Consider the following 70,196-nt stretch of genomic DNA (forward strand, 5'->3'; position numbering starts at 1 on the left):
AGAATGACGATATCTTTATTGGCACCCCATTTTTGGGCTGATATCATTTTTATGAGATTTAATCTTTGTAGGGATTTATTCTTTATGTGTTTTATGTGAGCAGACCAAGTGAGTTTTCGATCGAAGATAAGACCTAGAATTTTTATTTCGTGAGCCTCTTTGATTACATGATTAGCCAAGACTAGTTTGATGCTAGGGGATATCGTATTTTGTCTTGAAAAGAGTATGTATTTTGATTTTCTACTTGAGAATCTAAAACCCGTAAAAGATGACCATTTTTGAATTTTATTTAGAGTGTCTTGAAGGGTCAGTTGCGTGGTGTGTATATTTTTTCCACAGGTAATTATAGTGAGGTCGTCAGCATATATACAGAATTTGACCGGCTGGGGAATGCAGGTGGATATTTCATTTATAGCTATGAGGAAAAGCGTGACGCTCAGAACTGATCCCTGGGGGACACCATTCTGAAGGGTCACCTTCTGGGATATGCTATTAAGGACTTTAACAGGTATAAGTCTATTTTTAAGGAAATTAGCAATAAAATTCAGAATTTTACCGTCAATACCAAGATTACGAAGGATATGGACAATTCTCTCACGTCAAACCATGTCTTAGGCCTTTTCTATGTCAAGTGCCACAGCTATGGCATGTTGTTTAGTCGCGAAGGCGTCGCAAATTATAGATTCAAGATTCAGGAGGTAGTCGGTAGTACTTCTGAATTTTCTGAATCTGTACTGATGAGGCGAGAGAAAGTTGATCTGATTAAGAAACCACAGAAGTCTTTTGTTGATTATTTTTTCAAAGAGTTTACATATACTCGAAGTGAGAGAAATAGGTCTGTAACTTTCGGCTCTGCTAGGGTCTTTGTCGGGTTTTAGAATAGGTATAATAATAGCTTCTTGCTAAATACTGGGGAAAATATTGGAAGACCAAATTTCATTAAAGATATCAGTTAGAAATACAAGAGCACAGTCAGGGAGGTTTTTTAGAAAAGTGTTAAAAATACCATCGGGGCCTGGACTGGAGTTCTTTAGGGTTTGTATATTACTTTCAATTTCATGGAGTAGGATGGGATCATTTAGAGGCTGGTTCTCATTCATGTTTAAAGAAATGTTGGTTACAGGGCTTATTTGGGAAGAGGAGGATTTGAATGCTCGGAAATCGTTAGTATAGTTACTATCACTAGATTTTTTAGCAAAATTTAAGGCTAAGTAATTCGCTATATCTTCAGGGGAGGATAGAATTTTATTTTCAGCGGTTATGATGGAGGAAATAGAATGATTACTTTTGGAGCCATTTAATTTTCTCATTTTGTTCCAATAGAGCGTAGCGGGGGTTGAAGGATGAAGGGAATTTATAAAATCTCTCCATGATTGCCTTTTACATTCTTTAAAAGTGCGACGGGCTGTGGATCTAAGCTGTTTATACAGCGTAAAGTTCTCGGTTGTAAGTTGACGTTTGAAGTGGGAGAAGGCGCGCTTGTATTCTTTCAGAGCTTTTTGGCATGAATCATTCCACCAGGGAACTTGTTTTTTATGATATTTATTCGATGTTTTTGGTATAGCATTGTTAGCAGAGTCAATTATAGTTTCCATAAAGAAGGATAATTTGTCATCGAGGTTTGAGGTTTGAGGTTTGGTATGATGTGGAGCGAGAGAGCAAGAGTTTAGTTTATCAAATTTTTTAGATATACAGGGTGCGCCATCTTTTATGTCGGTATGTAAACATTGAATAACTTTAACATTTATCAACCGATTGACTTGAGTAAACATGTTTTTGAAAGGTCAATTCAGTACAATTTTAACCATGAATCGCTTTACACCGAAACAACGCGCCGAAATAGTGACGCTGTACATTGAAAATAGTCGTTCAGTTGTGTTAACTCAGCGTGCATATCGTCGAAAATATCGTGGCCAAGAAGCACCGTCTGACAACATTATTCGTCGTTTGGTGTCGAATTTTGTTGAGCACGGGACGGTGGGAGATCGTCGACATGCCGTTCATCAACGCCCAAGACGTTGCAATGAACTGGTTGAATCGGTAAGAGTGAGTGTTGCAGAGAACCCACATGTGTCGTATCGTCACCGCGCTCAGCATTTTGGCGTCTTTGGAACCAGCTTGCGGCGCATTTTGAAGGATGATTTGCATTTGTTTCCGTATAAAGTGCAATTGACTCAAAGAATATTGCCGACAGACCGTCTACGTCGCTTGGAATACGGCCAAACAGTCGCTCGAATGGTTGACACTGAACCTGATTTTTGGACAGGCCATCCAGATCTCCAGATAAGACCCCTCCGGACTTCTTTTTGTGGGTTTATTTGAAAAGCAAAATGTACGCCAGCAAGCCTCAGACCATTGATGAGCTCAAGGCAAACATTCGTGCCACAATCATCGCTATACCGCCCGAGATGCTTGAAAAAGTGATAGAAAACGCAGCAAAAAGGGCACATTTTGCATTAGCTAATAAAGGCGGCCACTTGATTGATGTTGTATTCAAAAACTAGTCCAAATAAATTGTAAAGGACCAAATTAAATAAAAATACCTCATATATGGAAATCGGTTGTTTTTTTTTTAAAGTTATTCAATATTCACATACCGACATAAAAGATGGCGCACCCTGTATGGTTTCTATATTTGGGCCAGTCAGCTTTTTTGAAAAACCAATGACTGGTCGGAGCACAATCCGGAATAGTAGAATTTAAATTACGTAGGGATATTGGGAAGTGGTCACTACCACAGGGATTCCGGTTAGTGGTCCAAGTGAAATAATGTGCTATGGAGGAGCTACAGATAGATAAGTCTATGGAGCTAAACGTTTTGGAGCTATTGTTGAAGTGGGTGGGTTGATATGTGTTTAACAAGGTCAGGTTGGGATCATCCAGAAGTTTCTCTAATATACGACCTCTGGAATCAATTTTGTTGGAACCCCACATATAGTGGTGGCTATTAAAATCCTCCACTAGTAAGAAGGGTTTTGGCAGTTGGTTTAAGAAATGTTGGATTTCGGATAGTATGAAGACGTGGCTGGGTGGAATGTAAATGTTACATATAGTAACGTACCCGAAAGAGAATAATACCGAGTTTGCTATAACCTCGAAATTCGTATTGAGAGGGATTGTCTGATTAGCAATATTATTTTTTATAAATGTAGCTACACCCCCACTGGCGTGTATAGCATTTGAGCGATTTTTGTAAAAAGTTAGGTACCCTTTGATTGTAGAACAGTTCTTACCCTTAAAGTTGGTTTCTTGAATACAGATGACTCTAGGGTTTAGGTTATTTTTTAGTAAGACTAACTGTTCCCTTTGAGGGTGGAAACCGTTAATGTTCCATTGTAGAATTGATTCAGCCATTTTCCTTAGGCCCTATAATAGGGGAAATGTTTGAGTGATCTTCTATGTTTTCGTAGGAGGTTCCTTCTTCTAGGTTGTCATCAGACGCACCGGCTTCAATGAGGGAGAGTTTTTTTAAGAGACGGCTGAATCTACTTTTCATGACTCTCTCCTTCAGGAGAGGATAGGTGGACCGGAGCATGTGTGCTATTTTTCCCATATCATGATCAAATTCCTGGCAGATTGGTTCGATGTTGGCACATCCTGTTGTTTTGTCGATGAAACTTTTGAGTTGTATGTAGTTAAGGCATTTCCGGTCTTTGTTTTTATCTAGGTGATTTCTTATTTCAGTTAAATGGTAATCGATGTCTATTGGCTCCTGCTTTATTTTCTTTTTTTTTATGTGTAATATCCTTGTCACCTTTATTCGGTTTCATACTGGAATCAGATATATTGTCGGAAGAATAATACAAGTCGCTGGATTTTTTGGAGGTTTTTTGTGTGATATACGTATTGCTTGAATCAGATGTGGAGAGAGGCCTTTTTGGATTATTGGAAGGAGGTATGAATATCGTGTTAGAAACGTTGTTATCATCCATAGCAGGTGGGACAGTGTTTTGGTCCGAAGGAATCTCACCTTCGGGTGCAGGGGGAGGGATGTCTGTTATGCCAGTATTGCCAGTATATTCAGTGTTTGTTGTGTCTACTGAACAGTTTTTGGCCAGATGGCCCGATTGTTTACAGATGAAGCACTTGACGGCGTCTGAGGACAGATATATCCAGAAGGTTGTGTTGTCGAAATCAATCCTTAGCGACTCTGGTAATTTGCTAACATCTTCAGGGTGGATGAAAATTTGACGCCGGAAACTCATAATATGAGCAAGACCGGGTTCAGTAAAAACCGCGCGCAGGGTGGTAATTTTTGAACCCATTCTTATGTTCATCTTTGCGAAGAGATCTTCCAGGACGTTGTCAGGAATAATAGGGCAAACATTTGATAATATTATCCTCTTGAATTTCGATATTAGTGGGCGGATTTGAAGCTCTTTGTTGCCGATGACAATTACATGTTTTGCTCTTGTGAGTTTATTGGTTATTTCAGTGCTAGCCAAAAACATGCAGATTCTGTTCATGGATATTTTAGACACAGATTTGATCTCATTGTAAGCCATTCTTTGTTCTTGAAAGGTACATAAGGAGGAAATTCCCGCTTACAGTTATTTGAATGAAATACTTGTACTGTGGACATTTATGATACGGATCAGGAAGGTCATTATTTTAAATGTGTAATATTGCCTTATAAGTGGACTGCTGCCTTGCTTCATTTAGTTCAGTTTTTATAGCCAGAAATCGGTTTTCTACTGATACTGCATTTTTAAGAAGGTCGCATTCTTTTTACAATAGTAATGGATGTATCATAAAACTCTGGCATAATGCATGTATACCTAAACGGACCCACCCTTGGGTCAGCAGCTAGCGAACTACCTACTCGGGGTAGAACCTCATGTCTAGGGAAGTGCAGAGGTATTCAATTTTTATGGTTCTGGTCGCGCATTAATCAGCGACGGGTTTTCCCAAGTGTGTACCGTAGGTGGTCGAGGTTCAAAGACTAGTCATTAACGTGACGATTGCCAGAACCCTGGTTCGACCGTTATAAAGTCCTTTATGGTGACGTCTTCAAGATGTGCGTTTTGGGGGAAGAAACTTTCTTCGTACCCTTGAGGGCTGGGGAATTTTTCCCCCATTAACGGTCTTTCGGACTCCACCAACTCGCCCACCAAAAGTTGCCTTAACCAAGAGGCAGAAAGCTTGGAACCGTCTTACCGGGCACTTCGTTCTGAATTTGGCATTACCGAGTGTTACGCTGCATACGGATCATAAATCGCGGTTGTCATTTAAAATGTCGGAAATCATTTCGCAAAAAGTGGATTGGAATCAAAAGTGCATAAAGTGCAAACGATTCCTTCGTAAATTGCATGTCCAAAAAAAAAGTAATCAAGACAGAAGTTCAGGCTGTAGAATACACAAGTATTTTGAAAAAAGTGGTGCAAGTGGGTGATACCTTGTGTAAAAGTTGCCGTGTTTTGGTATTTTTCTCTAACGAAAGTGTGCATCAAAGAGCTTTGCGATCTCGACAGGTAATTACAGAAACCTATTTAGCTTCCACGACCATGGAGCAATCAGATTTGTTTCAACCACCTCCGGTTCAGGCATCTCCATCTTCTATATCCATGGATCAGTCAGATTCGTTTCCACCCCCCCCCCATGTTCAGGTCCCTTCAGCCTCCACGTCCATAGAGATATCAGATTCGTTTCAACCCCCTTCTGTTCAGGCACCTTCAGCCTCCACATCTATAGAAATATCAAATTCGTTTCAAACCCCTTCAGTTCAGGCACCTTCAGCCTCCACATCCATAGAAATGTCACATTCATTTCAACCCTTTTCGGTTCAGGCACCTTTCAGCCTCCACATCCAGAGATATGTCAGATTCGTTTCAACCCCCTTCGGTTCAGGCACCTTCAGCCTCCACATCCATAGAAATGTCACATTCATTTCAACCCTTTTCGGTTCAGGCACCTTTCAGCCTCCACATCCAGAGATATGTCAGATTCGTTTCAACCCCCTTCAGTTCAGGCATTTTCAACTTCCTCGTCTATCAACGAATCACATTCGTCATTAATCGAAAGTACCTCTGGGACGTCCCATTAAACCAGATCCTCGATATAGCGAAATGCCGTTTTCCAGAGTGGTTTCTACGCACGCATATTGTTTTGTGTTTGGCTCCAAAACAAATATTTCTACAGTCCCACCTGAAGCTAGAAAGCAGGTGTTCACTTTCAGAAGATTATATGTTCCCAAAGAAAATCGATGCTGTCCAGAACATTTAATAAAAAAATGTTTCATTCAAGATGTAATTCCAACTTTAAGAATTTATTCAAACAGTAGTTTAGTTGACGCGAACGAACTTCGAGATTATTTTGAATATCTTTCAGTTACTAACGACTCCACTATCCATGATAAAGTTGGCGATTTTACATTGTCTGAGGAGAGACTCAAAGTATTCACGGGGTTTACATGGGAGAATCTCATCGAACTCCGTGAAATGATGACATCAATGAGAAGCTCTCAACAGCGTGATGTAACGCAAGCGATAGTTGTATTTTTATTTAAATTGCGAACGGTAAATTCTAACAATCTTATAGCGGCAACGCTTGGGTTGGATCAAGAACAAAAAATATCTCAGTATTGTAGTTCTGTAATGCATAGTTTCGAAAAAGACATTCTTCCTTTTCATTTTGGAGTCGCAGCCTTTACCAGCGAACATCTCATAGAGAATGAAACCTCTAATATTGCAAAACGATTACACAAAATCGGCAACCACCTAGCGTTGATTTTCGATGGGACGTATATTCGTCACCAGAAAAGTACAAACAACGAGTACCAACGAAAATCATATTCAGGCCAAAAAAAGGTACCGTTGTATAAACCTTTCACAATCTACACAACGAATGGCTATATTGTAGACATGGTCAGTCCATTCTACGCGAATCAAAATGATGCCGAGATAATGAGAATCATTCTTCAAAATCCAAATGGATTGAAAACCTTCATGAAGCGGGAAGACTTTTGTATTGTCGATAGAGTTTTTCGAGATGTTACATCTCATTTGAAAGATCTTGGTTTCAGAGTTTTAATGCCTGCTTTGAAAGGTCACCGTTCTCAACTTTCGACGAAAGAGTCGAATTATTCCCGAAAAGTTACAAAAATTCGTTGGGTTGTAGAGGCAGTGCATGGTATACTAGGTCAAAAGTACCAGCTTCTACACAAACAACTCGACAACAAAATCCTTCCAAAAATTGCCTTTTACTTTCGAATTGCGTCCTTAAATAATAAATTTGGAAAACGGCTGAACTCTGATGTTACACTTTCTGATGAGATACTACACAGGATGTTGAGTCAAGGGAAAGTAAAAAATACGTTAGCGATACAAGTTGAAGAAAACAATTGGAACCGCAAAAAGACTCCATTTCAAACAGTATCCTCGGCAGATATTCTTGATTTTCCGGAAATGACAGAAGTAGATTTAAAAATTCTTTTCACGGGATCTTACCAATGATCACAAACAATATCATATCTGGCGGAAATCATGGACGAACATAATAATATAAATATTCATTATCTTATCCAAGAAAATTATATCGTGAAATTCGAAGTAAAATCGCGACACATCAACCAGAAGACATACAAATGTTACATTGATTATACACCCAATTCAATCGGATACTCCGGTGTAAAACGCTATTGTTGCGAATGTGCCAACGGTAACCGTACTATTGGGTGTCTTCACATGTAGCAGCTATTATTTATTACCTATCCCATGCTCGATACCTCCATACTATTATACGGCCAGCTGAAATACTTAGCACAATTTTTAATCAAAACGAAATTACAACCATTATTAATGAGAACAGTGATGAAGATTAAAAACCACCACGCATAATTTTCGACTTAATCCATCAACGAATACAACGATAAGTATTTTCATCCTAGTGTTCATATATGTATACATTTAGAATACAAAACATAAATAATTCTGTAATTACTAGATACGTGAAAACGGAAGCTGCCGGCAACAACGATATTCGAGGAGGAGGCTGGCCATCGTTCTTGCCGTATTCTGCCCACAATTATAAAGGATAAGTCTATTTCTATCAAACTCCATACACATATTTACTTCTATGAGAAATAAATAATTCTGAAGCTGTGGACTAGCAATGACAACTCAGAAGACCAGCTGCTACTTCTTTCTATTCTACTCGTATTTACAAATTACGAAAGGCTTAGAAACTAGATTAAGGAATGTTAATGTTAAGAATGTTAAACAGGACCGTAATGGTGAACATATACAATCGGGGAAGTAATAGATACTCCAAAACTATGTTTGCATGTATTTTATTCAAAAATGTTACTTAAATATTTTTAAAACATTAAGTAAAAACATATTTTTAAAATAATACGAATAAACCATGTAATAAGAAATTGAAAAAATAAAGATGATGTATGGAAAAAAAAACTATGTCACCGACGGGATTCGAACCCCAGCGTATCCGCTCCGTAGCCCGACGCCTTAACTGCTTTTTTTTTTTTAAATATGTTTATTTGTTCTAAATGTACATTAACTTATATTATGGTACCGCTATAAACATATAAAAACTTAACCATTAATTCTTTGGGTTTAGTACATAATTGATTGCGTGTTTGCAATTCTCGTACATAATCTATTTGTTTATACTATGGAATTATTATATTATCTTAGGCTATGTATATTGCACATTGGTAGTTCTTTGGTGCTGGAAAAATGGTATTGATTTGGATTGGGGAAAAAGTGTCTGCTCGGTGGCAGAGTGAAAACCCCGATGTCGGTCTTAGTCCTAATCTACTCCTTATTAACTAACTTAACTAAACTTACAACTAGGGTAACAAGAAATAAATGTGATGCGCGGCTATTTACAACTTAAGCTAGGACTATTTACAGGGCATGGGCCGGCACTCTTATTGCTAGGTTGTTGTCCCTCTTTCCTCTGTTTGGGGGACGATTATTGCACTGGGTGGAGGGGAGCGGTAGTTCTGCGGGTTGCGGAGGGCCGGTATGTGGGGGCTATTGTTGGTGTGCCACCAGTGTTGTAGGCGGTCAAAATTGAATCGGTCACGGAGTGGCAATGTCGTGGAGAATTTAAATCTTTCTGGATGTTCGGAATACTCGTGGCTGGTAAACGCGATTCTCTTGTCCGCTTTGTTACGGCGCCAGTGGTAAATTATAGGGGTGTTGTTATGGTCCTGGATGAGTCCGTTTGTGTCGCAGATGGTGAATCCTTGTGGGGGAAGGTATCCTGTGTTTAGCTGTCGACGTGTGGTTGTTACGTCGGGGTTTGCTAAGTCTTTTGTAATATTGTTTTCTATGTGTGGAAGTTTGCTGTAATGGTCTTTGGTCAGTTTAATTAGGAATGAATCTATTCGGGGGATGTCGGCTGTGTTGTACAGGGTTGTGTTGTTTGTGTAGTGTTGCCAGTTTGTATTTGCGGATCTGTATATATGGTTGCAGGCTCTTAGGCATTTTCGTTCGAAGATTCTTATTCTTTCCATCATTGTATGGTTTGTATTCCACCAGATGGGAGCTGCATAAGTTAATATCGGTCTAATTAATAGCATGTACAGAATGGTTTTAGTTTTTCCGGGGAGGTGTTTATTGTAGAATAATCTGCTATTGGCTTTAAAGGCTGTGGCTGCTTTTATGAGTTGCTTTGTGATGTGTTCATTGCCTCTGAGAAGATAATCTATGTGTACTCCTAAATATTTGACTGATTTTTTGTGTGGTATTTTACAATTGGTTGCGGTTCCGGGTACTGATGTATTAATTTGGAAGTTGTTGCCGCCAGCTTTGATTTTAGCGGATAGATAGTGGAGGGGTTTGCGGAAAAGGGTTGTTTCACATTTTTGAGGATTTAGTCGGAGGTTCCAGGCGCTGTAATAGTTGTTGATTTTGTTAACGGTCGATTCAAGTTCTGTTTGAACTTTATTTACCCGGTTGCTTGTGGTGTATGTTACGAGGTCATCTGCGAATGCCAGTACCGCTGCCCTATCAGGTTCGAATTCGAACGCTTTCAGGAGATCACTGGTGTAGAAGTTGAATAGGATTGGGGAGTTGACGGTGCCTTGTTGTAGTCCTTCTGTTATGTGGAATGTCAGTGTCAATGAAATCTTTCCGTCCCAGGTTACGAATTTTTTGTCTGTCGTCATGTCCAGTATCGTGTGTATGAGCCATTTTGGGAATTCTTTACGGTGTAGTTTAAACAGGAGACCGTTGAGCCAGACCTAATCGAAGGCTTATTCTAGGTCTAGTAGGGCTGCACCTACTAGCTGGTTGTTGCTGCTTCTATTGTTGATGTCGGAAACGAATTTATGAATGGCGTGGATTGTTGAGTGATTGTGTCTGAATCCGAATTGGCAGTCTGGGATGATGTTGTGTATTGTGCAGTGTTGTGATATTTTGTTCTTGATGATGGCTTCGTAGATTTTGCTTAGGCTTGGTGTTAGGCTGATTGGCCGCTAGCTGGAGGGATCGGTCGGGTTTTTGTTTTTCTTTATTACTGGGAGGACTTTGGCTGTTTTCCAGATTTTCGGGAAATAGCTATTATTTATGGCGTTGTTAAATAGGATTGCTAGGTGGACTATTATTTTATCGGGTAAGTGTTTGAGCACTATCGGGGGGATTCGGTCTGTCCCAACGGAGGTTTTGTTTGGGAGTCTTTTGAGTATTTTGTTTACAATGAAGGGGTTGCAGAATGGTGAGATTTCATCGCCTGTGTCGTCTGGGCTTTTGGCGTTGTTGTGGTCTGAGAACTGTGTGATAGTGGTCTTGGTGAGTCGGTTCGTTGCAAGTTTGTGTGATAGTGTGCGAGCCGTGTTGTCTACTATTTCTTTGAGTCTTGTCCCGTTGTTTAGGTGTCTGGGGGAGTTGATCGTTTTGTAATAGGCTCCTATGGCGTTGAGTTCGTCTGTCGGTGTGGTTAGGATGTACATGTCATTTGTTTTTTGGAGGGTTGCTGTGTTGTGTCACGTCGGACGACCGACGTGTTGCTGATGACGTCACCCGCGACGCATCATAGGTTAAGGTAGAAAATAAGTTAATTATAAGTTATTACTTCCCCATAATTTCCATCCGCGAGCGCGCCAAGACACTTGACTGTACGTCATCAGGTGCTAGCGAACCCCACCTTGATACCCGGTTGCGTCACGCTCGCCCCACACGGACCCCGAGCGAAGAAGGTCCGTGCAGCCCCTAGAAAAACGCAAGCTCGCGGTTGATCGCCCTTCAGTCGCGCTCACATCAATCGAGTTCAATCCCAAGCGTTTCTATATCAAGCGTATTCTAATTCTTGCCATTTCTATTTCGTTATTCTACCTCTTATCGTTCAGTATTACGCGTTTAGTTTAATTCAGTTGTAATTGTATTTTGTATTGTCTTATCTTGAATATAATAGTGTGGGATAAAAATAACAGACTACGTGCGGGAAAATGAATAAAACAGTATATATATATTTGGAAATAAAAAAAAGACAAAACAATTATACACGACGCGATTGACCGCACCTCGCAGGTCAAAACTCAACGCAATACTCTGTTCTCTTAACTCTGACCGCAACTCGCAGGCCGAAGTTCTCTCACGTGCGCTTTTCTCTCAACTGCGTCATCTTCGTTAAAAGAAAACGCGTCAAGCTCGCACTATACGCACACAAGCACATACACACAAACACACACATACAGTTCCTTAAAGCTAAACAGTCCAATGCTCTATCTTAACCTAAACAGTCCAATGCTGTATCTTAACCTAAACAGTCGAATGCTCGGTCCTCGACGGCGCCCAAATCACTCGACAGGGTGTCGTTTTCGTCTCGACGGTTCCCATGCCCGACATCCGACACCACAATAGTGTTAATGTTAAACTCTGGTTCAATCATTCCTAATCCTGTTCTGCGCGTGGTGAAGGGCATCGCGGTACGATTATTAAAATCGGTACTAATAAATTCCCTTGCTGTGCGACTGAGCCCACCAGGAAGTCTCGGCGCAGTGACGGAATCTCTCGCGATTAAATCTGAATCTCTTCCTGACCGTGCGACTGAGCCCACCAGGTAGTCTCGGCACGTTAACGAATGATTCCCCGAATGCCTATAAGTTACATCGTTATTCCGTGATTGATCTGGAAAGCCCTTCATGCCGCGCCGCGCCGGCCGTAAATACCAATTAAGACGCCTCGCGCGCGAATACGAAACAGACGTCGTCGCGTACCGCTTCAGCCCGTACATCGGGATACATTCTATTCCGCGCATCGTCCGCGAAACCGCGTTCACCGCTAAGGTGAAGATCGTGTCCGGACCACCACCGAAAGCGCAGCAGTCAGAACGAGAGGAAGCCGTGGACCGCACTTGGATGCCAGAGTCCGTAGTTGAGCGGCCATACAGACTCATTCCATTGACCCTTTCGCCAATCACCTACGACATCGCCCGCATACCTGCCGGCGACCCCAGAAGGCAACTTTACGCGAGGGCCAACACTGCCGTCAACAAGGTCATAAATCGTCCTACGCGAGGGTCGACATCGCGGGTAAACAACAAGGCGGTGACGCAGCACGGGTAAGTGCCGAAATTGCCATTCATCGCGAATCCCGAGCCAGAATACGGACGGTCGTGCCGATTCGGCCGAAGTTAGGGAAAACAACGTCTAGATCCGCGGTAAAGTCTCGCGATAGTTAAAAAAAACACGAAAGAGACCCGCGGGACGTAACAGTTGCATTTACTTCTGGATAGTATTAGGTTGTCGTTTTGTTTTATGTGGATGTCGTCTACTGTGGATGGTGGTTTGCGTCTGAAGATTGTGTTGATTTTCGGGAAGAAAGTGTCAGTATTTCTATGGTCGATTCGTTTGATCACGTTTGTCCAGAATTTGTTTATGGCTTTGGTGAATTAGGTGTGTACTTTTTTTGTGAGGTGTGTGTGGGTGTTTTTGGCTATTTTTGTTATAGTTAATTGCGAGTTGGGGTCTGCTAGGTGTAGCTTGTGTAGTAATGTTTTTAGTGTTTTTGGAGTTTGGTGATTTTTCTGTTGATGTATATTGTAGTGTTGTTGCGCGTCTTGAATTGGGGGGGGGGGGGTGGTGGTGGTGGTTGTAATAGTGTTAAGTCTGTATGTGAGATCGTATTTGTTTTCCCATTTTTTGAAGTATCGTCCTCTCTGGTTGTTTGTTATGTCTCCCCACTCGGTTCTTTTAGTGTTAAGGTCTCCGGCTATTATGTAGTAGTTGTTGGTGTTGTGTAGTTTTAGGGAGTGGAATAGGTGGTCGAGTTCTGTTATGTATAGGGATCTGTTGTCGTTCGTCGCGTATGCACTTATTATGTAAAGTGTGTTGTTGTTTTCGGTTTTGGTCTTTATGATTGTGTATTCTAGAATTTTGTTGTCAGTTGAGGAGGGGGAATGTACTGGTTCGCAGAGAATGTTATTTTTTATTAGGATTGTCTTTCCACCGCCTTGAATTGCATTGGGCCTGTCTTTCCTGTATAATTTGTAGTTTTTGAAGCTGAGGTTGTGTGTGGGGTTGAGTTTTGTCTCTGAAAGTAGGACTATGTCATGGTTGTGTTCTTGGAGGAATTGTTTTAGATCGAGTATGCGTGGGTGGGTGATTATTGAATTTACATTGATTGCTGCAATATTTATGGTGGTGAGGGGGGGGGGGGGCTGGCGGCGTTATTATTCATTGTGTTTTTCAAATAGTGCGTTAAGTACGAATTCGATTTTTTCGGAGTTTAGTGATACCTGGGTGGCTATTTGATGTAGTTGCGAGGTAATAAGTGCGGCTATTTCGGTTTTGAGGTTGCTTATCCAATCGATCGGGGGTGGCAGGGTGGTTGGCTTCCCGGTGCTTTGCGGGCTGGGCGTTTCGGCGTTCTTCTGTATGTTGGCGGTGTGTGCTGGTTGTGGCGGAGTCGTGTGTTCTTGGGGTGGTTGGGCGTATGGTGGTGTCCCTCTGGTCATTTGTGCGTATGTGCTGTTGGGTGTGACTGTTGTGGCTATTTTTTGGATCCTCTTGTTAATTATTTGTCTGTTTTGGTTAAGTGTATCTCTTTTTAATTTGAGGGCAAACTTGATATAAGGGCAGCCTTTATATTAGGCGGGGTGCCCGGTTTTTCCGCAATTGGCGCATTTTAAATTGGGTCTATTATCCGAGTTTGTGAGCGGGCCGTTTCTTGGTCCATGGTTTCCTGCGCACTTAACACAGCGGTATTCCAGTTGGCAGTTTTTGCTCGCGTGTCCAATGCGCTGGCATTTTTTGCATTGGAACGCCTGCGATTTTCGGAGGTGTTCCCATCCGATTTTTTGATACGTCAGGGTCTTAATTTTGAACAGGGAAGCGGTACGGCTTTCCCTGCTTAGTTGTACGAGGTAGTGGAATTGGTCGGGTTTCTGTTTGTTGTAGATGAATTTGGAGATGCTATTTATTTGTGTTTCGGGCAGTTTGAGCTCTTCAATTTCTGTTTTGATTTCTTCAGTTGTGAAATTACCTCTGATTCCTTTTAGAATGATGGATTTAGGTTTTAATTCTTCGGGGGTGTATGTATAGTATTGTGTTTTTGTCTCGCTAAGTTTTTCCGTCAATGCCGTGTGGGTTTGCAGGTTTTTTGTGTAGATTGTGTGGGTGTCCTTGTCATTTTCTTTCACGACGAAGTTTTGTTTTTTGAGATTTAGAGATAGTGCGGTTCAGATTATTGCTTCTATACTAGTGTTGAGGGTGTATATTGGTGGGGGTGTGTAGGCTTTTGCTTTGGGTAGAGAGCTGGTTGGCTGCGTGTTAGGGGTGTTTTCGTCGGGGTCCGAGGACCTGTGGCCTCTAAAGTGGGACCATCTGTCCCACTGTCGAGCCCTTCTCTCTATTTGAGGGATGTCACAGGTCTAAAGTCATCTCGCTCCACCTCCTTGTGGTGGACCCTGGGAACACACACAGCTGTGTGTTGCTAACGGAGCGAGGGGCATTCCGCGGGAAGTAGTCCCAATGATGTGCGAGGCAATGCCGGCGGGATCTTCGGATTCTGGCAGGGCCTCCCATGCCGGTAAGGTTCGCACGGAGGGGTGACAAACCGCGGGCTTTCAATGTGTCCTGCGAACGACCGGGGAGGTCGCCGCAGGGCCCCATACCGTAAACCGGTGGTCATGTTTTACCGGAACGGGGGGCTTGCCTTAATCGGCCGGCCTGCGAGGAGGATAAACCTCTATAAAAAAGTCTCTATCCCAAGCTATCGTAACGTGGCGATAGAAAACTCCCGGAGTAAGCGCCGGGGGTGGGCGGTGGTTGCACCAGCTCTTGAGCGTTGTACAACCTCGGGACACCTGCCGACCATGAGCTGATGGCCATGAAGCGGCTGCGCGACGCTCCCCGCGGCCGGAAATCCCTGCCCCCAACACCGGCGGGGAGACCACGGCGATGGGCGCGATGGCGCAAATGCGGGCGCTCCTGGAGGCGGGACTGAGCTCCATCCGCGATGAGATGCGGGTGGAGCTGCGGCGGGCGGTCATGACCGTTGCCTCAGCCTCGGGCACGTATGCCCCCACCCCCCAACCGTCGCCTCCCGTGCCTCCGGCGCCCCCGACGCCCGCTGCAGCGCCCGCGCCGCCGGCGCCGGCCCCTGCCCCGGTGGCGGGAGGGTCGACGAAGAAGAAGAAGAAGAAGAAAAAGAAGGCTGGGAATGTCGCGGTAGGGAACACCCCTGCGATCCCTCCCGCCCACCCCACAGTCCCCCGCCCGGCACCGCCGCCAGAACCGACGCCGGGTACCCCAAATGGGAAAACCTGGGCGGACGTCGTGAGTAGACGGACACAGGTTGCGGCCAAAGCTGCGGCCGCGGGGGCCAAAGCTGCGGCCGCCGGGGCCAAACCAAAGGCGAGTAAGCCCAAAGTAAGGGCTCCCCCCCCCCGATCAGACGCGGTGACTATCACGATCTCGGAGGGGGGTAAGACCACCTATGAGGAGGCAGTCAAGAGGGCTCGCCAGGGCGTCGACCTCGACGCCCTTGGCATCGGTGCCCTACATTGGAAGAGGGCGGTCACCGGGGGCCTAATTATTGAGGTCCCCGGTACCGATAGGGGCACCAAGGCCGACGCCCTGGCGGCGAAGATGGTAGCCGTCCTGGGGGGATGGAGGTAAAGGTTTCCAGGCCCGTGAAAAAGGCGGAGTTCCGCCTCACGGGCCTGGAGGTTTCCGTAACCCCCCAGGAGGTGGTGGCGAAAGCCGGGGGCTGCACAGCCGAGTCCGTTAGGGTAGGGGAGCTGAAGGCTCCGCCCAATGGACTCGGCACCATTTGGGTGCAGTGCCCGGCCGTGACGGCCCTGACCATAGAGAAGGCCGGCAAGTTGCGCGTGGGGTGGTCCACCGCCCAGGTGGTGGTGCTGGCGGCTCGGCCGCTGCAGTGTTTTCGCTGCCTTGCCTTAGGGCATGTTCGGCAGCGCTGCACTGCGGAGGAGCACCGCAGCGGGCATTGTTACCGCCCCACTGCGTGATCTGCGCGGCCTTAGGGAGGCCGGCGGGCCACAAGGCGGGGAGCAAGGCGTGCTCCCCGCCACCGAAATCGAAGAAGAGCGCTAAGGGGGCTGGCGGTGTGGCGCCACCCCAAAGCGCGGTGAAGGGGATCGCCGGGGGGGCACCGACCGCTTCCCCCACCCTCACCTCCAAGGCGGGGGAGAGAATGGACGTGGAGGCGGACCATAGCGGGCCGGGGGACACATGCCCCCCGTCACCCGCGAAGACCGCTGAGGAGGGGACAAGCGCGGACGCCAAATAATGGCCCACACGCCGCGCCGAGCCCCTCAGCCGGTACTCCAGGCCAACCTCAACCACTGCCGCCGGGCGCAGGACCTGATGGTCCAGTGCCTGGAGGAGTGGGGGGTTGGCCTGGCCGTCACCGCAGAGCCGTAGAGCGTCCCGGACCATCCGCACTGGTGCGGTGACGCTGACAGCTCCGTGGCGGTATGGTGGCGTCGCCACTCGGCGACAGTGCCCCCCTGCTCCGTGGTCGAACGGGGCAAGGGAATGGTGATGGTGAAGTGGGGAAGACTTCTGGTCATGGGGTGTTACAACTCACCCAGTTGCGACTCCGCCGAACTAGGGAGGTTCCTGGACCGGCTGGGGCTTATGATAGCCTCGTATATAGCCGGTCCAGTGCTGGTCCTGGGGGACCTGAATGCCAGGTCCACCACCTGGAGAAATACCGGGACCAGCGCCCGAGGCGGAGTCATAGAAGACTGGGCAGAGGGGATGGAGCTCCGGTTATTAAACCGTGGCTTCATGCCTACGTGCGTGAGGTGGAACGGCTGGTCGATAGTGGACGTTTCGTTCGCGACCGCCACCGCCTCTCGCCGTGTGTCCAACTGGCGGGCCTGGGATGGTGAAACGTTGTCGGACCACTGTTACGTCTTGATGGACGTAGCGGTGGCCTCGGACTCGCCGGTGGACACGCTCCTCGGACGTGGCGCCCCGTCGGCGCCCAGATGGGCACTGAAACGACAGGACGGGGACCTACTGAGGGCCGTGATTATCGGCTCCGCCAGGCCTTCGGCCAGGGAGCGCGGGGTAGAAGAGGTGGCGGCTTGGATCCGGGACACGTTGCAAATGATTTGCTACGTGGCGATGCCCCGGGTCCGAGCTCAGTCCCCGAGAAAGTCAGTCTACTGGTGGTCAGGGGAGCTGGCGGAATTACGCAGTTCGGCTGGCCGAGACCGCCGACGGTACACCCGCGCCCGTCGCCGCCATTTTCTGGGCGGCGACGCGGAGCCGAGGGTCGCCGAGCTGTACAGGGAGTACTGTTCGGCGGCCGTGGCTCTCAAGCGTGCCATAGCCGCTGCTAAGGCCAAGGCCTGGGATGAGCTCCTGCTCACCTTCCGTGACGACCCATGGGGACGCCCGTACAAGGCGGTGCTTGGGAAGCTCCGCCCCTGGGCGTCCCCGGTCACGGAGAGGTTAGACCCGGCACTCCTGGGGCGCGTCGTAGATACCCTCTTCCCCCTCAGTGATGGGAAGGAGGGAGGTGGGAACGCACCCCGGGTCCGATCATGGGATGGTCGGACGAGTTCCGGGTCACCGAGTGGGAGCTGTACCGGGCCGTCCGGGAGCTGCGGGCTGGGGGCAAGAAGGCCCCCGGCCCTGATGGGGTTCCCGGTGGTGTAGCGGCCATAGCCCTAGAGATCTTCGCCCCGGCGTTCAGGAGCGTCATGGACGCGAGCCTGCGCCGGGGGACTTCCCTACGATTTGGAAAGGTGCGTGCCTGGTTCTCCACCACAAGGAGGGGAAACCCGCAGAGTCTCCCTCTGCATACCGGCCGGTGTGTTTACTCGACGAGGCGGGCAAGCTGTTCGAAAGAATAATTGCCGCCCGCCTCGTCGAGCATCTGTCGCGGGGTGGTCCCGACCTGAGCGACAGCCAGTATGGATTCCGGAGGGGGCGCTCGACTATTGACGCCCTGGAGCGTTTGCGCCTCCTCCGGGAACGGGCTGTCGCTCGGGGCGGGGTGTTGATCGCAGTGTCGTTGGACATATCCAACGCATTCCACGCCCTGCCCTGGACGGAGATAATGGGGGTGCTGGAGCATTTCCGGGTGCCCCCTTATCTGCGGGAGGTGGTCGGCGACTACCTTCGCGGCAGAGAGGTGGTGTTCACCGGCCGGTACAACACCGTGCACACAAGGGAGACGCACCGCGGCGTCCCGCAGGGGTCGGTCCTCGGGCCGCTCCTGTGGAATTTGGCGTACGACGCAGTGCTGCGGGTCGTCCTCCCCCCGGATACGGGTGTCATCTGCTATGCGGATGACACCCTGGTTTTCGCCGAGGGGGGAGGGGGGACTGGAGGAGGACCAGGCACCTGGGAGAGGTTGCCCTGGACTGCGTGGTCGGGCGAATCCGAAGAATGGGTTGACCGTGGCCGCCGCAAAGACCGAGGCGATTTGGCTGTACGGACCGTCTCGGTCGTGACGGCCACCCCGTGGTCGGGACCTCTGGATTCGCGTCGCTGAAACCTCCGTCGAGATCGGGCAAAGGATAATGTACCTAGGCCTGGTCATAGCCGGCCGCTGGCGATTCGAAGGACACTTCGGGCTCCTCGCCCCCTGACTGGAGAGGACGGCGGCCGCCTTGGCGCGGCTGCTACCCAATATCGGGGGGGGGGGGGGCTCAGTTGAAAGTCCGTTGCCTCTATATGGAGGTGATGCGGTCGATTGCCCTGTATGGGGCACCCGTATGCGGCCGGCCGTCCCAGCCAAGCACTCTTGGAAAGAGTGCGGCGCCGGCTGGCTCTGCGAGCCATACTGGGTTACCGTACCATCTCCGCCGAGGCAGCGGACCTCCTCGCCGTGGTTCCGCCCTTCCATGTGGCGGCGGAGCGGGCGAAGCATTACCACATCGCCCGCTCATTCCGTCGTCCGCCGGGGGTGGAACTCACGCGCGAGGAGGAGGAGCTCGAGGCTCGACCACTGTTGCTTCGGAGAATACCTGCACAAGATGGGGCGAGAGCCGACTGCGCAGTGCTACCACTGCGGCGAAGATGTCGACACGGCGTCGCACACGTTGGAGGAATGCCCAGCATGGGCAGGGCCGCGCCGTGTCCTGAGTGCCGCGGTGGGCGGGTGGGTCCTCTCGCTGGCGGCCGTGGTCGAGCACATGGTCGGCAGCGAGAGGTCGTGGATGGCGGTGGCCTCCTTCTGCGAGGACGTGATGTCCCAGAAGGAAGCCGCCGAGCGAGCTCGGGAAAGGGATCCGGGCTCGGCCAGGAGAGTTTGGGCGCGGGGACGACCCCTACGCCGACGTGTGACCCCCCCCCAGGGGGGCGGCGAAGATAGGGAGGGCGCGGGGGTCTCCCTCGCGCCAACAGGTGCCTCCGGGAGTAGGGGGCGGTTTGTGGTCGGCGCGGGAGTCTCCCCGAGCCCTGTTGTGCTCCCACCATTGGGGGCGGTGAATTTGGTGGCCCGGGGTGTGAGCTGACCCGGGCTCCCGCGGGGGAGCCTAGCTCCCCCCGTGATAGGCCGACACCCCCCGGGTTAGTTTCCCGGTGTGGGGGGGGTTCGGTCCGTCCCTCCACAATATGGGAGGGGGTTCCGTGGGGGGTTAATGGTAAGGAAGGGTCGGGGCGTGCCGGATCGCGCCTCCGACGGCCCTTCCTACCGGTGGCGGCGCCTTCTTGCCACGGCCGGGGCTGGTTCCTTCGGGACACCGGCCCCGAACGGGGCACGAAGACTCCGGAAGGTGTGGGTGGACCGAGCTGGGGCTCGGGAAGCCCAATCCGAAGGCTCCAGGGATGGGGACACCGGGCGGGTCCCTCCGCCCGGGGTCTAGTAGCGTAGGCAGTGGGGGAGGTTAACCTCTCCCCCGGGGTATGATGATAGCTGGTAGGTGTCCTGTTGAGTACTAGCGTGATCCAGGCACCTCCCCTTTAGCTTAGGTGGGCGTGGGTTTTTTAGTGGGTATCCTTTGGGGATTTTTTCTCACGGGTAGTCCCACATAAACCCCCCCCCCCCCCGGGAGTCGGGGTATGCGTAAAGTCATTTTCCCCACGAAAAAAAAAGAAAAAGATATGCATTGACCTTAAACTGGGAAAAACCGTCAGGCTTGCCGGGCTGTGAGATGTGAATTGACCTTTAACGTGACCTACGATCTCTTCCAATGTTTACTGCTGTAAACTATTTATTGGTGTAACATTCTCTATCGCTAAACACTTAGGCTGTTTTTTTACATTTTTTTTACATCTTTGTACTATTCTTTATAACGAGATTTGCATACATATATTAATACGTACAGATACAATTGAGAAAATTGTATGTACACAATAAGGTGTACAATTTTTTGTGTGTTGAAATTCTTGAGCAAATTGAAATATAAATCACTGATAAAAATGAGTGGAAGAGAATGAGTCATCTTACTTACGAGAAAATTCGTCTCCTCATAAGTTAGGAGATCGCGGAAAGATGATTCACTATACAGGGTGTCTCAGGTTTTAATGTTCAAACTTTGTCCACATATTTTATGGCACTGAATAAGAAAAAAATGTTACGTAAAGATAGGTCACATAGAGCTTTATTAAAAAGTTAGAACAAAAATACGAAATACAAGTAATATAGGAATACTAACCGACTTGTTGTTATTGCGAGTATTAGCTCGAATAGATCAATGTATTTACTACTTGACATAGTCACTTCCACAGTTAATTAATACTCCATTTCAAAATGTCTACCGTTCTTGACAGCGATTGTTACGTCCCAGGTGGGACGGATTATGATTTTTTACGGGATAGGACGCAGTTTCGAACCTACCTGCATTCATCGGCTACGGTTCGGGAAATTGAGGATTGTTTAAATAACTTATATTCTTATTTTCAAGATAAACAACAATAAAATTATTGATTTATTCACAATTCGGTACTGAATCAGATATTTTAAATATGATAAATAGAGATTATATGTAGTTAGCGCATAAACTAGATAGCTTACAAATATTTCGTATAATAATAATGTTAATTTTTACCGAGTCGCTGGGTTAGTATCGCTTCGCAAATGTAGTTGTCGCAGATCGCAAGTCCAATAATCGTAGCCGCGGGTCGCCAAGTCCCATAATCGCAGCCACAGGTCGCCAATTCTAATTCACCACTTACACTGAACTTTTGTTAAACCTTAAACCTTTACTAAACTTTGAACTTCACTTCAACAAAACTTTATAACGGTACGACGTAGCGAAACGATCTGAGCAAGATTGAATGAATTTTTGAGGGGGTGGTTCCCTTTTATAGGATGGACAGTCCATTGTTTCAATAGGATATTGATTTAATCTTCTAATTTTTCTATCTAATGCGCGTCATTCTTTCCATGGGATCAGTGTGCCTTCTTGGAACTTGGCGCAACTGAACACACTTTCTGTTTATTTTTCAGGGTGACACCGATCTTTGCTGCGTCTCTCGCAGGAGGATAATTGGAATTGTTTTGTGCGCTAACTTCCTAGAAATTTTAACGCCTATCCTAATCTTTGTCTGAAGTTTTATTCGTTTGATTCTTGAGCGGTCGAACCACCGGACATGACACCATCTTACTTCCTAGAATCTTAAGGGCCCGGACTGCCAAACGTAGAGTGACTACTTTACCGACAAAATATGGTTTTACGGGGATCAAGTTTTCGTCCTTAAAAAGGAATATTTTGTCGCTGGTAAAGGGCTCATTCGAAAGAGGAAGGTTCAATCTAATGCGGGCTGGTCATGAGCTGACGAGATTATGGAGATATTTAGAAATATGAGCGTTAGAAGTAGGTCAAACATTGACGATGCACGTGCCGTGGAATTCAAGCATTTTTATGCCATTGGATGAGTTTTCTGGATGATGTCGAGACCAGCCCGCATTAGAAAATATCTCCAGCTACAAATTGAGCTATAATTTGTCTTGATTCTGTTGCGAAATAAAGGCGAAAACTTGAGGCACGTTTTCGGCATGGCTTTCTAGCCTCAGAATTCATGATATCGATAATATAGAGCAAAAAATGTGACAAGTTTAGTTGAGCTGGAGCTCATCAGGTGGCGCCTAAGTAGAAGGACTGTCGAAGTGGGATTGGAAGAAACTGCAAGCGTGGATTGTGGTTATGTTCGACGCCTATTCGCTCATCAGCAACGTGCGTCTGGATATGTCTGTATATGTATATAATTTTCCTATACATGCAAATACTCCGCTAGTTTGATGATTCGGACTCATGCAAGCAATGTGCAGTTGTCCATATACGCATATAGCATTATACAGGGTGGTCCACGCAATTGTTTCAAGTCATAACTCCGTTATTATTGCATTTACGAAAAAATGATGAAGGAGAAAGATAAATGGTTCGAAGAGCACTACATCTGTAGGCCTTTAAATTTTTTTTTAGATGCAGCAGTGCATGTGCAATTAACAATTGCATCATTTCTTTAAATAGAAATGCATATTTTTTTTGCACAGATCGATTCTTCCGTTCATTCTACGTAAAAAATGATTAGGGTACCATGGCAAAAAAATTATTAGATCTCGAGATGTTTTCAAAAAATGTCTGAAATCCTTCAGATTTCATATAGAAATCGAAGAGACACTAGATTTTCTTCAGAATTTTAAATTGTCAATGGGGAAAATGGGCCAAAAACTGGATTTTCGATTTTCCTCTATAACTACTCTTGCAGATGAGCTATCGGGCTAAAACTTGGAATAAACTTTGAAATCGCAAATTAGAATAAAATACCTTCCAGGGCAGATTAGACCCTCAAACCCGGCTATAGCCTTTGATTCATAATACCCGCCGGCGCACAGTGCGGACAAATCGCCTGTTTTCGGCACTTCTCGTAGTTCGGTTAGAGGACATTCTTTACAGACAATTATACTTACCAATATAGTTTATAATTTTAACAAAAAAAAAATTTTTAGAAAAAAAAAATTATTATTAAAAATTAACAAATTTATTTTTAAAAACTAACAAATGTAGAACAAAATTAATAATAAATGAACCATATGTAAAATTAACAATAATAAACTTAAACAAATTATAATATTAGTGAATAAAATGAATAAACTCAACAAAATGCTATCCGAGCATGCTGCTGCTGCTGCTTCGCTATCCGAGTCATTCTCAGTACTTTGATTGCGACTCAAAATCATTGACTCTCGTGATCTTGCACATTTCGATCTATCCTTACATTCTTATTACTTTTTCAATAGTTATAAAACATATATTAAAAACAAATTAAAAAGACATAGTAATGATTGATATATAATTATTGCAAAATTGTATTATTCATAAAAATAGTTATTATATGATTATTATTAACAATTTCCATCCTAATACGCATGTTTTGCAAAATAAATGTATTTCATATCGTGATATACACGAATATTGAACTTTCCCAGTAAATTCCCCACTGTAACTGTGGCGAACAAATGGCAAAATTTTTTACAACCAAATTTGTTTACAAATGTATACTTATAATAAAATTAATAAGTTGAAAAAAAAAATTATTTTTATGCATAAAAAAAATATTGACACTGCACTAGTGTTGTCTCCCCAATAAACCTGACCCCGTATCACGTTACAGTCTCGTCTTATTGTGACGAGTGAATTGATGGGATTTTCCTGATGAAAATGAGTCCAAACACGACATTATTTGGACTATCTTCAATGAGATTGTAATTTTTATAGATTTTACATAAGAGATAAAAATAATTAATAAAACAAAAAATCTGACTGCGAAAAGAATTATTAATAATTTATACTTTCTATTTCTATTTTATTTTTTGTTTTATTTATTATCAATATTTTATTTAATAAATTAGTTTTTTGTTTCTTATCTTTTTAGTTCTTTTCGCAGTCGGGTTTTTTGTTTTTTTATAATATTTCTTATTTTTGCGGTCAGGTTTTTTTTTGTTTGCTGTCTACATTGAAACAATTATCATGCCGTGATTGTTTATACCTTTCATTTCCACGTCGGAAAATAATACTCTTCAAAATGTGTTACCATTTGTTAACAATATATACAAAACATAATTTTTAAAACTATCCTTTTCTTCTGTACATTTACATATATATTGTGACGTGGCAAAATTGTCCACGTCCCTCAGATCGGAGATCGAAAGACCGGGCTTCCCTTTGGCAGCACCACCCCGATTACGGTGGTCGTGATCGATCTCCCTGGGAGCGTCCGAGATCCCAGATCGGATATTGACGCGGTTTGAATGCCGCGCCACTTGGCGCGACACGAAGTTGCAGGACCGTGGCCGGGTCCCAGGGGGACCCGGATCCTTTTCCCAGCTCACAGGAACGCGGAAAATCCGGAGGGAAACTGTTCAGGGGACGGCTACGGAGGACGCCCTGCAGAAAGCCAACGAGAAGGACACCGAGCCCGGGCCTACCAACCCGGAGGCACCGCCGAGGAATTACGGGTCTGAGGCGCACATCTTCTCGACCTCGTTGCCGCCTCGTCCCGAAAAGCTACACGCACCCGTCGAGGGAATGGCACGCGGTCTGTCTCCAAGGGAAGCGGCCAATCAACGCGCGTCACCAAGAAAGCGTTAGCCGATAGATCCGTAGCCGAGGGCCCCGTACCGCCGGACGCAGCCCTGACGCGCGAAAGCTAGCGATAGGTTCGAGCGTCGCGCGGGAGCAGGGAAGAGTAGGATAGTGGGGGACGCCTCGCTTCCGCGTTAGCGAGTCTTCGCGAAGTAGGGCACTGTGCTGCCGAATCTAGTCCGGGTTAGTCACCTTTACCAGTGCGTAAATCACAAAGTATTTTCGAACATCATCACCGCTGCCGAGGGTAGGCATTGAGAGAGCTGCCGTCCAAAGAGAGCGAAGCGACTAGGAAGCCACGTGCCGCGTGGTAAGTGCCGACCAGGTTTCTTTCCGCACCATTATAATTTTCGCGTTGGCTCGGTAGCGTTTTTGCGAATCCGCCGGACTTCGAGTCGAATTTAAGACGTAACCTCGCTCGCCGTGAATCGCGATCAGAATAGAATCGAGAAGGGGGTGAGGCCGTCGGTCGGTGAACGGACGGGGGGCCCGTATCGTTACCGATTTTTGGCGAATCCAATCTGGGGACGTCCCACGGTGGGACGACGCGACGAAAACCGTATCGCTGTTTCCGGCTAATTCCGACGGCCACAGTCATTTCGAACTGCTGCCGCGTATACCATCGGAACCCGGTCGCTTCTCGACCGGCTAATTGCCACTCGTAGCTGCCGTACATCGCGCCTACGATCGGGTTCGACGCGTAGGAAAGTAGAATCGGGAGAAATAAGCGCGAGCGACCGTCCAACTGTCGAATCATTGTACAATACCGCGCGGGCTTCGTTTCCATCGCTGCCGGGTCGCCCCGGCAGCCTTCTGTAATCAGCCAGATTAATAAATGTAAAGTCGAAGCCCATTCTCGTCTATCTTTCTTTCGTGAGAAACCTTTCCGCCGCGGGAAACGTCCCGCATTCCCTCCGCGTAGAATCCTGGCCCAGGCTGCCGCTATTCAGGCCCTCGCGCGGTTCTCGTAGGTTCGGCAGACTAATTAGCGTCTCGCGTAATCTTCGAACTTGTTCGTGTGACACTTGCGAGTGTCTGGCGCCCGTTTCGAGTCCCGAACCTGGTAAAGTCTTCCGTCGGGGAAAAAGTCGAACCTACGGGATACCGTTTGTCACCGGGCGAAACACGTTCCGCGCGGCCGAACGTGCCTAACCCGTCGTGGCCCCGGTTTTCTTCCGTCGGACGGGTCGGAAAACGCGGGACCCGTGACAATATATTCGTGTTATATTCATATAGAACGTTTAAAAAATTAAGATTTTTAAACAAGTTAACGAATATTCAAATGATCGTACAATTATTTACAATTGAAAATTCTATATTTTAAATTAAGAAGGAATAAGCCTCCAAATTTCGACAGATCCGAAAGTAAGAAAAGAAACCGCTCGAACCAGCTCGAACGCTTTCCATGCGATCATCGACGGTGTTTGTATGAATATGATGCGGCAACATTGCCCTTTTAAAAGCTGACAACGCAGTAAAATCTAGCTTCTTCGTCACACACCTCTTGTGTTGCAACGTCAATCGAGTTCCCTTTCTGATTCATAATAGAATACGACGATAGCTCCATCTCGTGTTCATCAGTCAGCTACACATTTGTAGGTAATACCATTTCTGTAAAGGAAACTGCATGGCAGATACCGACCAACGAATCTAGAAAAGTCACGTGACTATCCCGGGCCCTTAACATTTTCTGTGAACAAACGCATTCGGTCTCCTAATACTAGTACAATGATTATCGCGTATCTTTTAGCGTCCTATGGTGGGTTAGTGTGAAGGTAGCGGAAGAATGCCTGTTGGTGTCCCTTGAGTAGCTGTTAGGCGTATGAAGCAGCATTTTATTTTTGTTATTTATTCGGTAACGGGCCTTCGTCCGCTAGCTTGAGGTTAGGGTTTTCGCTTGCTTATTTCTATGATTAGTACCGTTGTGTGTTATTTGTTTGTGGTTTTGCAGGGGTAATCATTTCTACGCGCTTTTGTGAGAGTGGACGTTTATTGTTGTAACTCGTTTTCGTATATAATATTGTAGTTTGTCTGTGTCGATGGTTGGGTTCGTCACCACCGGGTGACGACTTCTACTACATAGCCCGCGCGGATCATCCACCATCCATCGGTTGATAACTCAAAGTACTCTTCAATGCACTCTGTGCACTCGTGCGCTGGTCGGATCGCTCCCAGTTGGAGGCCGCAGTCTCGGCATATTGCCCATGGTCCCGCGACGTCCCGGCGGCACAAAACGTGCCAGCCTCCCTGTTCGTAATACCGCCGCTCCACGTGCGTCAGACGATTGTAGCACGCCTGGCACAGTCGATGGTGGTGGTACACGTGTGAGGGTGGCTGGAGCGACACCACCACACATTGCAGGTCCAGGAGGCTCCTGTATGCGTCGGGGTAGTCCGTGGGCACTACCCCGTCTATGGGTCCGTAATATTCCTCCAGCTCTTCGTTCTCCGGGAGGTAGCTTGGTCTTGGAATTGGCATTGTTGATGTGTATCTAAGGGATCGTATTTCGCAACGTGTGAGCTTAGGTCTTGGTTGATTAGGTCTGTCTGTCGTGGTCTGTTTTGTCTCTTATTGTCGTGTCGTGGCGTCAGTCGGGTCTTCGGTGTGCTAATTTTAACTTATTTATGTGGACTGTGCGAGGGTTTCCCTTGACTAGGATTTTTATATTCTGATTGGGCAGTATTTCTATAACCTTGTGGGGCCCGGTATACTGGTCGCTGAATTTGCCCTTGACTGGTTCTTTCAGTAAGTACACGAGGTCCGTTACTTTGAAGTTTTGCGGGTTGATTTTCTGGTCGTAGTACTGTTTTGATTTTGCCTTGGCGGCGTTCAGGTTTTTAGCTGCTGACAGTTGTAGTTCCTTGATGGTCATATGTAGATCTCAAAGGTAATCCGCATAGGTAGGTTCTAGGTTTTCTTTTATTGGGTCACTGCTGGTTGGTTCACGGGCAATTTTTCCATAGACCAATTCGTGTGGTGAAAATTTAGTCCCTTCATGTACTGATGTGTTGTACGAGAACATGGCCAAGTCTAGCCAGTCATCCCAATTGTTGGCATGATTTACGTACTGTTTTAAGTATTCCATCAGTACATGGTGTGACCTTTCAATTGAGCCATTGCTTTGTGGGTGGTAAGCTGTGGTCTTGTAGTGTTTGATTCTAAATTTCTTTGCCACCTGTTTCATTAAATTGGAGGTGAAGTTGGTTCCTAGGTCCGTTAGAATTGCTTTAGGGGCTCCAAATCGACAGATAAGATTTTTGATGAAGGCATCCGCGATGTCTGCAGTTGTGGTTCGTTCCAAAGCCACCGCTACAGAGTATTTTGTCAGTAGGTCTTGCATGGTTAGAATATATTTGTGTCCTTTCCTCGTTTCTGGTAGGGGCCCTACGATGTCCAGGCTGACTTTATCGAAAGCTTCTCCAGGAGTGTCTGTTAACACCATCGGCTGTTTCGTCTTAATTCTTGTCAATTTTCTTAGTTGACATTCGTTACATGTGCGGATGAAGTTTTGTATGTCCTTCTTCATTCCTTCCCAATAGTGTAACTGCCGAATTCGGTGGTAGGTCTTTGTTACGCCCTTGTGTCCACCGGCGGCAGACATATGCTTTTCTCTAATTAGGTTTAATCTGTCGCTTTCAGGTGGTGTGGTTATTTGGCCTGTGCATATGGTTATCGTTATTGTTTTATTCCGGAATGTTTCTTTCAGCTTCTTTATGATGTACTTCCAGGGTACGTCTTCAATGTTATTAGTCCTTCTTATGCTGAAGGAATTTAAATTCAATTCTTCAACTACGTCTAATAGTGAGGCGATGCAGTTGGCGATGTTCTCGGGTTCGATAGGGCTGTGTTTGTTCTGTTTGACAGGTAGGGCTATTGTATAGAATCCGTCCCATTGTTGTAGTCTAGCTCGCTCGAAGGTTAGATCAATGAAGGTGTTCCAGAGGTTGGCTTCCTTTAATTCTTCTGCTCCTTTGTCGATAGGGTTACCGTTCATGTCGATGAATATTATTCTGTGTGTTTTGGCCATATATAGTGGTTCGTGGGTTTCTCTGATTCGCAAGGCTCTGTGTGGTTGTTGTATTATGCTGGGCGGTTCCACTTGGATGTCTACCAAGTCAGGGCTGTCGGCCGAATAATTAGTTCCTGGGTTAGGTCTTGATTCTGTGTCTTGGTTATCAGGCGGAGTTGACGTACGGTGTTCTATCTCTGTTCGTTCCTGCGGTCCACATTTCCTTTTCCTTCGTGTTATATCTGGTAGGGGTGAATCTTCCGAGGTGGTAGTTGAGATTTTCCTTTTTTGGGTGCGTACCGGTTCGTCTAGTTTTACTCGTTTGTTTATCCTGTGCAGTTCCGATTCTAATGAGTCTTCTGATGAGGTTGATAAAATTCTTCTTCTGACTGGTTTTCTGATCCAAGACTGCAGGGGTAGGCATGTGTTTGGGGGGTTCCTGGATAGCGCGTCTGCGTTAGTGTTGGCTCTACCTTCCTTATATTGGATATTATAGTCGTACTCTGACAATTTTAATTTCCATTTCCATAATCTGGAAGTTGGATCCTTGATAGAATGTAGCCACACTAGAGGTTTATGGTCTGTAACGATATTAAAGGTACGGCCGTATAGGTATGGCCGAAAGTGGGATATGCAGTAGACAATTGCTAAGCATTCCTTTTCTATGGTGGAGTACTTTTGTTCGGCTGCATTCAGCAGGCGGGAGGCGTATGCCACGGGGAGGTCTTTTCCAATTGGGCCTTGGCTGAGTACTCCTCCGATAGCGTATCCAGACGCGTCAGTGGTGAGGTTGAATGTTTTTGAGAAGTCTGGAAATTGCAGTATGGGTTTGGTCGTAAGTGCATCCCTTAGGATTTGAAATGATTTCTCCTGGGTATCTTCCCATCTAAAGGTGATATCCTTCTTTAATAAGTCTGTGAGGGGTTTTGCGGTTGCTGAGAAGTTTGGTATAAATTTTCGATAATATCCGGCCAATCCTAGGAATTGTTTGATGTGTGTCGCGTTTTTGGGTTTAGGAAATTTTTTTACTGCTTCGATTTTCTTTGGGTCTGGTTTTAGCCCATCCTCGCTGATTATGTGCCCTAAGTAGGTTACCTCATGACGCAAAAATTCGCATTTGTCCGGCTGTAGTTTTAATTTTGCGGAACGTAATCGATCCATTAGTTTGTTGAATTTTATTTCGTGTTCTTGCAAGGAGCTTGAGTATATCACTATATCATCAAGATATACAAACAATTCTGATCCTTGCAGTCCTGCCAGTACGCTGTTCATCAAGCGCTGAAATGTGGCTGGGGCGTTCTTTAGGCCAAAAGGCATCCTTTTGAATTGGAAGTGTCCATAAGGGGTTGAGAATGCCGTTTTATGGGCGTCCTCGGGTGCCATTTTGATTTGGTGGAATCCAGAGGCCAGATCGAACGTGGAAAAGTATTTAGCGCTTCCAAGTTGATCTAGAATTTCCGTTATGTTGGGCAAGGGATATGCATCGCCCACGGTTTTTTCGTTCAGATTTCGGTAATCTATTACAAGACGCCATCGCTTGTTTCCCTGAGAATCTGGTTTTTTCGGTACGATCCATACTGGTGAATTGTAGGGAGATGTTGACGTTTCGACCACGTCCGTCTCTAGTAACTCTCGTACTTGTCTGTTAATTTCTTCTTTGTGAATCGGGGGGAATCGGTATTGCCTGGTATTCATTGGAATGTCGTTGGTGGTGTGTATTTTGTGTCGTAGCACATCCGTGCCTTCGAGGGTTTCTCCCGGAATGTGGAATCGGTCTTGATTTTCTTTGATTAATCTCGTAATATTTTCTCTCTCTTCTTTGTTGAGGTGGTCTAGTCTTAATAATTCCAGTATATCTTTGGATCGATTTTGATTGTTTATTGCTGCCACAAGGCAGGATTTGGCACGTTGATTGGTAACCTCCTCGAATGGTTCCAATTTTACCATGGGTACGTCTAGAACGTAGTCTTTTAACGTGGCGTTCGTTACGCGTATGTGTGCTCGTCCCTTATTATTAGTGACCACGGTTTCTCCAAGAAATATTCCCTTTTCCCCCGGTATTCGGGGAATATAACCCTGTTGCAATTCTGGGTTGATTATATTTACCGTAATGGGGATAGACGTTCTCTTAGGAACTGTTATCTGTCGAGGTTCAAAGAATGGTATATAGGTGGTTCCCCATTTTATATGTTGCGCAGAGTAATCGACGTTTGCTTGATTCTTTTGTAGAAAGTCCGCTACTTGTAGTCCTAAAGTTGTAGGAGTCCGCTTTGGTCTATCAATATTCGGTTGCTAACAACATGGAATATTACTTGATGGCCCGCTATCCTGATTGATGCCGTCCCTAGGGTGGCCAGGACCTCAGCCGAGATTCCTCGAATATTAATCGCATTACTTGTGTCGATTTTCGTAGATACTGGGACCATTGATTCTTTGATAAGGTTAATTTCTGAGCCTGAATCGATCAAAAATGAAATTATTCCTTGGAGGTCTGGGGAAGTGATCATTATTGTTGGGGTATATTTGCCAGAGTCTAGTCGAACAGTGATAGCCCTTCGAGGTCGATCTCTTCCTGGTTCGTTTCTGATTCTTCGCTGCCTGTTACCCTGTAGTGCTCTGTCTCCGGGGATTCCTCATTTCTGCTTCTTGATCTTCTTGATGTTTCTTGCTTCGTCGCTGTGTGTTGCCAAGATGAAGTCGTCGTCTTTTCCTATGGTTCGGCGTAATTTGATATCTCCCTTTTTTGCGTCTAATTTGTAATCTGGTCTTCATCTGCGTATCTTGCAGGAAGATCAGTCGGCGTATCTCTAACCGCGTCGGTTTGTCACGTATGTTTTGATCTGATTTATTTTCCCGTGTGATAATATTAATGGTCATTGTTTAGGCGTTTATTGGCGAACCGTGCGAACCGCCGGACGTGACATCCTCAATAGCAAACTGAAACCGTCGTAAATTAAGAGACGAACTGAAGGGCACTTGAAGCGGACCCAACGGTCTATCGACACTTGGGTCAAGCATGGGTGGCCCGGAGGAAAGTCCCATCATCCCCTCCGATCACCTCGCCGTTCCGAAAACAAACACGCCAAGGGCGGAAGGAACGGGGGTGAGACGAAGAAAAAGAACCGCTCTGATTGGAAGGACCCAAATTTTTACCAGGGCAAACGAAGTCGTTAGAATTAAGTTGTACAGAACATTCAGTCGAGTCAGTCGGAAGTCGTCGTGAGACACACTTCGGTTGTAGAGACAGTCGTCGAGCGTCGTCCGAAGATACCTCGCGAAATTGTACAAACGCGAACACTAATTTTTTATTTATGAAAGCATACAACAAATTCTTTAATAGATTTTATTTAATCTATTTAATCTTTAATAGATATTTAAACTTAAATTGCGGCAAAAGCATCTTGAAGTATCTCATGAAATTTTGCACAAAGCTAGATCAATATTATAACTTGCCAAAACGATTAGTTCCAGATCGAAGGTATTCAAAGGATTTTTTGTATTCCTCCATGAATAAAAAATGAGCGTAACACAAAGGGACTTCAGGTTAGTCCATATTACTTAATGGTGAACAACTTTTTTTCGAAAATTTTTTTGCCATTCAATAGTTGAAACCATTTGCAATAACCCATATGATTTATAGACCCCTAAGTATTCAATTATGGACGGAGTAATTACATAACTATACAAATTTTTTTTTTAATCTGACTTTGGCACATCATGCACGCACTATTAGGCTATACAAAAATAATTCTTTTTTATAAAAATCGAAAATTTATAAAAAGGATTTTTTGCCGCCTTGGCACCACTGTGCGCCGTGTCCTAGGCCTCCCCGCAGTGATCGCGCCGTCGGCTCGTTCTTGATCCGACACATGTCCCCGAAGCAACCACGTCCGGAGAACACCTGCGTCAGACGGTAGGTGAGCTGTCCCCGCCTACTGTACCAGTCTCCCAGAATGGGTAGGAGGGCACGGACAAATGGCCTGCCCGTGTCGGCGGAAGCAACCTGTTGCCGCCATTGGCCATATCTGTATTTCGTTCGAATCCCGAAGACCAGTGAAAATTACGGGGTCCGTATAATATAACCATGTAATACTAACAATATTATTTCCATAAAACTCTATAAACTTCACACAATATATTATTTTTATGTAATTTGTTTATTATCAGAAAATACAACAATTCTGCACCTCTTTCGAAGGAAGTTTCAACTCTAGTCTTCGATTCCAAGATGTATTAAAATATGTAAACATTACGTAATTTTAAAATACCTCGTTATAAAAGGGTAATTTTAATACTTTTACATAACGGAAGAAATTACAATCTGAGAAAAAAGATATTTGTTTAAAGTAATAGATTGTTACATTAATACTGTGAAGTCTGTAATTATGTGTCTCTTTCGATATTTTTTTTCAGATCTATACAATAACCTGAATCGTTGCAGCTTTTACAAATGATGTATTGTATAAAACATACAATAATTTACACAATAATTTATACAATAATTTATACAATAATATAAAAATTACGTTGTATTATCTTGAATCATGAACAAATATAAATGCAAAATTTCAAAACACTGAAAGAATGAACTCAAAGCAATTTTAAACTTAACACATTAAATTTATGAATAATACCGAAGTAGCAAGAATAATTTGTTAATATACTTGCGATTGTAATATAGCTTTCTGTAATAACATACAAAAAGTTTCACTAACTTCACGGCATAAGATGTCTGCAGATTTATCTCCTAACGCTGCTTGAGCAGAATTAACTCTACCAAGCTGTAACAACAAACCTGTAGTATCTTCGGCTAAAGGTGGAAAAGCTAAACATATTCGCGTTAAAGCAGGTAATACAGGCATAAATAAAATTACACGATCTTTAGCAGATAATACTCCTAACAGTGTTACCATAGTATTAATTGCTAAACGAGAAACACTTAAAGCCTTTGGTAGAGCATACTGAATTGCAAGATGCGATGCCAAATCTACAGCAAATATTTGCTTCTCTGATTCAGGTTGAGATAACAATTCAGGAATCCAATCAAGACATATGTGCATAGATGGAATACCAGTAACTGTGATGGGTAACAATTCTCTCGGGTAACCCTATTAAGAGAAAAATGATATTAATTTTAAAACATTTATATAGATTGATTTCAACTTTCTAAACTAATTCTACACAGTAATTGTACTGTGGATTTTTATTTAATAATCATTCTATAGAACAATTTAAGAATAATAAATATATTTGCATACGCACGAATATAAATAAATGAATTAAAAGTACCCTTGCATCAAATTTAACTGATGGTAGACATTCAATAACTCATTAAATAATAGTTGTAAAAAAATGGGAGGAATGTAAACATTAAAATTGGATTATTCGATATTGTTCTGTTTTCCATATGCAAAGTCACACGCAAAAAATTTTTTAATTGCAGTCATTAGGGCAGATGTTAGATGACATTTTTTAAAATAAAGAGATAAGTCAAATTTATTTTTGTGGAGTAATAATACAGGTTGTCCTTAAATTTTTGTAAATTTTGATATGAAGTATGGCATAGTTAACAACATTTTAAAAGTATCTTTTAATGAGTAAGCAGTTATACAATTTCAAAATATAGTGTATCTGCGTTTAACGATACAATCATTTCTCCCGTAATGTATTCCGGATACAAACAGTTGTCAAATAGGAACTCAATTACACAATAGGACACACTCGTTAATTACGATAATTTTTCTCGATTATCCATTTACGAGATATATAAGCTCTCCTTCAGATTTGTTTAACATCTTGAACGGACATTACCATGATATATTATATTACCACTATATCATAAATTTGCATAAGCATGCACAAGAACAAAAATGCTATTATATGACCATTATGATAATATTTTGATTCAGTTGACATACTTGGAAGTGAACCAATTTGGCCAATGATGGATCCGCTATAAACACTTGATGCAAGTACGAACAAATGATACTTCGAATTTCTCTTAGGGACCACATTTGCCCAGGAGTTTCTCTATCGTCTTCTGTTTCTAAACATGCCTCTAATAATATTTGAACGGCAGCACTTTCTTGCCCTGCCACTAAAGCTGTTCTTAAATCTTCTCTTTCAGTGTCACTTGATAACTGGCCAATTTTTTCAGTCAATGGTTTGTCTTGTATATGCCTAGATAACTGTGATCGAGAAGCAGCTAATGCAGCTTGCAAGATTCTAAAAAATACAATGTTCGTTACGTAATTTTCTTTTGTACCTTTAAGAATACTCAAATTTAAAAAGAAACTTACCTTATGATAATAGATAAAATTGGAGCACATCTAAATACCCTTGTATCACATCTCAATACTTGTAAGGGATCTAAGACAATATTCTCTTGTGTTAGAAATACATTTTTTATAATAGAATTCTCTATTAACAGTGCGTTTATAGACAGCACCCATAAGCATCTTGGAAGTACAGTATTTAATCTAAGCCACACTTGTTTATATAGCTCTGAAAAGTTAAATTGACATCTGCATGAGAATATTGAAAGCTCGTTAAACTTTACATCGGGAAACCAGTATTTTTTACTTTCTTTATGTAATCCAGTAGATTTTGGTGAGGAAATGACAAAAATTGAAGTTTCAATCCTAGGAGATCTTTAGTTCAAAAGTTATACGTGTGTAAAGATGTACAATTTTCAGCGTTTTTGGCGGGTAAGGGCGCTTCCACGTTGGTATGTAATGACCGTCGCGCACTGCTTAACGAGCGGGGCCGCTTAATGACACCACAAGCACGCGGTAATGCCAACAACGTAAAACACCGATCTTTGAGAGGGAATATCTTTTCCGCACACACGAATAAAAAAAAGTTCTAAAAATAACTTGCAATTCTGAATCGGTTGCGTGTCTGGGGGGCTCCGCCCCCCAGACCCGCCAAGGGGCGTAACACGAACCAACACAATATTTTGTACCTAAACTGTAATCGGATTTCCAGATGCCAAAATCCCCTCCAATTTCTGCGTATCCCAGGCATGGGATTTAACTGACTCGACCCGAGGCTTTTTTGGAGGCTACGACCCCTTTTCCCGGCCGCGCGTCTCGCTCCCCGTGACTAACCAAGTTCTCGAGCCACCTCAGGTCCGTACCATATGAACAGCGCGTGGCGCAATAATGCGACACCCGCATCAATAGGTTTCTGCATCACTCATGAGGTAAGTAATATTGTCAATGCGTTTTCTTTTTATCAGTGGTATCCACTGTAGGCCTATTCCATCATGTCGCATGATAATTTAGAAAAAATAAATTTTGAAAATAGTTTGTAATTATGTTATTAAAATTTTACTCACATTTCGGGAAATTAGATTTTCACGCACGTTTAGACCTGCTTGGCGAGAAAGAAGACTTGAAATTATGAATACTGAAAATTGGTACGGGCTTGAGGTGGTGTGGATTCGATCCGGGACACATTACAAATGATTTGCGATCGCCGCTGGTTTGTGCAGAGGGGGAGGATTAGGAGAGAACCAGGCATCTGACAGAGTCCGCTATGGACTGCGTTGTCGGGCAAATCCAGGGGGTGGGGCTTATCGTGGCCGCCGCAAAGACTCAGGCGATCTGGCTATATGGATCGTCTTGGTAGCGACAGTCGCCCCGGGGTCAGGACCTCCGGATTCGTGTCGTCAATACCTCCATAGAAATCGGACCCACGGTGAAATATCTGGGCCTGATCATAGACAGCCACTGGCATTTCGAGGAGCACGTCGAATTCCTGCCCCCCCCCCCCCCGACTAAAAAGGATTGCTTCCCAATATCAGGTGGCCGCAGTTGAAAGTCCGCCTCTATACGGAGGTGGTGCGGTCCATTTCCCTTTATGGGGCCCCGCGTGGCACCGCTCGTTCGGGGCCGGCCGGCCGGCGCAGTCAAGCGTTCTTAGAAAGACTGTGGCCTTGCAGACCATACGGGGGTACCGCCGTGGTACGAGCGGGAGGGGAGGTGTAACTTACACGCGGAGAGGAAGGGGAGCTCGAGGCATTGAGACGCCAGGCCCGGGCGGACACGTTTACCAAATGGAGGCGATTGTTCGCCTCCTTAGCGCGTCCGACCTCCTGCCCATATTCGATATATGGTGTAGGAGGCAGGGAAGACCTTCCGTCTCATGCAGATGCTCTCCGGCCATGGGTGCTTCTGAGAGTACCTGCACAGGATGGGGTGGGAGCCGACGGCGCAGTGCCATCACTGCGGCGAAGATCTTGACACGATGCGGCACATCTTAGAGGAGTGCCCGGCCTGGGCCGAGCTGCGCCGTGTCTAGAGAGACGCAGTGCAATTGCTGCGAGCGAGAGGTCGTGGATCGCGGCGGCCTCCTTCTGCGAAGTCGTAGTGACGCGGAAGGAGACCGCCGAGCAGGCCCGGGATCGGTCATGAGGGTATGAGCGCGGGGACGCACCCGCGTTTGACAGGGGGAAGGGGGGTATACTCATGGGCCAACTGGTGGCCCCAGGAAGGGAGGCTCCTCCACATCGACGTTTGCTCCAGAGGGGGGCGGTGGATCTGCGAACTGACACCGGCCCCGGTGGGATGGGGTGGAGTACACAGCTTCCCCGGGGCGGGTCAACACCCCCTGAGTTAACTCTCGGTGTGGGGTGCTGATCCGTTCCCCCTAACAGCAGAGTTTAGGGGGGAGTGAGGGGGTGGGTGGGAAGGATCGGGGCGCTCCAGATCGCGCCTCCGATGACCCTTCCTTACCGGTGGCGGCGTTCTCTTACCCTCGCTGGGGCGGGGTCCTTCGGGTTACTCGTTCCGGGCGGTGCACGAAGACACCGGCAGCTGGGCAGCCGGTGGACCGAGCTGGGATCGCGAAGCCCAATCCGGCGACTCCAGGGATGAGGACAGCGGGCGGGTCCTTTCGCCCGGGATCTTATAGAATAAGTAGTGGGGGGAGGCTAACCCTTCCCCCAGAGTAGTATGATAGCTGGGAAGTGTCCTGTCGAGTACTCGCGTAATCTAGGTATGGGTTTGGGGTGGCTCGAGAACTTGGACCGTCATGGGAAGCGAGACGCATGGCCCGGACATGGGGGCGTACCATTCGTAAAAGCCTCGGATCGGGCCAGTTAAGAGGGCCGCCTAGTCGCCTTGATCACTATGTGTAACCACACATACATATAAGAAACCCATGTACGTATACGAAACTTGCAAGGGTTCAAACTTTTCGAAACTAACTCTTCATCGCAATGAGCAATTTAGAAATGGTCAATTGCGTTTCCTAAAAGTCCAATCTATGTCTATTAGGTCTCCAAAATGCCTATTTCTACCTCATTGTGGAGTAATTTGTAATATTCGGCAGACAACAGGCTGTCACCGACGAATAAGGGTCGACCCATACAAGACGGGTCTCACCGTGCCCGGACACGGGGCACGTTTTCCCTATGCCATACAGAGTTGGCCGTGTCCGAAGGCGACTTGAGAGGCGCTCAAGACGCTCGCAACAAAGGCCAAGTGCCGCGCACCACGGGGGTTAGCTACCAGAACCCCTGAACCGTTTACTCCCCTCTTACCCCTGAGGATCCTATGGTAGAGCCGCCCGGGCCCCGGCCGGGGTTTCACGAAATATTCTTGCGAAGAATACGCAGCGACTCCGGTCGCCGTGGCGAAGGGAGAAAAGCATTATAAATGTTGTATTATTTTAAAAACTACTTCACCGATGATGATGACCTATCAATCGAATCTCAATGGATTCTTCGATGTTTTAAAAATTGTTGATTTGACAGACGCGTAAAAATACGTGTTACCCTTTTTTCATTATATACCGTGCGCCAACCGTGCTAGGCTATGTACCGCGGTGCAGCGTTCACTTCAAATAATTTTAATTTCGCCATTTTTAAAGTGTCACCATTCTTGAGAAGCCCACCGTTAGGTATGCCTATCCCCACCTCAGCTGCGTCCGTAGTCCCATTGTTTTGACTTCGACGTCACCCGCTACATAGTATGTGTGACCGCTATAGTCAATAATTGGACTGTAGCCGAAAATGCGTGTGAAACGAGACCTGCCCCTTCCAGTCTAAACGAATCAGCCGCGCATTGGTACCTCTACTCTGTCCAACGAGACGAGGCAGTGAAGTATCAGCGTGCGTCCTTTGCTAATTATCTTGGAAGGATAATAACTTCAACTCTCTCCCACTCGACTGGCTATGTTTACGTCTACTGCCTCGTCTCATTGGACAAGATATAGATACGTCACCGCATTCCTGCCAGGGAACCTTCCATCTAACCATTTTTAGATCATTATGGACAAGAATTCAGAAGTTTTCCATATACATACATTTTTTCGCTAGCGACCCTTACTTCAGAATGTCTAAAGAATATCCAGCAATTTTATGAACCTAAAATAATGAATAGTACTACTGTAGGATCTCGGGAAACACGAGGGCACCGCCGCCGCGGGAATCGAACCCCGGCCTCACTGGTGGTAGCCGATCGACTAACGCGCTCACCTACGGAACCCTCCCGTTCTTCCCGATCTCCTACATACTTTTGGTTTGGGGGCCCTGATCCCACAGTACAATAAATAGTTTTGCGGCTCCGCGAATTACAAAACGAAATTTCAAAGAGAAAGATTAAGAAACGTAAAATACAGCCATATTTATTCAAATTTTTTCACACTTGAACTAGTCGTAACATTTGCAAAACAAAGATATTTCTAATATTTTTTAATTAAGAAATGACATTCACCAAGGAAAATATAAATTATTTGAGAACAGCAGTCTTTTGTGATAACCCGGCTCAACCCCGGCCTCCCATTTTCTCTTGCACCACAACATACTTCAATGTCATCAAAATTCGAGGCATAGTCTCCAAAAAATGATCGAATTCACATGGAATGATCCCCTTCCTAATGTGGATATTTCCTTAAAAAAAAAAAAATAACAACTATTCTCGTTTTTACAATATATGTATGTATAATTTACATACAATAAAAGGATGTATGATGTTTCACCAAGAGGCAGGAAGGTTTCCTATTTCCATGGTATTGTAAAGGGGAGATACCGATAGTTTACCTAAGGAACCGTGAAGGCCCTAAAAACATTTTTTTTTGTGCCATGCACAGCAGGGAACCGTCAACGCGCTCCCGAAAGGCCATCTGGAAATGGTCAAACGCTCGAGATAATGACCCAACCGGGGCGAGCAGAAATATAGTTGGGAACACTGAAGCTCCGTCGACTCAAACCCTACACCCTGGTTTCGAATCTAGCGGCCAAACGTGCCCGGTCCCGTCCCGGTCTTGTATGGGTCGACCTTAAAGTGGCATCTTAATTATCACGCGATTCCCGTGTACATCCTTTACCTCACTTATCCACACTAAGATTACCAGTCAGTCATCGAGCCCTGAGAGTGAGGTTATGAAACCTCCCGCTAATTCCGAGGGCTATATATGGGACCTTAGAGAAAGACGGGCGAAGTCCCAAGCGGAGGAACACGGACAAAGGGTTACGCCCTTGCCTGTCAAAAACACTGAAAATCGTACATCTTCACACACGCATAACTTTTGAAATAGTGATCTCCTAGGATTGGCATTATTTAGCCAAAATCTACAAGATTACGTAAAACAAAGTTAAAAATTTCAGGTTTCCTGAGGTAAAGTTAAGCATGAAATTTAAACAGTACTTTATATAAATTGTTGATATAGTTGTTCAAGATAACGTGTATACAGGATGTGTCAATTAATACTTTCAGAAGAAAGTATATAGCCGGATGAGATCAAAAGGTCAAAAGTACCCCCACACCAAATTGATCTTTGATCGCACCATTCGATAGGGCTCCCAAAAAAAACCATGTTGACCTGTGACAAGTTTCAAGTCGGTACCACTACCACAAAGGTAGTTATAGATTTGGTTTTAATGAATTATGCCCTATTTCTTCTGTACTGCTCAACAAAAGATTACGAAAAAATTTATGAACATTCCATCTAATAACACACATGAATGTGATTTCGATTTTTAAATCGTGATTTCGAAATCGATTTTTAAAAACATCCGGAAACATAAAATTACATAAAAATAAGAGGGTGAAAACATTTACATTAATGTAAGCAAGAGAGACGTGTAGGTTTAGGATCACAGATTGTAGGAATTTGTGACCACATAACAGCGACCTACTCGCTGCCAGTGGTGATCGAGCACATGCTCGTCGGCAAGATGTAGGTTAAAGAAAAATTCGAGAGACTGGTTTACAATCGCTTCACTCAACGTGCCGACGGCAACCGCCGATCCCCACTCTCGGCTAATAGGGAGTGGCGGAACAGAGTCCCCACAGACTCCCCTCCGAGTGAAACGGAATTTTATTTAACAGCATTTTCAACAATATTTACACTATTTACACAACGGTACGCGCTTACTGCACATAGCACCGCGAAAGAATCAATAACACCATGCATTAACAAATAAGAATCAATAACAAAAATTGCTTTTAAGGCTTCTGAAATAGACATGTATTTTGCTTCTGATAACGACAGTGCAGTAATTCTTTGTAATTTCGATGACCAAGCTATCAGTCCACCGTGCAGCATAAGAACGTAGCCTAAGGTAGACGTCCATGCTACAAAATCACCACCATAATCGGAATCACAATATTCGAGCAATTGACTCTCATGACCTTGTTGATAGAACAATGAGAAACTGATAGTCCCTTTCAAATATCTCATTATATGTTTAACTGCTCTCCAATGCACTTCCTTTGGATCATTCGAGAATCGAGCAAGCATGTTTACTGCATACGATATGTCTGGCCTAGATATAAGTGCAATATAATTCAGACTACTCACTACTTCTCGATAAGGGAACTTTTTTTCAGTTAAATTCTCTTTATCCCCTTGCTCCACCAATTTATCCTTGTTGGTTAATGTAAATAGACTTTCTTTTTCGGTCGTGTATAATCTCCATGCCTACATAGCAAGACGATTCATGGCACGTGACTTCCCTTCTCAACGAAGACATGAAAGTTTTCAGCGAATTGTCGTTCTTGCAAGAAACGAGTTCATCATTAACATACAGACATAAGATGATCCAATCATCAGAATTGACCTTCGTCATAAAAATGCATGGATACGTGTCCGATCTGTTTAAGTTCATAGATACCCTTTTGCAGATGACAGACACGGTTAGTCTCATCTTTATATCCTTCCGGCTGATTCATAAAAATACTTTCCTCGAGTGGACCATTAAGAAATGCTGTTTTTATATCAAATTGTATCATTTTCATGTCATGCATAGCAATCATCGATAGAACAGCTTTCATAGACTCATAACGAAGACAGGCGAAAAGGTTTCGAAATAATCTATACCTTTTGTCTGGCTAAAACCTCAAGCAACAAGTCTGGCTTTATAACGCTCAATTGTTCCATCGCTTTTCAATTTGGTTTTAAAACCCCATTGACATGAGACTACTGGTTGATTACTTAGCAATTCCTCTAGCTTCCACACTCGATTCTTTGTTAAGGACAGCATCTCTTCGTCCATCGCTTCCTTCCAAGAATCAACGTCCTTACACCGTCCTTTCTAGAAATTGACTCAATAGCAACATGTGTTTTTGATTTACAAGCAAAATTACCTGCTTAGGTATGGTACGCAGGGCGATAATGCAGGTAGAAGGCGTTGCACCGTTCGGTTAGCCCAAGCGCATCAATTTTATGACGGGCAAGGTCACAGGTTGGTCAACTCTAAAAATGAGGCTAGCGTAAAAATTGGTTTCTACGACGAGTTTTAATTACTTTATGACCACAGTCCGACGAAAACACGAAGGAAAACACACGGTCAACTCGTGCTGGAAGTGACTTCCTCATACTAAATCATAATATCGCACCCCCTACTCGGAAAACATAACAACAGATACTATTTTTACCAAGAAATTCCCGTGTGATCAATTCCATGATATCCAGTGGGCTAAGATATTAAACTGTTACCGTCCACTACTACGCGATTGTAGGGGGTGGCAAGACGCCATTTCGTATGGGTTCGAAGTGGTGACATTGTATTAATGCGAAGCTGAAAAGAAGGTTCCCCTTCGGCCTGATTAGTTCAGAGTGGAAGAGGCAGGTCTCGTTTCACACGCATTTTCGGCTGTATTAAATATTAGCTACTGTGGTCACACATACTATGTAACGTGTGACGTTTGACGTCAAAACATTGGGCCTACGGGTGCGGCTGAGGTGGGGATAGGTTTGTTAACATAGTAATAAATTGTTATTTTGTTTGTTATAACTTTTAAATTCCTTAACAACGTATTCCCCATCTATTACCACAACCAACCTCGAAAAGTTCTGGTTGATAGCTTTTTAAATAAATACAGCGTGTTCATTCTGCATTCGTGCCACCACGCCCGGAACCTGCCGGGCTCTAGCATTGACCTGCGAACCCCTGGGATTCTGTTAGCAGAGGACACGCTGTGCCTTTGTTCCGAGCATCTCGAACCCTCTCAAGTGGATGTCCCGGACCCCAAAATTCGTATAAACTGGGAAAAACCGCCAGGCTTGCCGGCCTGTGAGGTTTGCATTGACCTTAATACCACCTCCACCCAACTGACATCGTATCTGTGTCATTTTTTCTTTTCTTGCATCGTAATAATAATAATTGAATCCATCTGGAGGTTTTCGTTTTGGTTGCATACGTTTTATGTTTGTGGCTGTTTGTAGTATACGACGGACATTCCTTAGATTTGTTCGTACACTAGCTTGTACAAAGCATCCGCAAGGATCCGTCGGACTCGTCCGATGTTGTCTGCGACTGTGCTTGTTGATGGTTGACCCGATCGCAGCTCATCCCCGACACCTTCCATTCCGTCTTTAAGGCGTTTAAACCACTCAAACACACACTTTTTACTCACTGCTTCAACATCGTACACTTTCACTAACATTCCATGAGTCTCCGTTGCCGTTTTGCCTAATTTGAAGCGGAACTTCATGTTAACACATTGCTCCATTTTGCGCTCCATTTTGCAATGACACGAGTTCTCACACTGACTCCGTTAGCTTGATCGCAGCGTGCACCACCGCTCCACTTCGGTGATTTGCACAATAGGGGGCGCTTGTTGACATGTCTCCCAATGCGTATGCGCGGCCGCCTCATCCTAACCAGCGCAGTTTTTAACATATGGGACCATTTACCGAATTTTTCATACGCATCTTGTACACCATTATAGGGGCAGGTACTCAATAGTTTTCGAGATATTTGTAATTAACATTTCATCACCGTAAAATATTAATTTACTTCACAACGTTACCAAGCAGCGCGGCGTTGATCATGGTTCAATTCCTTGTTGATGAAAATTTTTTACCAATTAAACTTTCCTTATCTGTTTGTCCTAATATAATACCATTACTTATTACAAAAACGGATATTTAATTTTAAATGAGATATCTTATGAAAAACTTTAACTCTATTCGTTACAGAAGAGAACTCGAAAATGAAACTTATTATTAACACTAGTATCTTCTTCAATTTGTATTATTAATATTCTACATCATTGAAAGACAAACTTTCAACTTTCACACTTTGTTGTGTATGCTTCTATGATAAATATCATTGCTGCATGTAATAATAGTTGAGTATTAACTTCATCTTTACAGTTATTTTCTGCATGTAACGCACGATTTTTTTGTTATGCTGTATTTTTCTTAAGCACGGTTAATGATAAGTATTTTAATTTATTATTACTTCATGTAAAATTAAATATGCATTTTTGAATGTGAAGAACAGTATCACCATAATAAATAATAGTATTATGGAAGGATAAACAAATAAGGAAAATTTAATTGATAAACAAAATTTTCATCAACAAGAAATCGAACTGGTCAATACCGTACTATTCCGGTACGGTATATTTTTGTTAATAACTTAAACAAAAACTAGTGACGGCTAAAAGCTACTGAATTCGACCGAATTTGGGTGCTACACATTTCTGTAAAGTCACAGTTCGGCTATTTAAATGTGTGGTAAGATCAACTATAAGTAAAAGTAAAAAAGTTACAAATTACATGTAACCTATTACAGTCAACTCTCGTTGTATGACAGTGCCAACCTTACAATTTGAAGTCAGTGGAAAAACTCACACCATCGCGGTGAGTGGCCGAAGCTCAAGAGCCGTCATGGCCAGAACATTGTCGGTTATATCGGTGTGAGACCAGAAGACAACTACTAATCCAATTACAAAACTTCTTTATTTTTCTTTATTTTTTTTTTTATGGAACTTTTACCAATATATTCGTGGCATTTTTGTAATGAAAATGATACCAAATATGACATATGTAATTCCGATGATATTTACATATGTAAGTCTTCTATGGAAGTCTTCCCATAACAATTACATTAACGGAAAATTAGTGTAAATGTGATCCGAATTATATCGCGTTTGGTATCATTTTAATCAGAATAATGCCACAAATATATTGGTCAAAGTCTCATATAAAAGTAATTGATAATAAAGAAGTTAAATTTTTCATTTTAAGGCCTGCGCTCACGCGGGCTTTGATCTGTGCCGGCGGCCGCGATTCTCCGTGGCTCTTTCTTTCCCATACTGGAAATATACTGGGAATATATTTCCCATACTTTCTTTCCCTTGCTGTCCTTCTCTGCATAAGTAAATATTGTTACGGGTTCGGGGCATCTTTAAAGAATAAAACGAGTGAAATACCAAAGAGACCTTTATTAAATAGAGGAGGAGTACTTAGCTTTGCGAATTCCCTCAGTGACGTTCGTCAACCGACTCCCTCTTGTCTCCGTTGTATCGTCGTCACTAGGACGATGCGGCAACGAAGACCATTCGGCGCAATGTCTCGATATCGAAACATATCGATACTCGTAACAATATCATGCCTTTTTACACAAGTAAATCATCGGAATTATATCATATTTGGTTTCATTTTAATCAGAAAAATGCCACGAATATGTTGCTGAAAGTTTCATTCAAAAAATAACGAAAAATAAAGAAATTTTGTAATTGGATTAGTAGTAGTCTTCTGGTCTCACACAATATACCCGACAATCTTGTGACACACTCCTCGGCGGCGACGGCTCTCGAGCTTCGCCGTCCGCTCCTCCGTGCAACATTGTATCGAAGACGGACATTTTCGCAGTCTACTTGTCACTAGTGCTTAGTGGTCATAGGTTTTTTATGACTTATAGACGGATATGACTCTTAGGTTTCCAGCGTGCCCTGTGTATTTCAAATGCGACGCTCGGCAAGAACCTTCGATTTCGTATACGTGTCATTAAAAAGGACGGCGGGACTGACATACAACGAGAATTTACTGTACTATTATACTATTACTATTATTATTGTTGCATTTTTCAAATTTATTTTCTCGAAATTATCATGATGGAAAACTATGGAAAGAAAAGGAGCCGAATTCTTCAAAATATTGGAAGAAACGAGATATCCTGTCCTAAAAAATTTCGCGCTCCGAAATTTATCTCCTGAATTTATTTTTCCTATTTATTTTCTATTTTTCTTTTCCGAAATTATGCAACATAGTGAAATAAGCTTACAGGAGATACGGCTCACAAAAAAAACTCATTGACGATAGCACCTCCTCGGTAATGTGAAAACCTACTAATACAGGAGACGCCCTAATGCATCACGCGCAGTTCATACGGTACGCGCCTGAGGTGGCTCCAGATCTAGGGCAATCACGGGTAGCGAGACACGCGACCGGGACACGGGGGCGTAGTCCTCGAAAATCGACCGAAATGTGCTTTTCATCCCGACCTCTGCTCTAAAGGGCTCTAATCTTAACACCATATGTCAAGGTCAAGGTTATATGGGGGCTCTCCTATTGTAAATAATTACCATGGTTTTTTGTGAATTTCTGGAAAACTATAGGGAGCGGTGGTAACATGTATCAAAAATTAAAAAAGCGGTGTTCAGAATCAAGCCTTCGACATCATATTTAAAGATCATCGAAACCGAAGATATCGGCAGCTTTCTGTATAATTATCCTTTAACGCCTTGTCAACTTTGACCAGTCTGACACGTGATCACAATTTCGGACCAAACGTAAACATTGCGAATCAGGCTCGTAGTCGTAATATCTTGTCAAACATAAATATCACGTGTCTGACTCGTATTGAAAAGTTCAATCCAAACATGAATAGCACGCGTCGACATTCGCTCCTTTCACGAACATTTGTGGGCACCGCTTGGGTCCGAATTCTTCCGAGTTAAAAGGTACGGCAAGGGGTTAATGAAATATTAATGCAATCTATGTCGTCGCGGTTAGAGCCCGGTATTAAAGCCAAAGGCTATGTTAAGACGTGCTTCTTACGTGACCAGCTCACGTTTCAGTTTGGGTTTACGCTGCTGTCGTGTTTAGACGATGCCATTTTTAGAGCTCTTTAGAGTCACTTTTGCGAATTTACTACTTTGCGAGTTGGGTACAGCTGGAAAGTGTCAGCTGATTTCCTTGGAGAAATCAGCCTGGCAGTACTGTTCTCAATGGCACTTGACATGGCGCCGGGGTTCGAGGGTCCGATAATTTAAGGATCCAGAAAGGACTCAGTGTCGTCTCATTTTACCCGACTTTCTGGCGTCTTTCTGGGGAAACATGATGTGCGATTGACCCCCTAATTCGGTAACTTCTATAGGCGTTGCATAATGTTAGAAACATTATATGTTTCGCCTTAACATATATTTTATTGGTTGAGTCCCACTGCCCTACTTTCTTATATTTTTTGGTCGAGGGAATTTGATCTCCACGACTTAGCGTTTTCCGATGACTTCGTCAGAATATCGTCAATCGTCTGTAAATTAAGAACCTCATCTTGCACTAGTCCGATTTTCCCAAGAAAATCAGGTGACACTTTCCAGCCGTACCCAGCTCGGAAAATAATAAATTCGTAAAAGAGGCATTAAAGAGCTCTCAAAAATGGCATCATCTAAACTTGACAGCAGCATAAACCCAAACTGAAATGCAAGCAGGCTACACAATAAGCATGTACATATTAACAGGCTATTCAACAAAATATTAATACTTATTTATTCATTTCTTTGTAAATATTAGTGTACACTCAACTTTGCATTACTAATATAGAAGTATTTTTATGCTTTCAGTTAAATATAAGTATATAGTTAATGTTACGTCTGAAGACGAAATAATCTTTCGTCTTTACTTAAACAATTTTGTATCAATTATTATCTAAACTATACGGAAAATATAATATTGCGTTATTATACCAAATTATCTATGTCTTCATTAATTATCTCTCCATCTTTCTCTATCAGCGTACATGTACACCCAATTTTGTAATTAACTGTATACAAAATAATAGAAATAACTGAAAATTAAATCTTCTACAGGACATGTTCAAATTGCATTCCACCTTGCGCAAAACATAATTCTACTCCCTACAATACATTTTTATGTATAGTTACATACAAAGAATTATGACGAACGACAGAACATTAGAAATTGACAAATTTTGCATCAATGTAATAACAGGCTGTTCTACAGAAGGAGACTAAAAGGACAATAAAATTATGTTTTCGTATTTCTCTATCAATTTAAAAAAAAAATCAAATTTCTCTAAAGAAATTTAAAAAATGATAAAGCTATGATACACAAGAAGAATCACTACTTAATACCAATTTCTTAATTCAAGGTCAAGTCAAGATCATGGTATAGTACAGAGGTGCCAAATTAGCGGCCCACGGGCCGCACGAGGCCCGTGCCGCCATTTCATCCGGTGTGACGCAAGGGGGATCTCCACCACATCGCACTCTTCGAACCGAGCTACAGTGTTTCGCTCTTATGGGCGTTCGCAAAGTATGATGTGGAGGGGACCTCTCCGCTTTCTCTCTCCCGGCACTGCCCTCGTACGGCCCGCGGGCCACACGTTCGCCACCACGAATCTGTCCGTTCCCCCACAGGCCCCTACTTATGCTATAATATATGATAGAAATAGGTCCGCGATAGAAACAAATGCCATACTCAAATAGTGGGGGAACATCACTCACCAAATGTGGCCCGCAGGCCGCGACTTGGACAGGCCTGAAGTAGGTCATTGAATTCGTCTTGAAATCGCCTACAAAATTATGTAATTAAATTCCTAATGATGCCTATTAGTAGTTTCTCCGCAATTCTGCCTAGTTGCAAATCTTTTCAAATTTTTGTCATGTCATTAAGTGAACTAATTGTTCTAGCTTCTCAAAAAAAAATTCAATTTTTTTGGTGTATTTAAAAAAAAAAATTTTCTTTTAAATATTGTCCGGAAATATTACTATAATTGACTGTAAACATAATTAGCTGATATTGAAGTTACATGCCACAAGAACATAAATACAGTATCCAAAATACACAAAATATTTCAAAATCTTAAAGTATTTTTAAAATGGTAAGTATAAAGTATTTATAAAATTATACATACATATAACGCACGCACTAAATATTCGATAATTTTGGATTAAATTTTTAAGATTGTATGTTGTTTCTCTAAAGATAGCAAATTCTATATTCGCAGAAAAGTTACGGAACGTTGAAAAACTGGATTTTTTATTTTATTAATTACAGTACTCCTCATAAAGAATCTAAAAAAAATGGAAAACAACGTTTCCTACAACATCTCACTATTGAATTAATATAAATTTGGTTTCTTTTAAACTTCAATAAAAGCTATGAATTTATTGGAATTTTGGGATTTCCAATTATTTTTAATACATTCACCTACTCTGAAAAATACACATTAACAATCATCATAAACCATTACCATGAAAGTATAACTGTGGCACTCTGATAAGTTCAATATAAATTCAGCAATTTGGGAGAATATTTTTTGATTACTCTTCCAGCGAATGCTGTATACATATACAGGGTGTCCCACGTAACAGTTTTCACGATTTTTTAAGTACTTGCGATAATCTCACAATAAATATTGTCAACAAAAGTTTATCAGTTTTCGATTGGCTATATATTGTAATAAAAAATTTCGAAAAACATTTTTTTTTATAGTATTGTCAAGGTCACCTTCATTTTTTTAAATGGCACTTTGTATTTTTGACTTAACAGTATTATAGCCCGTGTCAAGACGAATTCAACGACCTAGTATATCATGACCTTGGGATGACCTTGAAGGTGAAGAAATGCAAATTTCAACAATACATGACAATCTGCTTGAATTCTCAAAAGACTAACTTGAAGACTCAAAATTACATTCAATTCAGAAACCTTGACTAAATGAACGCAAACGATTTCGTAAAAAAGTCACATCAAATGTTCGAATTGAAATCCGTTTTGAAATCCGGGCTTCCAAATGATGTTCAACAACGTATTTATTTCCAGCAAGACGGTTGTCCACCTCACGATGCTCGAATCGTTCGTAATTACCTTAAAGTTTGGAGAACATTGGTTGGGCACTTATGGTCCTATTGCTTGGCCACTACGATCCCCCGATTTGTCGCCACTTGATTTTTTTATGGGGTCATTTACAGTCAATAGTTTATGCTGTTGCAATACAAAATAAAGAACATTTAAAGCAGCGAATCCGTACGGCATGCGAAGAACTTCGCTACGACAGTATCGTAAGAGCAACCAATGCAAATTTACTACGAAGAACGGAATTGTGCCTACAACAAAACGGATTTCAATTCGACCATTTGATGTGACTTTTTTACGAAATCGTTTGCATTCATTTAGTCTAGGTTTCTGAATTGAATGTAATTTCGAGTCTTAATAATAAACACAAGTTATTATAGTCCATTCAAGCAGATTGTCATGTTTTGTTGAAATTTTCATTTCTTCGCCTTCAAGGTCATCCCAAGGTCATGGTATACTAGGTCATTGAATTTGTCTTGACACGGGCTATAATACTGTTAAATCAAAAATACAAAGTGCCATTTAAAAAAATGAAAGTGATCTTGACAATACTATAAAAAAAAATGTTTTTCCAACTTTTTTTATTGCAATATATAGCCAACCGAAAACTGAACAACTTTTGTTGAAAATATTTTTTGTCAGATTATCGCAAGTACTTAAAAAATCGTGAACCTGTTACGTGGGACACCCTGTATAATGCTTATACATTGTACATCCTACGAAAATGGCAAGTAATAATATTTACAGAGTACTGATAAATTATTATTCTGTAGTCAATTCAGTAATGTCTCGATATACACATGTATATGAAAGAGATGGACATGATGTTTGTAAAAAATTTATCTCCACTACCATGAGGTGCATCCTCTAAGGGAACACAAAGCAGATATACCGGTGAGACAATACTAATCTAATGACAAAACTCTTTTGTTTCTAATGATTTTCTATAAAACCCAAACCAACATATGCACGACGTTATTGTAATGTCCGTACACGGTGTACACGACATTCTGGTTCAGAAGTTTTCACATATGTCGAGACATTATTGCAGTTCCACGTCTGTAATTACAAACTAATATAATCTACAAGTAAAGGAAAGCTTACCTTGAATATATCTAGGAACTCCTTGATTTAAGATAGCCTTGAAATAATAAATTATGACTTCAGCATGAGGCCAGATATCAATTGGTTTCGTTGACATTAACTGTCTGAGCAATCTGCCTGTTCTTGAAGGGCACGTTTGAATATGTGAAAATGTTTCGATAATCATGATATCAGTAATTTTAACATTTTCATAATTTATAACTGTGGAGTCTATATTAATCATCTCATTATCAAGCCAATCATCTACTAATGAAAGATGAGGAAAATGAGTTGCCAGTAGCCTGAGAAGAGGAGAAAAAAGGCCTGCATAATTCATTTGATCTCTTTGAACCAATTGAAGTAGGTATTTTATTGGTAACTCGGATAGAAATTCAGTTGAATATGATTTCACTTTTCTATCCTGTGATATAAATGTATGCATATTAGACAATCTGACATCTTCATACAATAATAAGTAATAGAGCAGTAACAACTGCGATGTAAGAGATGGTTTTGAAATATCAACATCTGTATTATCTATCTCACAGTGAGGAGTAGTAATACCTTTCTTGAAATCAAAATTTGCTCCAAAGACACTGTTTTGAAATACTCTTCTAATTTCATCTTCAGTGATCGGTTTGTTTGTATGTTCTGATGTTTTATTGTTCGTTAATACAATAGAATTGACATAAACTTCGACTAAAGCAGGAAGAACTGGATGTAGCGGTGGCACACTATTACAAATCTGTTTATAAATCCAATTTTTTATTGGAACTCTGTGTTTCGCAAATGCTCGCGATTTCAATAATTGATGAATACAGTGCACAGGCAGAAATCCTGGAATATTTGCATTTAAATTAGCTGTCACTGGCACTTTTACTGCATGAGCAGTAACAACTTGCTCTGTAAATATCTCTTGCATAAAAATTTGCTTCATTCTAGTCAAATTATTTGGTCTGATTGGTATTTTCATTCCAAGAGTTGCACATACCAGTTCACAAATAGCTGATAGTTGATTGCTGTGAAAATGTATAGCCATCAAAAGTAACATTTCTCCAAAACTTGCTGTTACACCACTAGCACTTTCAAAATAAGCTTCTTCACGAACAAGCCACTGCACCCATTCTATACTACGCTTTTCAAGATTATGGTGTCCTATTAACGATGAACATGCGATAAGCATACAAAGACCTAAAGAAACGAATCTTACACCAGCAGGGGAGGGAGGAGGATGAGATGTTAACAATTGAACAATCATTGCTACTTCATCGTCTTGAAATTTAATACCTCCAATACCTCTTAATGCACAATAAAGACGTAATAATGCACTAGCTTGTACGACTTGGCTTTCTGCTAATTGACCTGCATTTTGAGTTGTGATCACTTGTAAACGTTTGAGAAGTTCCTCTCTTAATGATTGCAATGCTGTATGAGATTCCCATTTACGTTTCTGTCCATTCCTGATAAACATTGCAATCCATGTTCTCACTTGTTGATCACTACCAAGTAATAATCCTGATACAAATGCAACTATATCGCTTTCTGATTCATTGCTGTTTATATTTTGATGTTCTAGACTCAGTGTAATTGCTAAAGCAGGCATTCTACATAGTTCTACACACTTTGCTCTTATTGCTAAGGCTTGACTAGGATTCATTTGACATAACATAGTCAAAGACATTGTTCTAATTCGACTTAATGGTGATTCCTCTTGCCTTTCTCCATTAGCAATTAAATGTGCACATACTTCATTAAAACTATCAGGAATATTTGCAACGATCCAACAAATTATTTCTGGACCGTGTTTAACATGTAATAATGTTTCTGTAATATCTAAAATTGATAACAAGGTTGGCAGCTCTGCAAGTGCGATGCAAATTACATAACTAATCTCTTCCATGTACACTGCATTATCAAATAAATCAGACTGCTTGATTTGAAATTCTTGATTTTTTTGCAATTCTTGTACTTGAGAGGCTATATATAACAGTTCACTTAAAACAAGTCTTATACGCCTTGTTGACTCACTGCGTTCAAACTCCAAAGCAAGACCGCTTTGTAGTGATTGGGCAAGTACACTATCCCTCTGCAAACTACCCAACTTTTGCCTGAAAATGTAATTAATTTAATTTACAGCAAATGTATATACATTTATAGATACATAATAGTAAAACTAACCTCAATTGCTGCTCTTTACGGACATCAGTTTCTAATGCATGAAAGTCTATTGAAAGCAGTGCAATTATCGAATTTACTGATTCAATACCAGACAAAATTGTTAGAACTTGTTTTCTTTCTTCCACACAATCCCTTGTTATGTCTAAAGGAGAAATTAAACTCATACGAACCAAACATGGTAATATTGGTCGAATTTCTTTATGAGAACACATCGATAATTCATATATATCCACATTTTGTATTGCAGTAAAAATCCGTGGTGTTACACATGTACTTGCTTGCATGATTATCAATTGTTTTTATTACTGTTTCGAATCATATATACCCGGTAAATAGTCAAACATCACTTTGTACAAAATCTGATACGTTTTAAAACATTATATCACTGTAAGTTACATGTTTTATAAATATGCTGTAGCACTTTGGGATATTCATACACTACATCACAGACAATTTGATTAAAAGCAAAATCCCTTAACCCTGGCATTTATCGAGAACTAACCTCCGAAGAGTGGTGAGATATCGGCAAACTTTTCTCGCACATGCGCACCCAAAACAGTAACGTATCTATATTATGAGGAAAAGGTAGTGGGGCAGTGTATTGGCGGGAAAGTACCGGTATAATCTCTTGATCTCTTCCGAGACGAAACGAGTGTCCTACGAGTTTATGATAAGTTATTGTTAATATTTTATTATACAATGTCAGCTAATATTGGAGAAGGAGCTACAAAGAAGTGTAGAGTTTGCCATTTTCAAAATCAAATCATAACGTATGTGTGATCTATTTTATCCAGAATTTTACTTTACTGAGGCTAAAACCGCCGCGCATGCGCGAGAAAAGTTGGCCGATATCTCACCACTGCCTTCGACTTGTATGTAGGAATGTTCAACTCCGATTCGATTCTTCAGAAAATCAATTCTTTCGGTGAAAAGATCGATGTTTTAAATCGATTCTCGACACCTCGATCTTTTTAGAGAATCTATTCTTTGCGCAAGAATCAGTCTGAAAAGAATCGACCTTTTTTTTTGAATAGTAAGAACAGACTGTCCAATAGGATTCTTTCGTGTACCATCGATTCGATTATTTTCGAGAAGCGATTCTTTGCGGAAGAATCGAACATTTCTACACAAAAGAATCCTCTGTTATTAGACTTTAAACAACCAAATTTTTAATATTGTATGTCGTATACTATATTGTTGATTATATCATAATTCCATATTATCGTGGACAACATAATATTATAGGATAGAAAATATCAGTTTTGTATTAAATGTAATCAATATTTTATTAACAGAAATAAAATGCATAATTCGATTGATTATATATTTCAATTTAATATTTAATTAATCTTAATCACATACAGCTATTTAAAGAAATTTTTAGTCTTGACTTTGGTCTTATTTTCTCATGGAGAATCATAAGTTTAATGTTCTTTCACCTATTGCCAAACACACTGTATAAGGTTGTAATTAATTCGTTATTAATTTATACTTACGTATTTAATATATGTATGTAAGTTAGCGTACATTATACCTTGATTATTGTCGAATGAAAGTACTCAAGAAAAGTTGCATTTCATATCTGCAACTACATTTAGAAATTTTGATTTCACATTTCCCGCCTCGCAATACACAGCAAGATGGCTCCACTCGGTTTACACTTGGATACGTACAGATAAGTATGAGATGAGGAAATTAGATATACAATACAATATACAGTATAACAATACAAGTACGACAACTGAGTGCAACATAGTTTATAATAAGAAGTTTATAAATATTATTAATTGTAGATAATATTTATTTTCCTTCTTTTTATAAAACGTTATTCAATTATCGAGATAACATCGAAAATTATTTCTTTCTGTGAGTTAATGTACTATGAACCGCTTGGATGATCCTCCGGGTCTCATGAAAGGCAGAAAAACATCTTTCATTGGAATGAACGGTAATTTTCATAAAATTTCTATTCTTCACGCCAACCTATCTTTTTTTTTATTGTTTAATAAACAAATTTTTATTATTTCTATATTCTCCTCCTTTCATTAATTGAATTATTTTATATATTTGTTCTTCAAAATTTCTTTTTGTGTGTATTCTTCTTAGGTATTATTTACATATATTTATTATATCATTAATATACGTGAAAGTAACGTAAAAAAAAATCAAATTTGTGACGTTTATAATGTACTTTAAAATTTATTGAAAAGAAAAATATAAGAACTTCAGAACTTCTGTCATTCAGAACTTTCACACAATCTATATACGGGGTGAGTCATCTAATGATTGTATCTCAAATATCTTTGTTGTATTTAAAAATAGATTAAATTTCTTGAGGATAAAGTTAAATGCTTTAATAGATCTCACACGGTGCCCTAAAAATGATTGCTTTTATGTCATTTTGTAAAAAGAAATCAAGACTACCTTCATTTATAAAAATGAAACCATCCTTTTTTAAACACCCACGATGATAGCTCCTTTCATTAGGAATTAAAAGAAGATTTAAAATATGAGAGTAGAATATGTTTATCATGAGTTACATTTATAGTAAACATATTGTACTAAGGTCCTTCGTATCCTATTATTGTGTGCTTTCAAACATCCACTAGTCGATTATACTGCCATTTACTGTCAGTATGTTTCCAAACGTGATTCTGTTATGTCTTATTCAATAATTGAAAAGATTAATATATTAATGGTTTATTGTGAATGTAGACAAAATGCAGTGCAGGTCTGACTGCTTTATGAAGAAATATATCCTGAGCGAAAGAAACTTTCTGAGCTTATTTTGGTGTTTTTTGTGGAGTATACTAAAAGATAGCGTATACATGAATGCTCCAACAATATTTGAAGATTATTTAATTATAGAAGTTTTTAAAAAATGGTCGTTACATTTAAAAAACAGAAGGTGACCCTAATATATCAATAAAAAGCAAAGTAATAAAAAACAGATTAGAGCACTATATGTCCTCCACAAAAACATGCAACTTGTGTTTGAAACATTTTTTCATACAACAAATAACTTACGAGTTGTTTGAGATACGAGGCTCACCTTGTATACTGAACTAGATTGGAAACTGTTAAATATGTCGATCGAATTGTGTAAGTGTATAAATACTTTGATGCCTACAATATGTAGATTTTAAAATATATCCAGCCAGTGCTATTAGTAGTTATATTGTAGTTGTATTAATATTATATTAAGTAATTGAAAAAGATTGTATAACACAAATTAGTGCAGGTCATTTTTTTACAAATATAATTTTATTTAGTAACATACTTACATATGAAAATATTTATGTGAATTAAAAGTTTTGTATTTTATCGAAAATAAGTGTTTTGTTGCTACCAATATTATGATATCTCATAATTAATAGTAGTAACAGTTTTTTCAAGTAAATACTTGTATTATAATATTATAATAATATTAGAATGTATTATAATAATATTATATATTGTATCTTGAAGCATAGGTTAATTCTACAATATAAACAAAAATTTAATTTCCTTTATAGGTGGTCCAGAAACAGAGGAACAGCAGCGCTTACGATTTCAGGTTGAACTTGAATTTGTTCAATGCCTTGCTAATCCAAACTACTTAAACTGTATGTTTATTTGATCTGCTTTGATTAATTTATAATGTCTGTCAAATATATTAACTAATTGTTCGTTATAGTTCTAGCTCAACGTGGATATTTTAAGGATTCCACGTTTGTTAATTATCTTAAATATCTGTTATATTGGAAAGAACCAGAGTATGCCAAATACTTGAAATATCCTATGTGCTTGTACTTCTTAGACTTATTACAATACGAACACTTTAGAAGAGAAGTAGTAAACTCTCAATGTACCAAATTTATAGATGACCAACAAATTTTATTGTGGCAGCATTATACTAGACGTAGGACAAGATTACTGCAGGCAGCAGCAGAGCAAACACATGTGAATCCTCAAAATAATGGTATTGTACAACCTAAAGTTCCTTGAGTAATACATATGACCAAAGAATATAGACAGTTAAGTGGGTCTATAAAAGCTACATCATAAAAATGTTGCTATATAAGAGTATTTCTATAGTTCCTTACCAGAATTGTTTTGTTAGTTATATTTCTTGGCTGTGGTAAACTGCAATAAAATTAAATACATGTCTATGTTCAGTATATGCGTGCAATTATGTCTCCCTTTCTTCCTTCTTTGTATCTTTTATATGTAACCTACAAGAATTTTGTATAATAATAAGTGTTACTAGTTCATACTGTATATTCATAAAGTTTTTGTAACATGTTCTTATAGTTACAAAAGAAATAATATAAGCAAATGAACAATCAACATAGTGTATGAAATGATACATTTACATACAAGGTGTCTCACTTAAGTGTGACCCCCAAAATATCTTCCTTAATTTTGACAAAGTAAAAATTTTTTATGTGTAATTTAAATAGTATCGAGTGGTCAGTATCCCGCAGGGGTTGTTTTTTTAAAAGTTTTCTCTCACAGTTTTCAAGGTCAGTGATCTTTTTATTTTATTATCTAAAACGCCCAATGAGCGCCTGCAACGATGTTTCGCTTGTTTCAGGTCTGACAGATGCACAGTAAGCCTGCAGGCAAGCTCGAATATTCGAGCTGAGTTCAAGTCGAGTCGAATAGGGACTTGCTTTTTAAGCCGAATCGAGTACCCGCACGAAGCGATCGGTTCGCACGATGCGAGATACTCGCGTAAAGATCGGCACATCGACATTATCAAACATTTTAGTATATTGAGAATACTGAATGTTTGGGATGTTTTATTATATATTTTGAAAGTGAAATGGATCCCCAGTAAGCAAAATGCTTTGAATCTGCCACTAAAATTTGACACGGAAGTGCCATCTATCTGCCGCCGCATTACCATATGTATTCCAGTAGAAAATCTGCCACGCCATATTCGTGCCAAACTTTCGCTTCGATCAGCCTCCGTTATAGAGGGCAGGTCCGTCGCAATAAGAACGGGGTAACCTTGTTCTGAAAGTAAATATCGGGAAAAATCGGAATAAACGACGAGAGGGAAAATTGAATTTACAAACGTATTTATTTTAATCTTAATTTATTTTTATTTTACATATATTTGTATTATATTATTTATTTGTTTCATATTTATAATCTTAAGAAAGAAAACGAATAGACAATAAAATTAAAAAAAATGAACTGTACAAGTTACATAAAGGAAATAAAAATGATATAAAATTCAATCATAACAAAACTGTTATAAAATAAAAAATAAATATTCAAATCTTAAAATAATGGAAATAAAACCCTCGAATGGAAAATAAGGTATGGGGACGCTTAAGAAGAGTTTAATTAATTTATAATACATAATATAGGTCATTAGGCATGGGCAGCACGGACAGCACACCACTCTTTTAGTTTCTCCTTCCTACAAACAAAAAGGGCCTTACATTAGGACGCAATATATGTTCTGTTCTCATTGTACAATAGATATATTTCGAAGAAAAATTTTTTTAAATTCTAGAATAATGTATATACTCACTTTCAATTCATTAATCAACTCAAAATAATACTGTTTTGACATTTGTTCCAAATTACTTACGGTGGTAATCCTGGTAGTAAAGCATTCTTGGAAAAATAGGTATCTGAAATAATTAAAAATATTTGTGAGTACTATATAAAGTTTAGAGTACTAAAATAATACTATACAATACTGCACGGAAGATATTATTGATTATAACATAAAGTTATTTGTTTTCCATGCGTATCTATATATAATAACAATACAATTTATCATAACACGAGAAATATGTAATGTACGATGTGCAACTTGGAATAAACTATACTGTTTCAAAATGAACCAGCACAGCGATAACCTACTGGGACATTCCCAATATGTTACCGTCTTCTTCATCCATCGACGATTCGCTGGTGCATCAGCAATAAAACACCTTAATACGACTGGAATTTTTTTCTCGTGGAACGTAATGCCTCCATTTGAGATTATCAAGTTTATGTCAGAGACAAATTTTTGAAGATAATTGTTACAATCCTCGGTTTTTTGAGTGCCTTTATAAATCCCTACTACAATGGGTTTACTATTTAAGATATTTACAATTCTGACTTAAATAGGCCAAATTTGAATTGTATTGGAACTATCTAAACTACATCCATCCACATGAAAATATAATTGCAACTCTCCAGGAATTATTGGAGAACATTGAGATAACTGTTTAACTATTTCCAACTCTACATCAAAATGAACATACTCTCCTGGTTCTACCACAGAGGTGACGACACTGGTACATGGTATACTAATGAGCGTTCTTATATCTTTCGGCAAACTAGAAAAACACGAATGGGTACGTAGAAGAGATAAGATGTTGTTCCCCTGAGTGTGCGTTAAATTATTGTCCACAAAGCAAGATGCTAAACCATCACGAAATGATACTTCTGAAACAGTACCAGCAGATTCCCAAACCACATCATCGCATGAAAAGGTAGAAGACGAATAATGCGTGAATGAAGATGTAGTGGGAATATTAAGAAGACTTTCATTACTATTATTACTGACAGGCACGGATAAAGAAGACGTGCTGGGAATGTTCTGCAGATTATCAAGATTAGGGGGACTTTGTAATTTATTGTCACGTGAAAACTTCCTCAAATTTGAGGTTATTTCGCGCCGAATATTTCGTTTCTGCCTAGCGCTTAATTTATTATACGGTTTTCGCGAAACCGACTTCTTCAAAACTCTACGATCCATGGGGGTAAAAGAAAACTGAATAAAGAATATACAAAATATATAATAATGTGTTACGTGTATTGGTAACAATACCACGTGGCAATACTTATCTGGCGTCTTCTCTGCTTCTATCCTTCCTTCCTTCAAATCCACTGCTCATCCAGTCTTCACTGCTTCAGAGTTAATTCACGAACTTAACAATTAGTAATTAACTAACAAAGGAATCACTAAAAACAAGACGGAATCAGAGCGCGTGTCGAAACACCGACACCTTCGTCGTGAGAGGTGTTGTTCCCGGTCTGGTGTCGCAAACTGCACTGCGCATGATCCCGTAACGCGCAACACCTAACATACGCGCATCATAAATTAAAAGTTATACATATTATAGCTTTAAAAGAAATTAATGAATTAAAATAAAAAATTAAGAATTAAATTAATTAAATTAATAATGTGTGCATTAATATTTACGCGTATTATTGTGTTAGATCCTTAAGGGCATGCGCACAGTTGGCGCAGAATTTGAATGTCATTTGTTTATAACGACCGCATGCAGAAAAATGCAACTCGCTACGGTCATTCGCTATCGTGCATCCCATAAAGAAGATCATATTTCGAGAAGCGAATTTCGTAGACAATTGAGGCAATGGAAAGGGTAAGTTTCAGTCTCCTGTATCATATAATTAATCTAAAATATTGTATATATTATCGGTATATCATTATATTATTTTTCATATGTTTTTCAGATTCCAAACCGTCGTCCAGAGAGAACAATTCAGAAGCCGGCGAGGTATAAGACCACCTCGTCGGATGGGGAGCCTCGGCGACGGAAACGCCCCTTTCAATCGATGAGTGCTCTTGACTCCGATGAGGAGCTCCGGCGACTTCTGGAGGCCGATTCGCCGGAGAGTCATGGAGCAAAGTCGACATCGTTGCTCAATCCTCCTCCCATACCACCACCAACCTCCTCACCAATAGATTTGTCCGCTTCCTCCACGTCCTATTTACCACCACGTCCTATAACACCACGTCCTATAACACCACAGACCCCCGCAACCATCACAAGATCCCAATTTGAGCAACTGATGTCGCAAAACGAGAAACTGATGTCGCAGAACGAACACCTCGCAAGAAAGCTGGACCTCCTGGAAAAGAAAATGGATCAGTATGTAATTTAAGAAATTGAAATTACAGTATGATGGCAATATTTAACAAAATTTACTTCTTCTTTCTAGAATATTAAAAAAAAAGGGAGCAACCTCGTAGTTATGGGAGAAAGCCGGAATGTCTACCTCTTCAAACGAGGGAAGAGGTAGACAACTTCGAAAACTGCTCCGAACAGGAGTACAATAATGTGGTAAATGTATGCATTTATTCCATTGCTATATGCGCACACACGTGTGAGTATATATATTAATGATATAACTTATTATATTTTAGGTTGACTTCTTTGCCCATGTAGGAGGGTACAATCTAGAAGAGGCACTGAGTGCCTCTTTTAGAGAGGCTGTCGCAGACAGCCTCCTACCCTCATACACGTGGTTTGGCACGAACAGTTGCCAACCATTGTGTCCCACGAAAATTGTGCGGGCCCTTTTCGGTAAGAATTATTTATTGCTTAATACATTAACTTAATAAGCTTAATATGACCGTGTAAATAATCTTTCTTAAATAATGTTGCAGATGCAGTTTGCGAAAGCAGATCTTTCTCAAGGCCCACTCGCCTCGAATTTCAAGATTCGATGCGAGTGGTCCTGAAAGCTCGCAAGGAAAGGGTCTGGCACAAGAAGCCGTCGGGCAGTGCGGCGAGGTATGTTAACCCCTGGGAGCAGGCAGAGTAACCGGGGGCGCAAGTGGAGGGAGGAGTTTTAGTGGGTAAACCCTCGCTGTCACATCGCCCTTCTGAAACGGGGGGCGATCGCTTGGGGAGTCCCACACTTTCTCGGGGTTGGAATGGCCCCGAGAAGTTGTGCGTAACGCATTTAACCTCCCTCCACTGAAAATAAGAAAAATAAAAAATAAAAAAAAAACACCAAACAGCACTTTTCAGTGCTCCAAACAGCACTTTTTAGTGCTAATTTTAAATTATATTAAATCATATTTTAAATTAAATTGGCTTTTTAAATTGACTTTTTAAATTAAATTATATTATATATTTTAAATTATATTATATATTTAAAATTATATTAAATTATATTACAATTATACTAATTGTAACAATTTGAAAATAAATTCAATTGAAATAAAAAATTAATACACATTAAAAATATTCCGTCATCCCTTTCCATATTCTTCTTTCAATCTTCTTCGAATTCACTTCCTCTCGCACGCACACTCTTCGCGCTCTTTTCTCTCTCTGTCTCGCACGCATACTCTTCGCGCTCTTTTCTTTCTCTGTCGCACGCACACTCTTCGCGCTCGTTCTCTCTCTCTCTCTTTCTCGCACGTACGCTCTTCGAATTATACAACACGGCGCTTTGTCTTTCACGACACATTGTGGTGTTTACGCATCACTTTATCTTTATTACGCATTGAAACTTAAATAAAATACCTTTTCCCACCCTACACAGGAAGATTTACTTCAATTTTTACCGATATTTACTGTTAGAACAAGGTTACGTCCGTTCTTAGTGCGACGGACCTGCCCTCTATAACGAAGTCAAAGTTTGGCTCCCATGCCGCATGATGCCGCATGGAATTTTACCTGTAGGCTTCGCATGGATGTGACAAACATCTGCCGCCGCATTTCCTTAGGAATTTCACGACACACTTTGGTGTCACAATCAAAGCACAGGAGTTCCAAATTCTGCTTCGAGCAGGGTTTGGTACGAAATACATAGCTCTTTTGCTTCGAGCAGGATTTGGTCGAGTAGGCATTTGGCTAACTGGGGATATAATGTTGAGTAATACAGATTCAGAATTCGTATAACCCTTATAGAAAATAGTTATGGGTTATTCCATGCCAAATCGATCACTTTTTGATGTCATCATCGGCGATTTCGTTCTAATTGAAATATGTTGTAGTCCATGTCAAATTGGGGGGGGGGGGGGTTTAAGTCATCATTTTTCCGTTTTAGAATTTCCTTAAAAATCACAGCCCTTCGAAGTTTGCAATTTTTACCCATTTTGGCAAAAATGGGCGTCAGTTACGAATTTTTATCCCAGGAACTATTTGTGTGATCTCGCGTCACAATTTCTATTTCGTGATGCTATGGACGAGATTTCTCGCATCGCAAGTTCTGTTACGCGATGCTATGAATGAATATGTTTCGTATCTATCCTTCAATATCTGTCCTTGTGTATCTATGCGTGTACCTAGGTGCACCAGATTCCCTTAATATAAGATACCCTATAAAAGATGCGCTAGATATCTCGTCCATAACAGCACGAAACAGAAATTGCAACACGAGATATCTCGTCCATGGCGTCGAGTAGCGAGCGTTTGGACACGAAATACAGTGAATCCGTGTTATGTGTCAGCAGCCCTAATCTTGTCGTGATCGGGGCACTATTCTTTGATGAGGTGCTGAACGTAGAAAAGGACGGCGATAGTCTACCGCCACTTACAGTTTGCAGCGGTCGGTAAACACGTCGTAATTCTCCTATGAATTATCCATCAAAGTCACAGCGGGGAAATGCTGCCGACGAGATCCTACTATTCTTTGATGCAGTGCCGAACGTAGAAAAGGACAGCGAAGCTTGAGAACTTCTTTATTTTTTTATGAGACTATCGCCAACATATTCGTGGCATTTTTCTGATTAAAATGACAAAAAATTGACTTGTGTAATGAACGATGATAACTCGTCCGGTCTTTTCAAACCCGCCCGATGAAGTCTGATCACGGGCCGTCCGAAAGGCTCGAAGCACCCGACGTATCTAATGCATCGAGCACCCGGCTCCAGCCCGCCCGACTGCACGATTCAGGCGCCCGATACACGAGCCGGCCCGCACATTCCTACTATTTCACATCTGGAGTTTTATTGCTCGCTAACAATCGCTATTGAGTTGCAAGTCAGATTGTACAAACAAACTCTTCCAGACGCCTGACTCCAAGGCTAAGTAAAGGATGACTAAAAATGCCATGTGCACTAAACTCCTCGAAAATAATGGATTTCAGTCGCTCCTACCGTATACCTTATTCGATAACAGGGATTCGAACCGTCGCCTAACCTAAACTCAGAGGGAACGGTTCTTAAGTTCTAGAAAGAGCAGGATAAAGTTACTTAAATTTTATTTTTTAAACCTCAGGAATTATTTATTCTAAGAAATCTTGATAATAATCCTTTCTTATGTACGTATTCACATTCAAATGAATGATAATGTCGAACGAAGCATTGGTTGAGGCGCTACATCACTAACGTACTAAAGGACTGAAATCTGGAAATATTTTTGTTTTTTCAATGATCATTGCAAAAAACTGTTCCTCTTTAGATATGCATATCCATGGATGGTACTACGAATGGTATTGAGTTGTAAAACAGAGCTGTAATGTAGCCCATAAAAAATTAGTAGAACGATGAAATAAAGAATAAGCTAGAATTTTTTCGTGTAAAATGATTAAAGAATAGTTCAAATATGTTTTTAAAGTCATCTAATAAAAATCCTATGGTTCGGAGGTGAAAAAACTATTTAATCATGTGTTACGTATGGAGAAGTTTTCTCCACGTTCATTTCGATTAAAAGTTCTAATCTCTTTTCTGAGAACGAAAAGTGTCCCAACAGGCCCCTTTTATTAATGGAATATACTGTATGATTTCTTTATATGAAAATCTTTAGACATAGCCTTAGAAATAGCCCGGATAACCTTCCATTAACCCCTTTAAACGAAAATCTAACTGAGGCCTGGTTTTCATTAGAAGTGTGCAACGAGACGCCTATTACTTCTCGTTGAGAGTCCGCGATCGCGGACCAGGCCCGCGCCAATCACCGCCGGGAACCAGCCGCGCGCCAATCCGCGAGTTCGGCCCGAGCTTGGACCAATCGGCGAATACCGAAGATTCGCGAACGAGCACACGAGGTCCGTGGTCGGGCTATAAAGATCGCGCCGAAATCCACCGAGAGCGGAGTTGGCCTGGAGCTGCTCTCGAGGATACACCTCCGAGCTCCGGACTTCTCACAGCAGCCTGGAGACGTACGCGCTAAGGTATACCACCGAGCAAGTACGAGGAAGCGCCGGGATTGGCTGTACAAGTACGTGGGTTTACGTCCCGTATAAGGAAAGCCAAAACCGCGAGTAAGCCCAGAGGTGGCAGTCGCCCGTCGGCAGTGCTTTTCAGCATACCGTCGTCGCGACACTCCGGCCTTTTCTCCCCTCTCCTCGAGACCCGTTTCCTGAATCCGGTAAATTCCATCTTCCGATCCGCGACCGTGCTTCGCGTCTCGTACGCTTAGTCGTCGGTCGGCCGCAGCAGCGTGCGGAGCTCGCCCTACGGTATACTACCGAGAGCGAGTACCAAACGCCGGCGTCGAGCCGCACGTTCCTGGGTCTACGTCCGTTACGTGCGAACTCGCGCCGCGGTTGGCCGGGGACGGCAAGCGAGGCGTCCCGCCAGTCCAGTGAGGAACTGTACCGCGCCCCGCGAGCTCAACCGACACAGGGAACGTCGCAATTCACTATCACCTTCGTTGAGCAGCGGAGGTACCGTAGAATCCTTCAACCATCCCGGAAACCGGTCCTCGACGAACCATTACGACGAAGTTACCTCGTCCGCGATAAACCGCGTATAGTGAGATCGACTCACTCCCGGACCGCCCCCGCACCGTACTCCGTTATTTCGCGTCCGCCGTAACGCGAGCCCCGCTCGCCCCGCGTTCTGCCGTGCCACGGGTTCGGCCCGCCTCGTGCTCCCGTAACCCGTAGGGACTCCGCTCCGTATCCCGCCGCTCGCAACAGAGCGGCGCTCCGCGACACCGTCGTTCCCGCGAAGACGACACTCCGGGAGGCACCGCCTCGTGCCAACGGGCACTAGCCGCTCCTCGTTCACCTGTACATGCGTTAAAGACCGCCGTCGCGGATCCGGTCTCCGCCGCGTAGTTGTAAGAGCGTTAGCTATTAGGTTATTCATGTATATTATTAATTTACTTTACCGGGTTGTCCACCCTCGCTGTTTTGCCGCAGATCGGCCACAAGCCGGAACCTGTCGCCCAGCCTACCGGAACCGGGCTCACCGGGAACCCGGGACGCCGCGGGAAATAAATATAATTTAGTTTGTTTTCACTAATTACGTCTTGATTCTTTACCGAACACCTTTCCCCCTCCCCAAGAATCCTGGTCGCTGAGCGAATCCAGGGGAGGGCTCGCACGCCTCAATCGCGCTTCACACGAACGAGGCGTGTACCGTTACAAGGGACAAAAAATATGAGTGTGATCCTATGTGACATTAAGTTTAACAGAGCACCTCTTTCATTTTCAAGATATATAAACCCGTTCATTTTCATCCTCTTCGGTTCAGTAGCGGTTCAGTAATTGTGCAGTCACGTCGCGTTACACGCATAAGAGTCAATTCTAGCGAGATCGGGTTAAAGTCCCTTTCGAATCAAATCGTAACCTTATAGATTCCGTTAGTCCGGTATAGATTCTATTTGGCATTTAATAATTGCTCTCTAACCCCGCATTGCCAGTGCGTCAAAACCGTGCATCATAGGTAACAATTTCTTCAATTGTACACTTACTAAATTCATTCGCGACACAAACAACAACATTTGTAACAAATTTCAACTCAGAATATATTTGTCTTGTTTGTTAACTCGCGAAATCGATAAACCTTTAATTATTGCCCAATATCCTAATCTAGTAATTGAACGTTTCCACACGATACAATCTTACTGCTCGGATTGTATCAACTAAATTATATAATATAAGTTACAAGGCTTACTTTCTATCCTAGCGGGTCCCTGATTTCGCATCAGGTTCGCCCGCGACACACCTTAAACCAACAAAGATTTAAAACGATACCATCCTAGCGGATCCCCCATTTCGTATTGGGTTCTTCCGCATTCTAGCAGCTCCCTGGTTTCGCATCAGGTGCGTCTGTGAGTTATCCAACTCCTAGCGGATTCCCAGTTTCGCATTGGGTTCATCTGCGCTGTTACATAACCTCTTAGCAGTTCCCCGGTTTCGTACCGGGTTCGCCTGCGTGTCTCTCTTAGTGACTCCCCGATTTCGCATTGGGTGCGTTCACGAAGTTTCATCCTCCTAGTAGCCCCTCGGTTTCTCATCGACTCCAACCTCTCAGAGGCTCCCTGGTTTCCGGCACCGGCTGGCTCTGCGGGCCATACGGGGTTACCGCACCACTTCCGCCGAGGTGGCGGGACTCCTCGCCGTGGTTCCACCCTTTCATGTGGTGGCGGCGGAGCGGGCGAAGCTATACCACATCGCCCGCTCCTTCCGCCGCCCGCTGGGGGTGGATCTCGCGCGCGGGGAGGAGGAGGAGCTCGTGGCTCAGAATCGCCAGGCCCGGACGGACATGTTTGCCGAGTGGAGGGCGCTTTTGGCGCCCTCCACGCGTCCGATTGTCCGGGCCCTACTGCCCATATTTGATATATTGTGCAGGAAGCGGGTAAGGTTGACCTTCCGCCTCACGCAGGTGCCCTACGGCCATGGGTGCTTCGGAGAGTACCTGCACAAGATGGGGCAGGAGCCGACTGCGCAGTGTCACTACTGCGGCGAAGACGTCGACACGGCGCGGCATACCCTGGAGGAGTGCCCAGCTTGGGCCGAGCCACCCCGTGTCCTTAGAGCCGCAGTGGGCGGGTGGGACCTCTCGCTGGCGGCCGTGGTCGACCACATGACTGGCAGCGTGGGGTCGTGGATGGCGGTGGCCTCCTTCTGCGAGGACGTTATGTCGCAGAAGGAGGCCGCCGAACGGGCCCGGGAACGTGACCCGGGCTCGGCTAGGCGTGTGTGGGCGCGGGGATGTCCCCCGTGCCGACGTGTACTCCCCACGAGGGAGGCGGCGAGGGAAGGGAGGGGTCGGGGTCTCCCCCGCGCCAACTGGTGCCCCCGGGAGAGGGGGCGGAGTGGGGTTGGCGCGGGGAGACTACCCGCGTCCTGATGTGCCCCCAATATTGGGGGCGGTGGATTCGGGGGCTCGGGGTGCGAGCTGATCCGGGCCCCCAGAGGGGAGCATAGCTCCCCCCGTGCTGGGACGACATCCCCTGGGAGTATTCTCGGTGTGGGGCGGGGGGTGTCGGTCCATTCCTTCCCTAGGGGAGTGCCGGATCGCACCTCCGACGGCCCTTCCTTCCGGTGGCGGCGTCTTCATGCCTCGGAAGACTCCGGGAGCTGTGGGTGGACCGAGCTGGGGCTCGGGAAGCCCAATCCGAAGGCCCCAGGGATGGGGACACCGAGAGGGTCCCTCCGCCCGGGGTCTTGCAGCGTAGGCAATGGGGGAGGCGAACTCCCTCCCGCGGGGTATGATGTTAGCTGGGAGGTGTCCTGTTGAATACTCGCGTGATCCAGGCACCTCCCCTTTAGCTTAGGTGGGCGTGAGGTTTTAGTGGGTAGTCTCTGGAGGTTCCCCCCAGAGATAGTCCCGCATAACCCCGATTTCCCCCAGGGAGCCGGGGTATGCGAAAAGCATTTCCTCACGATAAAAAAAAACAAAAGAGGCTCCCTGGTTTCGCATCAAGTGCGTCCTCGATGTCAACTATCCTAGCGGCTGCCCGGTTTCGCATTGGGTGTATCCGCGTATCTAACTAACAAATTGAAACCATATTCGTGGGGTAATAACCCCCTCGCCGGCCTCTCGCGTTGCTCGCAGCCCTGGCTCGTAACACATTAAAGGAAGTTTTTTTAATTAATATAATTGTAGCTAAAAATATGAAAAAATTTAAGATAGTGGTGAGGTCAATACATAATTATTAAATTTAAGTTCAGGATGGTCGCTTTTAAACTTCGATATGAAATCTGCATTTGTTCGAATTTTTTCGGGGTTTTCATTTTATACAACTAGAGTTTGCAACTAAAAAATTGTATATTATTTATTTTGTATATTAGATTTATATGTTACTTACATATTTTATATAAAACAACTAAACTGTAGGTTCTGGTCCTGGTTAAAAAGATGATGTGCGTTCTGTTTCTTGCTAAAAAGTTGACCAGGTTCCGTTCCATGCTGAAAAGGGGATGTCACAAAAGTGGGAACATCCAAACCCCGTGCGTGAGCACTCTCATATCAGAGAGGATAGGAGAGTGCTCACGCCCGGGTTTTCGGCGTTCTGTAGGGATATTGGCGCTGCCGCGCCATTCCCCTAGGCACGCGCCTAGAGAATATGCTCCGATGAGGTTGGCAGTGCCAACCTCGGGCAATGCAGGCGAGAGAACCGCCATGTGCTCTCTCGCTGCCTGACTCTCGATCGAAACAAACGTCTCGATCCAACGCTCTCGAACCAGAGTCGAATAAAGTTGTTTCGTTGCATACACGTGTTCGTGATTATTGGTAAAAAGTGTCCTAGTGGTTCTGTGCAGTGTAGGCTGCATCTTGGTTCCGCATTTATCCGCGGGACCCTTAAACCTACAGTTCCTGTGGGGACGGCTGCACTTAGACGCATGTGCCGTAGGGCATGCGCTAGTGCGCCTGCGTTAACCGCGCCTTCGCGGCGAGGAGCGCCTCTCCGGCGATTCGTTCGCGGTTCTCTTTGCAATCGTCGTAGCGAATAGTCCTGTATCATTCTGTATCTCGTTGACTCTGCGGCGCACAGTAGGCAATTTGGACGAAATCGGATTCAAAATCAAAGAACTTTCGATAGAAATGAGGTAGAGCGATGAAATTTTTTAAAAATTAAAGCTGAAACTGTTTAGAATATGGGAAAATAGGGATATTATGGTACGAACGCTTTTTAACTTTGAGAAAATTCGTTAAACTTGCACA

At 42.8% G+C, this 70,196-nt stretch overlaps 3 protein-coding genes across 3 annotated transcripts; 1 reads left to right on the forward strand and 2 right to left on the reverse strand.

Moving 5' to 3' along the window:
- Positions 1-33,140: 33,140 nt before the first annotated feature.
- On the reverse strand, positions 33,141-54,126 carry Ints2 (integrator complex subunit 2). Its single transcript, XM_076795182.1, has 5 exons — positions 53,597-54,126; positions 51,440-53,526; positions 35,290-35,494; positions 34,909-35,215; positions 33,141-34,098 (listed from the first exon to the last, which is right to left on the reverse strand). Exons 1-5 carry the CDS (start codon positions 53,878-53,880, stop codon positions 33,646-33,648), a joined length of 3,336 nt encoding a protein of 1,111 aa, XP_076651297.1. The 5' UTR covers positions 53,881-54,126; the 3' UTR covers positions 33,141-33,645.
- Positions 47,315-60,633, reverse strand: LOC143358228 (uncharacterized). The gene is made up of 2 exons (XM_076795205.1): positions 59,667-60,633; positions 47,315-47,325 (listed from the first exon to the last, which is right to left on the reverse strand). Exon 1 carries the CDS (start codon positions 60,345-60,347, stop codon positions 59,706-59,708), a length of 642 nt encoding a protein of 213 aa, XP_076651320.1. The 5' UTR covers positions 60,348-60,633; the 3' UTR covers positions 47,315-47,325; positions 59,667-59,705.
- On the forward strand, positions 55,235-57,756 carry Med31 (mediator complex subunit 31). The gene is made up of 3 exons (XM_076795209.1): positions 55,235-55,544; positions 57,112-57,201; positions 57,273-57,756. Exons 1-3 carry the CDS (start codon positions 55,478-55,480, stop codon positions 57,581-57,583), a joined length of 468 nt encoding a protein of 155 aa, XP_076651324.1. The 5' UTR covers positions 55,235-55,477; the 3' UTR covers positions 57,584-57,756.
- Positions 60,634-70,196: the final 9,563 nt, after the last annotated feature.

This window comes from Halictus rubicundus, chromosome 10 (genome assembly GCF_050948215.1).
Source record: "Halictus rubicundus isolate RS-2024b chromosome 10, iyHalRubi1_principal, whole genome shotgun sequence".
NCBI lineage: Eukaryota > Metazoa > Arthropoda > Insecta > Hymenoptera > Halictidae > Halictus > Halictus rubicundus.

What these genes read in the sequence shown, in the direction of transcription:
- Med31 (XM_076795209.1), top strand. Translation starts at nt 55,478, where the DNA reads ATGAACCGCTTGGATGATCCTCCGGGTCTCATGAAAGGCAGAAAAACA. An exon ending in ATCTTTCATTGGAATGAACG is followed by an intron (nt 55,545 to 57,111) that starts GTAATTTTCATA and finishes TTTCCTTTATAG; the next exon opens with GTGGTCCAGAAACAGAGGAA. An exon ending in TAATCCAAACTACTTAAACT is followed by an intron (nt 57,202 to 57,272) that starts GTATGTTTATTT and finishes TGTTCGTTATAG; the next exon opens with TTCTAGCTCAACGTGGATAT.
- Ints2 (XM_076795182.1), bottom strand. Translation starts at nt 53,880, where the DNA reads ATGCAAGCAAGTACATGTGTAACACCACGGATTTTTACTGCAATACAA. An exon ending in ATTTTATCTATTATCATAAG is followed by an intron (nt 35,216 to 35,289) that starts GTAAGTTTCTTT and finishes TGTATTTTTTAG; the next exon opens with AATCTTGCAAGCTGCATTAG. An exon ending in CCAAATTGGTTCACTTCCAA is followed by an intron (nt 34,099 to 34,908) that starts GTATGTCAACTG and finishes TTCTCTTAATAG; the next exon opens with GGTTACCCGAGAGAATTGTT.
- LOC143358228 (XM_076795205.1), bottom strand. Translation starts at nt 60,347, where the DNA reads ATGGATCGTAGAGTTTTGAAGAAGTCGGTTTCGCGAAAACCGTATAAT.